We start from the raw sequence: 69270 nt of genomic DNA on the forward strand, positions 1-69270 counted from the left end.
TTAAGAGGTTTTGTTGCCTGCATGGCGCCATGTGGAAGGTGCCCATGGCAGGGGGCTGGAACCAGATGGTCTTTACGGTCCCTTCCAACCCAAACCATACCATGATCCCATCCTCCTAAATCTCCCACAGCCATTCACCGGGAATGTGGCAATGGTGCTCACGGAGACATTGCTGGGCTGGCTGGCAGAGCATCCCCCAGGCTGCCAGGGCGGGCACAGCTCTGCCAGGATGTGAATTCCCATCACCTGGCACGGGCAGGGCTCATCCCCAGCGCTGGATCTCCAACCACAGCCCCTTCCGCGCGCTGGATTTTCAGGAAGCGCGCTTGCTTGGCGGGATGTGTGTATCACTGGGTGGAGGAGCTACAGGAAGCGGATAATATTTTTTTTTCCTCCATTTGTGCCGGTTCAGACCCTTTCATTTAAAGACAGTTCCCCATTTCCCACATTCACACAGATGATGAGGATGGAGGAAGGCAGCCCATCTCCCAGCCTCAACGGGGGCACGGGCTACTTCGCCAAGGTAGGGTTCTGCCGAACGGGAAGGATTTTTCCTATGAATTTAGGGCCAGTGTTAAAAAAAAAAAAAAAAAAACCAAAGGGCGCAGAGTGGGCTCGGCTGCCATGGAACCCACGCGTGTTTGGGACACAGAGGTTCCGCCAGCCCTAATGGATGCTCTGCGGGATGGCTCCCGAATTTCGCCCTCTGGGTGCCCTGGGACCATAAGCCGAGCTGGGCAGGGCTGAGCAAAGCCGGGCTTAGCGGGGCTGGGGGGAGATAAACTGGGATGAGCTGAGCTGGGTACAGCAGGGCTGGGATGGGCTGAGCAAAGCCGGGCTTAGCGGGGCTGGGATGAGATAAACTGGGATGAGCTGAGCCGGGATGAGCCCGGCCGAGATAGGCAGAGCCAAACCGGGATAAGCCGAGCTGTGCTGGGGCTGGGCTGGGCAAAGCCAAGCCGGGAAAAGCCGAGCTGTGCTGAGCCGGGCCGAGGCGGGATGGGCAGAGCCCAGGCGGGATGAGCCGAACCGGGATGAGCCGGGATAAGCCGGACCGAGCAGGGCCGGGTTGAGTCGGGCCGTGTCGGGATGGGCAGAACCCAGCCGGGATAAGCCGAGCTGGGCTGAGCCGGGTAGAGCTGGGCTGGGAAGAGCTGAGCTGTGTTGATCCGGGCTGGGCCGGGCCGATCCCGAGCCGGGCCGGACCGATCCCGGCCGGGCCGCCCCCCGGCGATTCCCGGATGTTGGAGCTGCCCCCACTTGCTCCGTCCTTCGCTTCCATAAAAGGCCAGGGGCCCGGCAGCCACAGGCGCGTTTTTCCTTTAATTATTATCCCCCTCCTCCTCCTCCTCCTCCTCCTCCCTCCCTTCCCTCTCTCCCCTCCCTCCGCCTCCCGCTCTGCCCGCCCGCGCTGCTCCTCCCGCCGCGGCCCCTCAGGAGCGGCGGCCGCGATCCCGCCCCACGCGCCGCCAGCGCTGCCCCGGGGCGCGGAGCGGGCACCGCCGGCCCAGCCCGCCCTGATCCCGCTCCCGCTCCGTGCCCGCGGCGCAGGAGGCCGGGGCCATGGCGCTGGACGGGATCCGCATGCCGGACGGCTGCTACGCCGACGGGACGTGGGAGCTGAGCGTCCATGTCACCGACCTGGGCCGCGACGTCACCCTGCGGGTCACCGGCGAGATCCACATCGGCGGCGTCATGCTGCGCCTCGTCGAGAAGCTCGGTGAGTGCCCCGGGACTCCGCCAGCAGCCCGGCATCCGCACAGTGCTCAGCACCCTGAGCCAGTGTTGATTTAACTCCCAGCACCGTGCTCCAGTACTAGTTTAACTCCCAGCAGTCTGCCCAGTGCTCAGCTCCCAGCTCCAGTGCTGCTTTAACTCCAGGCATTCTGCTCCAGTGCTGCTTTAACTCCCAGCGCTCAGCTCCAGTTCAGTGCCCAGTGCTCAGCGTCCTCTCCAGTGCTGCTTTAGCTCCCAGCACCCTGCCCAGTGCAGTGCCTGAGCACTCCAGTTTAGCCCCCAGCACTCTGCTCCAGTATTGTGCTTTAGCACCCACCACCCTGACCCAGTACCCTGTTTTAGCTCCCCTGCTCCAGGACTGTACTTTTGTCTCCCAGTACTGTGCTTTATCTCCCAGCATCCTGCCCCAGTACAGTGCCCGAGCACCCAGTGCTGTGCTCCAGCACCCAGTATTGCGGTTTAGCTCCCAGCACCCCATCCCAGTGCTGTGATACAGCATTGTCTCCCTGTACGTTGCCTCCCAGGTCCCAGCACCCTACTCCAGTATTGTGTTTTAGCTCCAGTACTCTGCCTTAGCTCCCAGCACCAGGAGCACCCCAGGTCCCCACACCCTGCCCTATCCCCCCATCCCAGCTCCCTTCCAGGCTCCCCCTCTCATCTCCTCACCAGCCAGGCTTTCCCACCCCGGGGCCTCAGCCCCATCCTCTGCTGCTGCACATGCAGGATTTTACACAGAATTAGGATTTCACACGGAATTAGGAACAGCTCCGCTTTCGGGCTGGAGCTGCGGCTTTGTGGGCGCTCCGCAGTTTACAGCAAAACTTCATCCTGGAGTTCCGTGCGAGCAAAGCGCTGCCGAGAGCCCGTGGGGTGAAGTGGGCGAGGGGACCTTGGGGACACGGTGGCTTTGGCCGCACACCTGGACAAAGAGCCCGCGTGTCCGGGACGCGTGGGAGCTCCAGGGCTCGATCCCCGCCGAACCTCCACCCCCTCCTTGTCGCTTTATCGGCTCCTTACGGCTCGGCTGTGTTTACTCAGCGGTGCAGCCGGGGCTGATGGCTGTAATTGCTCAAATAAAATATTAATTGCGAGGCCCCGCGCGTGCCTGCGGCTGTGGGAGTAGCGGAGCTGTCAGCTGCCGGTCCCGCTCCGCTGCGGAGCCCGCCTGTGGCTTTTGGAAAACCCATCTTTCCCCCCGCCTCCCCGTGCTTAGGTTTTGATTTATTAATTATCTGGAGTCGCAGGAAGGAAGAGATGGGTATAAATACGCTGAGTTTCGAAAGGAAGCGAGCGCTCGCATCAAAGGGTCTCATGCTGGAGGTCGCCTGAACTCCCCAAAAACTTGATTTTATTCTGGGTTGGTTGGGTTGGGTTTTTTTTTCTGGAGGTGCAGAAAGTTTTGCTGAAGTGAAGCACTCCATAGCTGGGAAAAAGCAAACAGGCTTTCTAGAGGTGCTAAAAAAATCCCCCCATGAGTGGAGGAGCGATGCTCCCCGCGGAGCCGGGAGATGCCGGAGCTGATCCAGGGCCCGAGCGTGTGTGCAAAGGAAAGCCAGGCATGGAGGAGCTAAATTAGCTCCTGACGTAATCCATCCCCCAAGAAATGTTTGCCCGGATCCTCTCCACTTGTTAAATTAGGGATTGTATGAGAGGGAAGGAATGCGGCTGATGGAGCTCCCCGGGGGGCTCATCCCTTCCCGGGATGGTCAGATCAGATGAGATCCATGGATATCTCCTCTTTGCCTTCCCTTTCCCCTTGGCTTTGGTCACCCAGCCAAGCTATACGTATTTAGTTCCTTTTAATCTTCCTGCGTGTCAGCTCTTCCAGCCCTCTCATTATTTTTATGGCTCCTCTTTGAGCTGCTGCCAGTGGAGCGGGGTCGGGTTTAGCGGAGCGGGGTGGGACAAGGCTCGTTCCTCATCCTCCCCTTCTCCTCAATGCCTCCCTTCATCCAGCCTCTGCACTGCCTCGTCTCCACATCCATTCATTTTGCAATTTTTCCACATTGAAACCCTTTCCCTGCATTTTTAACCTTTTCCTCCCTGTCATTCTTCTCAACAACTCTCAGCGTTAAAAAAAAAATAAAAAAAAATCATTCTTCTCCTGCCAAGGAGATTTTCTGCTGTGAGTTTTAAGGAAATTTGCTAAAATAAGGTTTCTTTGCAGTTCTGTGTTTCCCTGTGGGATCCCCCATGGGTATACTGGGGGAGGATGGAACACAGGTCAGTGCCTTGGGCTGGGGTTTGCCTGCTCCATCCTTTGGGACACTGCAGGCTTTGGAAAGGAGATTTCTGTGGTTTGCCTGGAGTTTCAGGGAGGTTTGGGACATCAGTGGGAATCTGCAGCAGATCAGCCACATTGTGGTTGTAGGGTGATGGTAGAAGCTTTTCACCATCAGTGAACAAAGGGAAAAAACACCTTTCCTTCTCTCAGCAGCAAGGAGAGCTCGGAAAAGAGAAAAATCTTGCATCTTACTGATGCTTGTAGGAGAAAGAGTGTAGTAAATATCCTTTTGGGATGAAGCAGGAGTCCAGCAAAGTCTCTCCTCCTTAACTTAAGGTTTGCAGGTATCCATAAATCCCATGGGCTCAGTCGCTGACTGTGCAGAGTGGCTGCACTCAGACTCCTTGGGAACAAGCAATTAAAATCTGTGGCTGCTGCAGGCAGGGCTTGGAGGAAGCCCAAGCAGCAGATAGAGATTCTGGTAACTCAAGTGAATTGCAATGACCTGTTGGCTCCCCTGTTATTCATCACCCGCTGGATTAAGCCACTCTGTTAATTGAGCTGTGCCAAGTTCTTGGCAAAGTCATCCCTGAAAAATAAGCAAAAAAACTGCTGAGGTTTTAAGAGCAGCAGCATTTAGTTGTTCAGTGAGGGCTGGGGTCTGTAGTGGAAACTCCTGGTGTTCTCTCAGGGTTTTTTAGGAATTTTGCCACTATTGACTTGCAAACAAAAAAAAAATAAAGCGAAGCTTAAAATCACTGGGTGCAGAGGAAGGAAGGAAGTGAACGCAGGTTATTGTTGTTGTCAACTTGTTTTAAACACATGGAATTAAAAAAAATCCTGCTATTTGTGAAACGTGCTTGGGAGGAGCTCTGTGGGGTTTATGGAATTCTGTGGGATGTATGTGGGATGTTCTGTCTGGTCGTGGGAATAAAGGAATAGCTGACAGAAACAGGGCAGGGGGGACAAATGGTGTCTGGCAGAGGCACAGCCTTAGACAGATGACCTAAATGTGCACTGAGCAGATTCAGAAAGTCAGTGGATAGAAGTTTTGTGATGGAAATGTGGATTTCTCTCTGGGATTCTTTTACAGGCAGGGTATGGGTGGCAAGCAACTCCAGCTCCCAAGGTTTGCTGGGAGCACTGAGCAACTTTTTGGGCTTGTTCCTGAGGAAAATAGATAAGTGAAAAAAATGAATTATCAATGTCCTTCGGGAGTAAAAGAGGTTAAGGATGGGTAGTGTGGTGGCATCCCTGTTTTAGTGACCTGGGATGGGCAGGAGAGCTGACACAGATAAATGTCAGAGCAAACCCTCTGCCCTCAGACAGGCTGGCAGGGGCAGGCAGTGCTGACATCTGAAGCCTTGGGGTTTTTTGTGAGTTGAAGCTGGGTTAAGGGTTTGTTCCTCTGGTTTAACCTCCACTGTTCCCTTTGGCAGCTCCTCCACTATCTGCTTTGTGTCACCTGGGAGAGGGTGGGATGTCACCTGAGGACTGCCACAGGAGTTGTCCATGCAGTTTTGGTTGTAGCACTTTAAGCTCTTTTTAAAAGTGGTTTCAGCCTGCAAATGTGTCTGGGTTTCACCCCAGGGGTTCTTTTCACCATCAAATAGACTTTGCTGCCTTATCTTCCAAGGATTTCAGCTCCATTCCTTGCAAGATCAATTCTAAATATTAGTGTTGTTCTGCCTGTGAACTCTCCTCTCCTTAATGGACCCCTGAAAGGTTTATGAATAAAACACCAGCAAAGTGCAGCATCATTGATTTACCCAGGTTTGTGTTTGAGGTTTTGCAGTGCTTGTAAACACTCCAGGCCTTCGTGAGACTGGCTGGGGAAATTCTTTGCCTTTGCAACTGGAATGAACTCTTGGAAACAGCTTAAGGCTATGGGGGAGAGATGCAGAGTCCTTGTCCCAGCCCATTCCTGTTGTAAACACGAGGCAGGAGGAGGCTGCAGGGTTTGTTCCTTCTGCTTTGGAGTTTGCTGGATGAGGCATCCAGATCTGGGGACTCCAGCACAGGAAGGACATGGAGCTGCTGGAGCAAATCCAGAGGAGGCCAGGGAGATGCTCCAAGGGCTGGAGCCAGGCTGGGAGAGCTGGGAATGTTTATCTGGAGAGGAAAAGGATCCAGGGAGAGCTCAGAGCCCCTTGAAGAGCCTAAAGGGGCTCCAGGAGAGGTGGAGAGGGACTGGGGACAAGGGATGGAGGGACAGGACACAGGGAATGGGACACTGCCAGAGGGCAGGGATAGGTGGGATATTGGGAAGGAATTCTTCTCTATATGGGGCTGGCACAAGTTGCCCAGAGAAGTGGCTGGAAGTGTCCCAGTCCAGGTTGGAGCAGCCTGGGACAGTGGAAGGTGTCCCTGCCATGGCAGGAGATGGGCTTTAAGTTCCCTTCCAACCCAAACCATTCTGGGATTCTCTGATTGTAGCCACACTTCCCAGAATTTGGTGTCTGAGCATCACTACTTGGTGCCAGGCATGAGCTCAGGGTGTTTCTCCAATCTGTGCCCACAGTGTCACCTGGGCACCTTCACCTGGGACATCCACAGGTGCTCATCTGTCCATCATCTGAGATGAGAAGGATTTTTTTCCTCCAAAATCAGCACTGGTCACTCCTCAGGGTTGCTTTCCAAGTGCATGATGGCCATGAGAGGACTTCAATGCTTGGGGAGCTGTTTGTGCTCCCTCTGGGGCTGAGTGCTGAGAGCTTGGCCCAAATCATGTCCCAGATGGGGATGGTGTTTGTGCTTTGGGCAGGCACTGACCCTGCTCCAGATTTCCCTGGAAAATTTCTTCCCAAGCTTCTAAACAGCAAAACCTGCCCAGCTGGCAGGCAGTGGGGTGGTGAGCACAGAGAGGGATCTGAGCACCAAATCCTGCTCCAGACCCAGGCAGGATTTTGGGCTGCTCTGAGCTGGAATTGGTACCTGGATTTTCCAGTTGGATGCTCCCACTTCAGCAGCATCCTCAAGCAGACCAGCAGAGCTGCTCCCATTCCCTGCATTTCCATATTGCCACTTGACTCATCCCTTCCCTGTGCTCATCCTCACCCTCCAGACAGCACATTTTTGGTGACATTTAAGTGCCAACATGCCAGTGCTGTGAGCACACTCCCCAGCCATGCACATTGATCTGTGAGGGGCCAGATCATTCCTTTCCATCCAGCTTTGGACTCCAGGAAGCTCCTACGTGAGCTCAAGATTGATCCTGGCTCAAATAAAGTCTTCTTTGTGAGCCTGAGTGGAATATTCAGCTGAGCTGCCAATGACCAGAGGAATTCAGGGTGGGGGGAGGTAAAAGCCACATAGAGGCAGCTCCAAGCTGCAGTCACAGCAATTAATATTTGTACTCAGAGTGGTGGCTATTCTTTAGGGGCTAAAACAATTAAAATGTTGTTTTTCTTTATTTCTATTTTAAAATCCTGTCACTCTGAGCCATCTGATTTGGCTGAGCTCTCAGGTCCCAGTGGGAGGGGAAGGAGTGCAGGGTGGGAGGGGGTGTTGGTGTTCCTGCAGGTCCCAGAGCCTGGGTTTGTCACACCACAGACAGGAAATTGTTGGGTTTGCTGCTCCCACCCAGCCCAAATCAGTAGTTTCCTCTTCCAGCTCCTTCAGGTTTTGATTTGACATAAGGCACGTGGGGAAGCTGGTGTGGGAAGCTGAAAAATCATAGAAATCATCACACTCACAACTTCCCCTTTTTCTAATCCTTTTTTTTTTTCTTCCTTTTTTTTTTTTCCCGTTTTCTTCCTCATCAGGGCTTATGTTTCACTGAGTCTAAACCATACAAAAACTCAAAGAAATTGTACTCAGAATAGAATCCCTGGAAATGTTCAAGGCCATGTTGGACTTGGAGCACCCTGGTCCACTGGAAGGTGTCTCTTGGGGTGGAATTAAATGTTTTTTTAGGTCTCTTCTAACCCAAACCACTCTGTGATTCCATGATTCAGCAAACCAGTCACCTGGATTTTAACCCTTGGTCTTTGATGTGATGATTAAAAAAAAAAAAAAAAAAAAAAAAAAAGGATGTCTGCCTGAAATAGTGGATGTGGGGAATGTTTACTGAGTTGGGAAAGATGAGGGATTATTTGCACTGCAAACTTCAGTTGTTTCAACATCACCAGGGACACCAGCACTGCCTGCTCCTGCTTTGGGTGTTTGAGGGAGTTTTTTTAGTGGTGGTTTTTCTGACAGATGAGGGGAAGGAAGGAGATTTACAGCCCTTGTGGAATTTACTGATTCCAGCCCTGGGAAAAGTCTCGTGGTGTGAAAACATCTTGGAGAAGCTGCATTTCTTCATTGCCATTCTGAAATGTGAATTAACTGATTGGGGTAGAGAAACAAAACTGAGCAAAACTCAGCTGGCTGAGAATGTTTCAGTTCTGAATGTTCCAGTGGCTTTCAGGGGTTTATGGTGTGTAACTTGGAAAAATGCTGAGGCCCCCAAATTCCTGTTGGATGGGATTTTAGCAGAGTTGCTGTAATTTAGTTTTCTTGCCCAGGTTTGCTTTTGACACATTGATCTCATCCAGGCTGAAGCTTCTACCAGGTAGAACTGTTGGGATAGACCATGAGAAGTGCCCAGAAAACCAGAGGAAAGCTTTATTTATTTATTTTGTGTTTCTGGAGAACTGATCTTAGTTTTTCTTTCATTCACCCATTTTCCAGTGAGGATGCAGCTCCCACTCTGTGGCCATTCAGGTGAACCTCAGCTGGGAGCTGTGTGCATGGCATGGCCCTGTCCCAGCACTGATCCCACTCTTCCAGACCAGGTGGGATCTTGGGAAACCTCCACTTTTTGGTAAAATGTGGCTGAATTTGGCCAACAGCTTAAGAGCTGCTCTGGGAGGGGATGCACATAAAAAGCCACCCCACACCAGCAGCTGCAGAAACTTTCCTCTTTATAAATCAGCTGATTTTTTAGCTTGCAGAACATCCTGACAGCACCCAAAAAAATCTATTTTACCAGTGGATTTTAAATCTCTTCCCAGCCCATTACACCTGCTTGGCTGGTGGTTGTTTTCTTTCTTTTCCCTTGTTCCCTGCAGGCACTTGTACTTTGGGAAGGGTTAATTGCTGAAATTCCAATTCAGTTAGAAAGTTGGGAATGTGGAAGAAGCTTTGTCCCTGTCTTGCTCAGCTTCCCTTCCTGGCTGGTGCTCCACAGAACTGCTGCAGGAATTGTCCCCTTCCCTCAGTCCTGCCCCAAGGCTTCAGTGCCAGGATGTTAAAGTCCTTTAAAAGTGTTTTGTGTTCATGAATGAGCTTGGGGCAACAGGCAGAACCAAAATGAAATTATAGAATGGTTTGGGTTGGAAGGAATCATTTCATTCCACTCCTGTCCTAGCAGAGACACTTTGCATTATCTCAGGTTGCTCCAAACTTTGTCCAGCCTGGCCTTGGACATTTCCAGGGATCCAGGGGCAGCTACAGCTGTTCTTCCAACTTCTTCTTTTTCTTCTTTGGCCCTGTTCTTCCAACCATGATCCCACAGGGATCTGTAAGAGAAGGACCAACACTGATAATTATGGGGTGGGGTGAGGCTGCCTGAGGTATCCTCAGGACTCCAAATGTCACTTGGGGGGATCCAAGCTTTAACCAGGGATTAACCATCATTAAAGCACTTGGAGAATTTGGGAATTCAGGTTGCCCATCATCCTGCTTTCCCTTCATCATCCCTCCCAGGACATGTCCTCTGGCTCCCTTACTGCCTGTGATGTCTTTTTGGCAGGACCAGCTCCTCTGGCTTGCACATTCCTTGGGGATGAGTCAGGACTGCAGGCTGCTGTCACCCTGGGACACTTGTCCTTTTTGGAGAGGGAAGGGAGTGTGATCTGGGGTCAGGGTGAGGGAGGCTGGGCTGCTCAGGACAGCTCCCTGGAGAAGGGCCCTTCCTTCCTTCCTTCCTTCCTTCCTTCCTTCCTTCCTTCCTTCCTTCCTTCCTTCCTTCCTTCCTTCCTTCCTTCCTTCCTTCCTTCCTTCCTTCCTTCCTTCCTTCCTTCCTTCCTTCCTTCCTTCCTTCCTTCCTTCCTTCCTCCTTCCTTCCTTCCTTCCTTCCTTCCTTCCTTCCTTCCTTCCTTCCTTCCTTCCTTCCTTCCTTCCTTCCTTCCTTCCTTCCTTCCTTCCTTCCTTCCTTCCTTCCTTCCTTCCTTCCTTCCTTCCTTCCTTCCTTCCTTCCTTCCTTCCTTCCTTCCTTCCTTCCTTCCTTCCTTCCTTCCTTCCTTCCTTCCTTCCTTCCTTCCTTCCTTCCTTCCTTCCTTCCTTCCTTCCTTCCTTCCTTCCTTCCTTCCTTCCTTCCTTCCTTCCTTCCTTCCTTCCTTCCTTCCTTCCTTCCTTCCTTCCTTCCTTCCTTCCTTCCTTCCTTCCTTCCTTCCTTCCTTCCTTCCTTCCTTCCTTCCTCCTTCCTTCCTTCCTTCCTCTCCTTCCTTCCTTCCTTCCTTCCTTCCTTCCTTCCTTCCTTCCTTCCTTCCTTCCTCCTTCCTTCCTTCCTTCCTTCCTTCCTTCCTTCCTTCCCTCCTTCCCTCCTTCCCTCCTTCCCTCCTTCCCTCCTTCCCTCCTTCCCTCCTTCCCTCCTTCCCTCCTTCCCTCCTTCCCTCCTTCCTCCCTCTTCAGTTTTCTGCCATTTCTCCATGGAATTCTCCATGGATTCCATGGAAGCAGGAGCACCCAGTGAAAGCCTCCTCTGCAGGGTTGCTTGATGAATGGGGGGAAACAGTTGGCAAAATCAGGTTGTGAAGATCCTCTTTCAAAAAAAATTCCAATTAAAAAAAATTACTAATCCACCCTTGCTTTCCTTTGTTCCCTGCCATAGAAAAATTACTAATTCACATTTCTCTGGGTTGCTGGTGCAGGGATTTAAAGGAATTCTGCACAGAACTAGCAAAGACCTTCCTGAGCCCATCAGTGCTTGGGGTGTTGGGGACCTGAGGTGACCTCAGCTTTTGACTCCTCTGGAGAATTTCCCAACATTCCAGCTGGGTTCAGCATCACTGGAAAACTCCTCTCCCTACTCAGGATTGCTTATGGCTGTGCAAGCATTTAAATGAAACATAAAGCTACCAAATATCCAAAAAGCTAAAAGTTACAGGGAAGATTTTGCAGGAAAACACGTGGAAGTGTTCAAGGCCAGGCTGGATGGGGCTTGGAGCACCCAGGGATGGTGGGAGATGTCCCTGCCCATGGCAGGGGGTGGAACAAGATACAGTCCAAGTTAATAAACTTTCAATTGCTAATTGAGCAATCCTATTAACACTGGAAAGAGCTTCCTTCCTGGAGTTTACTTTAGAAAAACAGTGGCTTTTCAGGCTTGTTAGGATTTGCTCTTCTCCCTGTATCCCATGGGCTGAGCATCTTGAGCCCTGCACTGCAAGGAGCAGCACTTTGGGATAGCTGGTGTTGATGTATCAGCTCTTCAGGACTCAAGTTACCAGCCCTGCCTCATCAAGACACAGATTTTCCATTGCAAAGCTGACTTAGAATCCCAATAAAAGGCAATAAAAGAATCCCATTGTTTTTCCAGCAGTGCCTTTGCTCGTTCCCTCATTAGCAGCAGACACTGTGTAATTTCCCTGAGCAAGGACAGACACATGGGACATCCACATGCAGCATTGCATCCCAATGTGCTCAGTCTCCTCCACTGGCCTTTTCTTTTCCCTTCTCTTCTCCTTTTTTCCCTTGTTCTTGAATCATTCTGTGCCACTGCATGGGGGCTTTGAGGTCAGGTTTTTGCCCTGGCAGGGGGAGGGCTCCTGAACTGGGTCGTGCTCATGGAATCACAGAGTTGGGAACAAAGCTCCTTTTGTCCTTGTTTGTTTGGTGCTTGGTTTTTACTTTATTAAGTCAAACTATTTTTCATGCAAGAAATATCCTTCTCAGACTGAAATTCCAGCACAGGTCCACCCTTTTTTGGGCACCTCCGTGGATGGGTGTGGATTTTCTCCTGGACATTTGTTTTCCTGAAAATGAAGCAGGATGAAATTTTTGCAGGGGTTGATAGTGATAGGACAAGGAGGGATGGTTTTGAAGAGAGGAGATTTTTAATCCCAGCTCATTCCTGTTGTGAACAAGGCAGGAGGAGGCTGCAGGGGTCTTGCTCTTTGTGCTCTGGACTTTCTGCCTCCAGAACTGGGATCTTCATAGGGAGGACATGGAGCTGCTGGAGCAAATCCAGAGGAGGACACAGAGATGCTCCAAGGGCTGGAGCCAGAATGGGAGAGCTGGGAATGTTCACCTGGAGAAGAGAAGGATCCAGGGAGAGCTCAGAGCTCCTTGAAGAGCCTAAAGGGGCTCCAGGAGAGCTGGAGATGAGCTGGGGACAAGGGATGGAGGGACAGGACACAGGGAATGGGACACTGCCAGTGGGATGGGATGGGTGGGATATTGGGAATTGGGAATTCCTGGCTGTGAGGGTGGTGATGCCCTGGCACAGGGTGCCCAGAGAAGCTGTGGCTGCCCCAAATCCCCAGAAGTATCCAAGGCCAGGCTGGACAGGGCTTGGACACCCTGGGACAGTGGGAGGTGTCCCTGCCATGGCACAGAGTGGAACTGGATGAGCTTTAAGATCCCTTCCAACCCAAACCATTCCAGGATTCCATGGAAACAATGGGGAGAGTTGCTCATGGTGGCAGATCCAGGAGAATTTCAGATCCCGTTCTGTGTCATCCCTGGATAAAATCCCTGGTGGCTGCAGAGTGGCTGCTGTTGGAAGTTGTTTATGGAAAACTCAGGGAAAAAAAGGGGAATTCTATTCCCAGCCTCACACAGAGAAGAATTCCTTCCCAATATTCCAAATATCCCTCTCCTCTGGCAGTGTCCCATTCCCTGTGTCCTGTCCCTCCATCCCTTGTCCCCAGTCCCTCTCCAGCTCTCCTGGAGCCTCTTTAGTCTCTGAGCTCTCCCTGGATCCTTCCTTTCTTCAGGCTGGACATCCCCACCTTTCCCAGCTTTTTTTTTTTCCTCTCCTTTATTAATACTTTCCAACCACCCAACACATTTTTCCCCCCTAGAAAAAACTCAGGTTTCCTGGACAATTACCTGAATCTTGCCATTTGCCCTTTTTATTGGCATAAAAATCAGCTTTTATTCAGATTTTCTCATTTCTTTTTAATTTCCAAGAGTCTGGTTTGAAGAGTTTTTCCTACAGTTGTTCCATTCCCATAAAACCTTGAATTTTTTGAGGTCCCAACCTGGCCCAGTCTGTGATTTATTTGCTGTAAATTATCCAGGTGTCACATACATGTGGGAGATGTGATTAAAAACCCTCTCAAGTCCCATTAGCTGCAGGAGCATCAGCTTGTCCTGGCTGCAGCTTTATTTCATCAATCTGATGATAATTTTATGGGCTGTTTATCTCTTCATTTCAAAGTATAATTTCTCAAGTGTTGTGACCAGAGGCTGGAGGGATTTTTGTTCCATTTTGAACTTTGCTCTGCAGTTAAATCCCTGCTGGGGGATGGAGGGGACTCTACTCCAGTGCACTCTAGAACACTCATATTTTCCTAAAATTACAGATTTTGCCTCAAGAAAGCAGCTGTGTCACTCAGCAAACACACCAGCATTTTTGCTGGACTCGTGATAAATGAAAATAGCTCTGTTTTTAAATGTTTTGTTGGGATTTTTTTTGGTTTTTTTTTTGCTCCATAATTATCCTGGAAGGAGTGGCTTTGGCATGTTTAAAGGAATCCAGATTTCCAGGGGTCAGAGGGAGCAGTGAGGAGGTTGGAGGGAGGGAGCAGTGGGTTCAGATACACACATGCAAGAGTGTTACACTTCAGATATATATATATGAATAAATATAATTAAAAATCAATCTGTATATTTTAAGTAAAATCTTCAGCACCTTCAAAACTCTCTTGGCTGTTGGGGTGTCCAGGGCAAGGATTTGGGTTTGATGATCCTTGTTTATCCCTGCCTTTAACTCAGGATATTCTCCTTTCTTCCTTTCCTTTCCTTCCTTCCTTTCCTTTCCTTTCCTTTCCTTTCCTTTCCCCTTCCTCCTTTCCTTTCCTTTCCTTTCCTTTCCTTTCCTTCCTTTCCTTTTCCTTCCTTTCCTTTCCTTTCCTTTCCTTTCCTTTTTCCTTTCCTTTCCTTTCCTTTCCGTTCCTTTCCTTTCCTTTCCTTTCCTTTCCTTCCTTTCCTTTCCTTTCCTTTCCTTTCTTTCCTCCTTTCCTTTCCTTTTTTTTTCTATTTCCTTTTTTCCTTCCCATCTTTTTTTTTTTTTTTTTTTTAGTATTTCTGGATATTCTAGGGATATTTGCCCTCTTTTCTGATTTTTTAGTGCTCTGAGGCTTTGCCTTCCCCACTCCTGAACACCCAGAAAAAGAAAAACCCACCAGAGCAACCACACAAAGTTCTGTGCAGTGAATTTTGATGGTTGGTTGTGGTGGGGATTTTTTTTTTTTTTATTTTTCAATTTCAGCCTTAAATTTCTCTCCTCCCCAAGTTTTTTTTAATACTTTTAACCTTGTTTTCCATTCATCCCCAATGAACAGGGGAGGGTATCCCCCATCCCTGAGCTCACCCAGGGCATTCCCAGCTATTTATTGCTGGAAGTCTCTTTTCCTTTGAAGGATTTTTTCCCCTCCTCCAGTTTCCCCAGAGGGGAGTGGAGGCAGCCAACACCCAGCTCAGGGCTTGGATTAAAGTGTTATCAGCAGGAATTTGTGTTTTAAAGGTGCTTTAAACAGCTGCCTGCACTCAGTGCTTTTTTGTCTTTCAACTCAGTGTGAAGTGCACATTAATTTTAAAATCCAAAAATCAACCAAAAGAAAAAAAAGAGAACACTTTTATTTTAATTTTCTTATAAAAACCCTCGAGGAGTTTCAGCCCATCTGCACCAAACTCAGTGAAAAGGTAGAAAACTTGGGGTTGGATTTTCAAATACAAAAACATGTAGATTATCAAATCCAAAAACACTTTGTGTAGATTATTAAATAGAAAAAATGAAGTTTTGCAAGGGAAGTGTTTTGCTTGTGAGTTGGTTTCAGTCCCAGCACTGTATCTTGGAGATATATAATATACTATAATATATTATATATATATATATGTGTGTGTGTGTGTGTGGCATTTATATATTTATATATGTGTGTGTGTATGTGGATATATTTTTATATGCATTTATTTTGTGTGTTTATCTATAATTATATATGCATATAATTGTTTTGTGTATTTTATATATGCATATATAAACATGGGGTTAATGCTTATGTGTATGTTTATATGCATAGTATATTTTATATTTGTATATATATATTAGCTATATATATATAATTTATATATATATATTTGTATTTTATTTTAATTATATATAAAAATTTGAAATAATGGAAAGGCATTTTGCCACCTCAGCTTCCCAAGTGTGCCTAGAGCAGAACAGGGATAATCCTGATTAAATCCACCCCTGGGAAAAAGCTGTGGAGCAAATTCTGCTGCTGTGGAAAACCCCCCAGTGGGATGGATGAGCTTTGGCTCTGGTGCTCCAGAGGGGGATGGTCCTGTTGGATTGTTCCTGTGGGAATGCTGAAGATTTGAATCCATTGCTCTAAAAGCCATCATTTGTAATTAAAGAATGAGCTGCAGCCTCTGCTCCAGCTGCATCCCCTGCTTCTCCAAAGGTGGGGAGAATTCCAGGAAAAACAGCATCAGCTGCAAATCCTCTGCTTCCAAAAATCCACCAAAAATCCACCAAAAATCCATGATCCAACCCAGACAGGCTTGCAGAATTCCCACTGTATCTCCTCAAGCTTATGCAGCTTTTAAATTCTTTATTATTAACCCCCTGTGTTAAGGTGTTGGAGGCATTTGCAGGGTCCTGGCTGCCCTGTGGATTAATTCTGGATGTGAAAGGGAATTTGGTGCCCTGTGAATTAATTCTGGATGTGAAAGGGAATTTGGTGCCCTGTGGATTAATTCTGGATGTGAAAGGGAATTCGGTGCCCTGTGAATTAATTCTGGATGTGAAAGGGAATTTGGTGCCCTGTGGATTAATTCTGGATGTGAAAGAGAATTTGGTGCCACCCCTGCCTTCCAAACACCCTCCAGTGGGATTTAACCATGCACTGGGAAGGGGGAAAAAAAAAGAGATTTATTCAATCATATCAGAGCTCTGTTGTCCTGAGCAGTGCAGGGAAGGAGAGCCCATCTGCAACAGGGGATATCCCAAAATAACAAGGAAAATCAGTGTTTATACAGTGCTGGAGGCTGGTATCCTACTGCCTGTGAGTCCTAAGCTGGCCAGAGGAGCTGCCAAGTGATGGCAGAGCTTCTGCAGGAAGGAGCTTCAATAGCTGCTGCAGCAGGAAAGGGACTTTAAAAAACCATGGATTGGCAGAGGGAGAGTGTTTGGGAGCAGCCAAGTCCTGGGATAAATGGGATAAATGGGATATCAGGCAGGGCTACCTCCATTTTCTTTGCCCTTCACCCAGATTCAGCCTTGCTGCTTGAATGCTGATTGTGTTCAATTAAAACACAGCCCCTGTGCATCTCAATTCACACTTATTGCTGCTTGGATTCTAGGTGGGAATTTAGTGGTGGCTGTGGGAATTAAAATCTGCAATTGTGATTCATGCTGGGCAAGCAACTGCAGCCAGGCACTGGCGTGGATGGAAAGCTGAGGATGTTTCAGGTTTAAAACACTTGATGGAGCAGCTCTTCATTCCTTCTCTCACAGAGGTGCCTGCAGCCATTTGTGTGATTTAAGATGCCTCTCACATTCCCAGGACTGTCTGAGTGGCTTTCCAAGGGTTTTGCTGTATAAAACATCCTGATGTCACTGCCTCTTGGCACAGTTCTAGGAGGCAAATGCAGCAGCAGGATCTTCCTGGAAAAATTAAATAAAAAAAAAAATCACAGCTGGGTTTTCCAGCTTTCCCAGGCTCCAGAGGTTTGTGTTGAGGCTGCAGGGAGAGGGGGGAAGCAGGGAGCAGGGTTTATTTTGAGGCTGGGAAGGAAGTGCTGTGTTTCCCTTTCCCGAGGGTGTTGCTGCTGGGGTTGGGCTCTCTGAGCTCCCTAAGCCCAGCCCAGGCTCCAGCTGATGCTGACAGCTCCAGTTTCCACATCCCTGCTGCCTGCACCTGGGGATTCCTTCTCTGGAAGGGTGGCAGTGATTTCTGGTGACCCTTACATGTGTGCAGCTCATTTAATAGAATTCTGGAAGGGTTTGGGTTGGGAGAGAGCTCAAATACCTTCCACTGTCCCAGGCTGATCCAGCCTGGCTTTGGACACTCTCAGGGATCCAGGGGCAGCCACAGCCTCTCTGGGCACCCTGTACCACCTTCCTAGCCAAGAATTCCATCCCAAAATCCCATCCATCCCTCCCCTCTGGCAGTGGAAACCATTCCCTGTCTCCTGTCCCTCCATCCCCTGTAAATAGTCTCTCTCCATCCTTCCTGCAGCTTCCTCAGACACTGGAAGGCCTGAGTTAAATCAGCTCAAAGCTGCTTTACTCCAGGGTGAACAATCCCAATTCTTCCATCTTTTCCTCACAGCAGAGGTGTCCCATCCCTGGGATCATCCTGGTGATCCTGCCCTGGCCTCACTCCAGCAGCTCCATGTCCATCCCATCCAGCTCAGAGGGGCTGGGTCTGCAAACACCACTGGGATTTGCTGTAGTCAACTTCTAAATCCCAGGTCTGGGATCTCTAAGGTGAATTTGCAGTACTTGGAAACTTACCTGAGCTCTGACAAATGAATGGCCAGCTGATAAATTGATAATAGTTGATAAATATTAATACATTGATGAATGTGATGGGTTGATAAATACAAAGTGGCCAGTGACTGATGGTAGTAGATGGAAAGAGCCTGAGCTGAAATATTCAACCTTGTTGTGAAGCTGTAACTCCAACAAATCAGTAACTCATGAATTGGGACTCTGGTGAAGGTTTCTAAACCTTTGGTCAGGTTTCACCAGGCTGCTGGCATTCCCTGGCCTGCAGGGATTGCTCCAAGCAATCCTGGATCCCTTGCAAAATGTGTAAAACTCAGCCCCACAAAGCAGCTGCTAAACATTTGCCAGCCTCTTTTATATATAACTACCCCATGGGACAGGCACAGACCTTCCCCTTCCTGCTAAAACCAACATCTCACTGTTAATTGAAAGTGTTAATTACTCTCAGGCTCAGGGACTTGTTTTTGTGCCTGAATGGTTAATCTGCAGTGTAAACCCAAATCCCTGTTAGGCATGAGTGTTACTGATTTCAAATGCCTTTGGTTTCTTCCTCCCCCTGATTTTTGGTGCCAGCTGGTTCAGCTTTCAGTAGGGCAGAAGTTGGACTTCATTACCAGAGTCCATTGTAATGATTTCTTGGATTTTTTTCTTGGTAGACAAGGCTTGTGCAAGTTTGCATGCTTTTCTATATTTGGTTTTGTTTAATTTGATTGTACAAAGCTGTTGAAAAGTCCAGCTGAACGTTTCCACTTTCTGCAGTCCTGATTGTGCCATTAAACCAGGAGTTCAGAGGAAAAATCCAGCTCCTGCTGGGTTTTCTCAGTAACCCCAAGCTCAAGATCTGGGTTTGAGATAGGGACAGACAAAAGTTCATTTGTCATTTTGTTCTCATCTCAGTTGAATTCAGATGTGGCTCATGGGGATAATCTTCAATGTCACAGGATCCTGGAATATCCTGAGCTGGAACCATGAGGATCATCCAGTCCAGCTCCTGTACAGGAGATCAAGAATCCCAGCAGGATGTTGGTGCTGGAGTGTTTTCCTTGGTATCTTCAGTCCCTTTGGCATTGTGTCTGCTGGGATTTCACTTAATCCTGGAAATTCTCCAGTTCTCTGGAATTGCTCCTGCATTTCTGGCTGTGCTGAAGGATGGAGACAGGAGATGCTAGAATAAATGTCAGCTGGTGGTTTTAACTGGGATTAAACTGGTGTTTCATGATAGAAATCCAGGATCACGGGGGGAGCTGAAAACTGAATTTTTCTATTGCTAAATATATTATTATATTCCATATAATTCCATTCTCTTTTCCCTGTGTGGTGCAAGGGCATGGCACTGTTAGTGGTTGTCAGAGTGGAAAATGCTCTGCAGGAATGGCAGGGCCAGATGTGGGTGAAAAATATTCCAGGTGTGAGGGCCAATATTGCAAAGGATTTATCTTTTGGAGTTATCACCATGCTTTGGTTCCCCAAATATTTCCCAGCCTGGTGGTGACCTCCAGGAACCCCATGGTTCCATCCCTGCTGGAAGGAGATGAGGCTGTTGAGTTTTGTTGTTCCTTTGGGAAACAACTTTTCATTTCAGTTGGGAATTTTTAGGTTTTTTTGTAGAAACTCAAAGTCCTGTTGAATTTTGGAAACCTCCTCTGGGTTCTGTTTTCCATGTGTTCCAAGGTGGCTGGGCTCACCTTTGGATAGCACAGGTGTCCTGGATGGTGGTGAAAAACCCAATAATTGATAGTTAACCCCAAAAACTGAGCAAAATCCCTGCTGGGGGAAATTTTGGGTCACTCATGATCCCTTTGTGTTCCAGGTGGGATCACTGGTGATCCACAGACCCCTTGTGTCTCATCCTCATTCCCCTTGGGTTCTTCCCTGCTTTTACATCCCATCAGAACCCTACTGAATACAAGCAGTCACTTGCATCCAAAAAAAAAACTATTGGGAGTTTTTTTGGGTCAATAACTCCTCCTCATTTTAAAACTTCTTTTCTCCTTTGAAAGCTCATTCTGGATTTCCTTTTAACTGGGGAAAAAATGACTTCTTTGTTGTAGATGTCAAGAAGGACTGGTCAGATCACGCTCTGTGGTGGGAAAAGAAGAAAACTTGGCTCCTTAAAACCCACTGGACATTGGATAAATATGGGATCCAGGCAGATGCCAAGCTCCAGTTCACCCCTCAGCACAAGCTGCTGCGCCTGCAGCTGCCCAACATGAAGTATGTCAAGGTGAAGGTCAACTTCTCTGACAGGGTCTTCAAAGCTGTTTCTGACATCTGCAAAACCTTCAGTAAGTGCTGAAAAAAAACCCCCACCCTGTTGGTTTGGCTCCTGCCTGTCCTCTGGTGCACCTGTAAATTTGAGAAATCCTCAGTGTTTTCTGGGTTTGAACACACTGGAGTCACTTGGACATCAAACTGCTCAGATGTCCTTTCTTCTTCCCTTCCACATCTCCTTTTTTCTGTGTGAATACTTAATTAACAGGATCAATTGAGCCAAAAAGTGGTAAAAAAATGCTTTTTTTTTGTGTTGAATTCTCTTCCATAGCAGGGCTTTGTCACACATGAGGCTCTACCAGCCCTGCTTGATGTTCAGGCTGCTGGTGTTGGGTTGTGATTTTTTTTTATTTTTTTTTTTCCCCTGCAAATTTATGTGCTGGATGAAAAGCAAGCCCTGAAATGGGAAATCTGCCAGCCCTGTGGGTTGTCTTCTAGTGGAAAATCATATTAGAGATTAAGTGGTGATGCTTCACTGTAAAACTGTCTGGTGGAGGGAAGGAACTGAGTCTTGCTGTCTCCTCTTCACCCTCATTTCCTGGTGGAGGAGAAGCCCAGGAGAAAAGGAGAAATCATTCCCTACCAGGCATAATTTTTTTACCCATCTTCACAAATTCCATATGGGAATTCTCCCATTCTCCCCTCCCAAAAGAGCCAAAGAGCCTGTAACCCATCCTCAGCTGTAGCAAATCTATTCCTACTCTCACAAGGCAGCTGAGGTTACTCTTGGCTGACCCAGTTGTATTTTTAGCTGCTTACAGATCTTTGCTGTTTCTTTCCTGTTTTGTTGGGGTTTTTTTTGTTTTGTTTTGTTTTTTTTTAAACCCAAATATTGGGCAATTTCTCCTTAAAATAGAAAAGGCTTAGCCAGCATTCTGTGTGAGTGGATTTTGTTTCCCCCACCCCCATGTCCCACTGGCACTCAGGATGTTGTGCTAGACAGGGAGGTCCCAAGCTTGGAGACTGATGAATCTGTCCAGCAGTGACTCACATCAGGAAATTCTGATCTGCTTCATCACAGGACAGGAGATCTGTCACTGATGCTGTCACAACCTTACATGGGCCTGAAGCTTCCAGCTGCAGAGCTTTTGGTGGATTTATGAGCAAAGCAGCAGAATAATCCTGATGTTTAAAGGTTTGGGAAGGTGGAAAAGCCTCTGGGATGGCAGAGCTTGGAGCTCTGAGCAGGCAGCAGGGACACATCCATCAAGGGTGGTGCTGACTTGCCTTCTGCATCATATTGCAGTGAAGTTCCTGATTTTGGGGAAAGCAGGGCTTTTACTGGAAATTTCACTTTCCTTTGAGTGACTCTCAGCAGCCTGAGCTGCTTGAGCACAGACACAAACTGCAGTGATTAAGTTGATTAGCCCTGCCTGTTGTGTTTGCTGGGAGCCAGATGTTGAGCAGAGCTACTGGGAAGATGATACATGAGCTTGGCATCAGCTTGAGGGGAGAGGGATTGGGATGTGGGGATGCAGAAATGCTGGAGTTGGAGGGGTTGGGATGCTCTTCCCAGGACCACAGAGGTATAAATACAAATTATGTACAAACATGTTTTATATAAGTGGTAAAATGCCATTATAGATGTCAAAACAGCACTATTTTTATTTAATGTATTTTAACATTTATACACTTAATGTACATAAAATAAAAAACATGTAAAACTCCATATATTATAAATATATATATTACATATTAGGAATAAAATCTTGGCTGTGGTGGCCCAGAGAAGCTGTGGCTGCCCCTGGATCCCTGGAAGTGTCCAAGGCCAGGTTGGACAGGGCTTGGAGCAACCTGGGATAGTGGAAAGTTCCCATGGCAGGGCTTGGAATGGGATGATCTCTGAGATCCATTCCAACCCAGACTATTCTGTGATTTTGTGAGTTTATGATTCTCCTTTTTCCCTCCCCAGTTGTGTTTATCCTGCCCAATTTTTCTCCATTATTTTTCCCTGCCTCCCTCAGCATCCCTGCACAGCTTGGCTGCAGAGAGCTCTCATATCCCATATTAATCAAACTAATTGTCTCTCCAAGGAAAAGTCAGCAGATATTTCAAGGTGGAAGGGAAAGTGCTCCCAGCACAGTCTTTGTTTCTGAAATCCCTGGATTTCTGGGCTCCAGGGAAGTTAGGACAGACCTGTGCCTGGCAGTTGCTCAGATTTTGGCTGTACCTGTTTGCTGTTGCTGCTCCTGGATCATTTCATGACACACCTCAGCAACTCCAGCACAAAGCATCATCCACTGAAATAATTCCTGATGTTCTCAGGACTCTGGCTGGTTGTATTTATAAAATCCTCTCTACACAAGCACCAACACCCTTGGATGAATTATTTAGGGCTGTCCTTTGCTTGTCTTCCCTTTAAATTGTTACCCAGAGGTGTCACCCCTGCAGAGTGTGGCTGATTTTTAAAGAGAAGTCTCTGTTCTTGTGCAGGGGGAAGTTATTCCAAAGGGCAGCTCCCAGGGCTCCCAGAGGTGCCTGTGGGAAGATGCTGCAGCCACTTGCACACCCCTCACTCTCCTGGAGGTCGTGTGAAGCTGGATAAAAACCCAATCCCATTGCCAGGGGCTGGATTGCAGCCCCTGGATTCCCACAGAGCTGTTCAGGGGGTTGAGGCAGGGACTGACCCCAGCACACACGAGGAGAGGAGAGGGCACTGATGGGATGGGCAGCCAAAGGGTGGCCTGGAATCCTGCCCAGGAGCAGCTGCTGGCAGGCAGCTCCAGCCTGAAGGGCCAGCTTTGATCTGCAATAAAAGACCAGAGAAAGAGAAAGTAAAACTTCACTTTTTTTTTTTTTTTTCTGTTTTTTTCTTTGTGCTTCCAGCCTGGCCGGCAGCAGGACACGAGGGTTGGGATGGGATGTTCCCCTGTGCCTCCCTGCTCTCATCATCCCACTGGGAGATAATTCCACCCAGAAAACTGCCCAGCAGATACCCAACTACAATTTGAAAGCACTTTATTGGTGGGAGTGGGAATATCCTCATTGGGAAGTGGGATTTGGGGAGGAAGCAGGTGCTCATCCAACATAACCACAAATGGAATGTGGAGGTTTGTAAAGATCCCCTGAAATCTTTCTTTGCCCAGACCTGGGCAGTCTCTTTTGGATCAATCAGTGTTTGATTTTTAATAACAATCCTCCTGTATGAATAGGTAGGAATTCTTGGGGGCAGTGAAACACAGAGTGCCCAGAGAAGCTGTGACTGCCTTTGGATCCCAGCAAGTGTCCAAGAGCAGGTTAGACAAGGCTTGGAGCAGCCTGAGACAGTGAAAGGTGTCCTTGCCCATGGCAGGGAACTGGATGATCCTTAAGGTCTCTTCCAACCCAAACCATTCTGGGATTCTGGGATGGCTTCACTTGATTCCAGCCTTGCAGCTGTTCATGCCTTTAAGCTGCTTCCTTCCAGCATTCTGCCTGTATTTTTTTCCATGGATCCCAGGAGCTCCAAGGGACTCCAGGCAGGCTCTGCTGCTGCTCTGTGAGCACGTGGGACAGGAAAAGCAAACAGCAAGATGCAAGTGGGAGAGTTTTTTTCCCAGGCCTCAGCATTTCCTGCCCCAGCAATGCTCCTTCTCCTGGGGACACAACTTATGTTGGAGCTGCAGGGTGAGGGGAGATGCTGTGACAGCAGAAAAGCTCCCACCCTTCTCCTGTTCTCCTGGCTGTCAAGATTTGGGACCTCTGCTGCCCTCCAGCCTGAGAAAAGTTGCAGGGAGAATTCTGGTTGATGTTCATGGGATCACAGAGGGAACAACTCAGTGCCAGAGCTGGGAGGAGGCAGCTCTGGGAGGAAACACTCCAAAATTCATGACCAATATCTCCTTACACACCCTGAGGCTGTGTAAGACAGAGAAATTCCCTTCAGGCTCTTTTATTTCCCCAGAGCCTGGTGGAGCCTCACACCAGCTCCTGCCTCATGATCTGTGTGAATTAGTCACCTGCTTTGGAAAATCGAGTCTGGGACATCCTGTGCCCAGCTGTGGCACTTCCCATGCCCACATTCCATCCTGCTCCCCTTCTTGCACAGGCTGAGGGTGCTCTGGTCCTGAGGAGCTTGTGGGGCTGAGGATGCAGAGAATCCCATGATGGTGATGAGCTGCTTCTCATCATCCCAAAAATAAGGATGTTGCTGAGACTCAGGGAGTGCTGGGAGGTGACAGCCCAGCCTTGCCTCAGCCTCCAGCCACCAAATGCAACCTGAGCCCAGCTGGCAGTGGCATTTGGTGACAGTGGCATTTGGGAGTGGCAGGATGCCAGCCCAGCCCAGGCAAGGAGACACTGTGCCAGTGCTGAATGTGACCCTACCTTTTTTTTTTTTTCCCTTTCCAAACACTCCCCGCTCCAGGACAGAACGTCCTCTGACTCCTGAAGTATTTGCAATATTTCCACGCCCTCTGTTGCCAAAAAGACTTCTATAAAAAGCCACTGTTTGTTGTTTTTTGGGGTTTTTTTTTTTGTTTTTGTTTTTGTTTTGGTTTTTTTTTTTTGCAAAACTGAAACCCTTTGGTGGATGATGTGCAGTGTTCCCAGGGCTCTGTGACAGGCACATGGAGCTGCATCCCTCCCAGTTGATTTCCAAACTGCCTGGAGTTTGTGCAATCACAGATTGGATATTCTGGAAGGATCCCACAAGGATCATCAAGTCCAACTCCTGGCCCTGCACAGGACAAGAATCCCACCATCCCTGGCCACTGAAAACCTCCTAAACTTTCTTTTCTTCCTTCACACCCTGCTGGTAAATAAAGGAGTGTTTTCCCTAAAATTATAGAGTCCTGGTAGATGCACATGAGCATCTCAGAGGGAATTTGAGGAGCAACAGCAGCATTCAGGAGGATTTTCTTCCTGGAAAGGGTGGTCAGGCATTGGAAGAGGGAGGTTTGGATTCCCCATCCCTGGAAGTGTCCAGGGAAGGACTGGATGTGCCACTCAGTGCTCTGGGCTGGGCACAAGGTGGGGCTGAGTCACAGGTTGAACTTGATGATCCTGGATGTCTTTTCCAGGCTGAGTGACTCTGGGATCTGGGGATGCAGGCTGTGGATGCTCAGGAGCATCAGGAGGATGCTCAGGGATGACAGAGGCAGCAGAGCACCGAGGATGGATTTGCTGCCTTTCCCTGCCACGAGCAGAGAGCTTTGGCAGTGGCACAGCTATTTCTAAATATGTCCAGGGAATGGGTGTGGAAGGAAATCTTCCCATTTCAAGAGCTGGCCAAATTGCAACGTCCTCATCTTTTTCAGTGCAGGGCCCAAGTGTTCCCTGCCAGCAGCGGCGTTTTCCCTTTTCATTGCCTGCCCGTGCTCAGCTGTCCTGCAGGATCCACACCAGGAGCTGGGCTCAGGGAAAGAACCTGATTTAATTACAAAGTGTCTGAGATGGGAAAAAATAAAATCCTCCCCATTCTCCCCCCCTGTCCTCACCCCAGTGGTGTTCTGCATGTGGAGGAGCAGCAGGTTTTATGTCACCGTGTGAGTCAGTGAATTTTTTCATCCTTACTCTGCTGTTGACTGAGACCCTTTAAATAGAATTATATCCTGAAGATATTAGGACATGCTGGCCAAGCCAGTGCTGCTGCCTTCCTTGGAATTTGTTGGATTGCTCTTTGATGCAGAGGGAAGGGTGGAAGTGGGTTGTTTTTTCTCTTGTTTGTGGGATTAAATTAATGGAGTTTAATTGGACTCGAGCTGCAGTTCAGCCACTTCAGGGGCAAGGCTCACAGTGCTGCCTGTGCTCCAAGAGGGAGCCTGGGGATTTTGTCCCACTTATGGAAAAAAACATCCAAACATTCAAGTGTTTGTTGACTCTGCCTCTCCAATGGCTCTTTTTATTGGCCTTGCAGTAATGCTTGGCTCCATCACCACTGCCTGCATCCTCCTCCTCCTCCTCCTTTTCCTTCTCCTCATGAGTCTCTCTGGACTGGTGGTGCCCAGTTTCAGCCCTGGGAGCCACTGGCAAAACCATTCACACCACTCCAAACCCTACTGACCCCATTTTTGGGTGGTTTTTGCACATCATTGCTCCCTTGGCAAATCCATAAGTCAACAGGCACTTGGATTTTCCACCCACAATTTGGGAAGGCTCCAGCAAAACCTCTGCCAGGATCAGCCCCAGCTGATTCCACACCCATAGCACTCCTTGGGCATCTCCAGAGGCTTTGTGGGATGTCCTGAGAGAGCTGCAGGGCCCCAGGCAGTGAGTGGAGAGCTTGGCTTTTGCCCAGATAAATATTTAAGTTCCTGGGCATCTGAAGAACCCATAATAAAATGTACTGAATGTACAAACCCAGTAAACTGTGCTGGGAGGTGAGGACCTGCTCAGTCAGATTCTGCCCAGTGTCCAGCACAACCACAGCCTTATCTCCTGGCACTCCTCAAGTTATGTAAGTCCTTTTTTAGTTCCTTTCTGAGATTTTTTTTGTTTTTTTCTCTCTGGTCTGTTTTGCAGAACTTTATCTCGAGAGAATTTATGTTGCAGATAAGTCAGATGCTTCATTCTGTTACACTGTGAAAAACCATCCACAGAATTCACTCATTCCAAGAAAAAAACAACAAAAAAACACCCTTATTTTTGGTTTTGTGTCTGAAATGGATGAAAAATGAGGTTTGAGGTCTCATTTTTCTAAGACTCATCAGAGTGATGCACAAAGGCTGTAATTTCTGTGAGTCACTGGTTGGAGGGAGCAGTGATGGAGTGCAGAGAAATCCCACTTCCCAGAGATATCCCACTTCAAAACACATTTCCTGAAGGAGGGTGGCTGGATCAGCATTAAAAAGAGGATTTCCCCTCAATGCTGTCTGTGCTACAAATCAATTTATGGAGTTTTTATGTTCAGGAATTAAGGAGGTGAACCAGCCCTGTGGCCTTTAGGGGAGCCAGAAATGGGGAAAGAAATTGGGTGCCAGAAGCTTCTTAGGAATATTAATTTTCTTTCTACATCAAAATTTCCTTTGTATCTCATATTATTATATGTATTTATGAGAACTGAATACTGAAAGTAGTGTGATTTCCCATAATTTCAGTTTTGGGGGAAGTTGGTTTCCAGTCAATGATGTCATGTTCTATATGTGGGTGATGTAAGAAAATCATAAATCTGGTTTCTTGTGGGAATGGGAGTCCCTGGGAGTGTCCAAGGTCAGGTTTGGATGGAGTTAGAGCTGGGACAGTGGAAGATGTCTCTGCCCATGGCAGGGGGTGGGATGAGATGAATTTAAGGTCCCTTCCAACCCAAACCATTCTGGGATCCCCATCACAACACACCTTGGGGGATACAGATGCAGCAGTTGCAAGATTGACTTGGTGGATTTAGTGCAAAAGAGCAAAAATTGGGAATTTTACACCCTCTAAGGAAGATTTATTATTTTTTTTTAAAGTCAGTTTGCAGGGTGCAGATGGTGCTTTGTGAAGGAAGAGGGTTTAATCCCAGCTCTGGAGTTTGTCTCAGGGTGGGAGATAAATGAGCACAGCTGGGCTGGGTGAGCTGTGCAGGGGCTGGATGAGAAATGAGGAATTACACAGGAAAAAATAAGGCCAAGGACCTCCCTTCAGCCAGAGACTCAGGCACAGGCAGGATCTTGCAGGCAAATGGAAGAGAAGATGCTGCAGGCAGCAAAATGGCTTCACCCAAGAGCTGTAAAATTTTCCTTTGGATATTCAAAGCTGCCTTTCTGATCATATTTTGAGCTCTAAAATTCTTCCTTCCAGGCTCAGGCCATTCTGTCTCCATGGAATCCCAGAAGGGTTTGGGTTGGAAGGAATCTCATCCTATCCTATCCCATCCCTTCCACTGTCCCAGGCTGCTCCAGCCTGGCCTTGGACACTCCCAGGGATCCAGGGGCAGCCACAGCTGCTCTGAGCACCCTGTTCCAGCTCCTCCCCACCCTCACAGCCAGGAATTCCTTCCCAAAATCCCATCTAAACCTTCAGTTTGAAGCCATTCCCTCAGCTGTTTGTAAAGTCCTGGATCCTGCAGCACATCCATGGGAGGAATTTGCCTCTGATCCATCAGATCCCTGCTGGGCTGCTCCAGCATCCCCAGGGTGTGCTGCCTGCTCCATGCCCTGCAGCCACACGTGCTGCTTGCAAGCAGCTGCCCAAAAACTTGCCCTGGATCCTTTATATCCCTCTGGGAGCATCAGGAACAACTGAGGGGCTATAAAAAGTCTCTTCGATATCAGATGGTCAAACCCTGGGATGATTCCAGGATTGCATCCAGAATCCCAGCCTGGCTTGGAGCCTTCTCCTGGCCTCCCTGAGTGCTTCCAGCTGAGAGGCTTTAATGCACCATAAATAAACCTCAGAGCCTCAACCTTGCTCCAAAATACCAGGGGAACTCCTCAATTTAGGCTGTGCTGCCTCTTGTCCCCTGCACGTGACCCCAGTTGTCCCAGCAGATTCCTGCTCCATGAGGTAAGCTGGCTGGGATAAATGGGAATGTGTGGAGCTGGCTGCACTCAGCCTCTGGGTATTTATTGCTAGAAATGGTCAAAAAGTTGGGCAGGGTAAGTGGTGGGGGCAGGGATGGGGTTTAGTGGCATGGTGTGTGTGGAGCGATGATAAATCAGGGTTAAATTGAAGTTGAGATTAGATAAAGGTTATAAATAAAAAGGAATCAAATAGTTAATATAGGAATAAATATCTTTAAGTACAGAAATAAAACTAAATTATAAGCTCAAAAAGATTATATATAAAATTATATATATGTGTGTATATATATATGTATATATATATGTGTATATATATATGTATGTATGTATATATATATGTGTATGTATTTTATATCTTTTTATAGATTTAAAATCCATATAAATATCAAAATCTATATATTTTTAGCCTGGAAGTGTTCAAGGCCAAATTGGACAAAGCTTGGAGCAACCTGGAGTAGTGGAAGGTGTTCCTGCCCGTGGCAGGGGGTGGAACTTTAAGCTGGACTTTAAAAGTTCCATCCAACCCAAACCATTCTGGGATTCAATAATATGATTGAAATAAATTAATAAAAATATATAAATAAGCTTAAAAGAAATCATGCTTTCTAAAAATAAATATATATCAATATATATACAATATCTATGTATGTAAATGCAGAGGTGGCACCAGGGGCTGCTCTCCACAGGGCATTCCAAAGGGAAAGCTTTGCTGCTGAGCATTTTGGGGTGATAGGTGCAAAAAAACAGAGCAAGGAACAACACAGGAGCTTCAGAGGAGACACCAGAGCTCCTTCCAGGCTCAGGCATGTCCAGGAACTCCATGAAATAATCAGAGAATCACAGGGTTGGGAAGGACCTTAAATCCCATCTCATTCCATCCCCTGCCAGGGCAGGGACACCTCCCACTGTCCCAGGTGCTCCAGCCCCATCCAGCCTGGCCTGGGACAGGGATCCAGGGGCAGCCACAGCTGCTCTGGCAATTCCAGCTCAGCCAGAAATTCCCAGTTCCCACTATCCCAGCCATCCCTGCCCTCTGGCAGTGTCCCATTCCCTGTGTCCTGTCCCTCCATCCCTTGTCCCTGTCCCTCTCCAGCTCTCCTGGATCCCTTCAGGCTCTGAGTTCTCCCTGCAGCTTTTCCTCTCCAGGTGAGCACCCCCAGCTCTCCCATCCCATATTTTCCCAATCCAAGCTGTACTCCAGAGCTCTCCAGGCTTTTCCCAGCCTTTCACCACTGTGGGATGGCTCCATGGCCAGGGGAATCCTTTTCCAGCTCAGCTCCCACACACTGAGCAAGCCCAGGGACTCCTGTCCTGCTCCAGTCCCTGGTGGTTTCAGTGGTGCAATGGACAGCAGGCTCTGCTTTCCCAGGAAACTCCTTCCCACTTGGAACTGAGTGCAGCACACCCAAAGAACTGCCTTGGTGGGGAGTGAAAATTCCCTTTTTCCTTGCTCCCCATATTCCCATAACTTAAAACACAAACACAATCGGATGCTCCTCATTTTAAATGGGTTTTACATTGTTCAGATTGGTCCCAGGCAGGAAAATGCTGTGAAAAGAAAACACTTCAGCCAAAATCCCTTTGAAAAGTGGGTAAATTATAGGCTTTAAACTTTCCAGTCTGATGTGTAAATAAATGGCTTAACTCTTGGATTGCTCCTATGGAAGTGAGAGGATCCAGCCTGTTACCTACATGGCCAAGTAGGGATTTGTGTGCTTATTTCTATTCTTTCTATTTCTTTCTATTATTTATATATCATAGTGTATTATTATATATTATTTATAATTTTATATTATTAACATGGGAGTTTTATTATTTTTGTTATTTATATTAAATATATTAAGGTGTTACTAGGTTCTGTCACAGGATTTGCCAGTGCTCAAATTTACATTTGAGTGGCTGTGCCTGGGAAATTCCACATTTTATCCAAATGTTGTTACCTTTCCAGCCAAGGACAATGCTTGTTTCAAACAGGCTTGCAGGGAAAATGTCCTCAACTTGATTTTTAACCATTACAGAGCAGGAAATTAATTGAAGGGAGATATTGGACATTGCTGGATGTTGTTCCTAATGGAAGGATATTCTTCTTTTTTCCCCGTTTTTCTCCTTTTTTCCCATTCTGCCATTCTAAAAGTGGTCCATTTTCCCCTCCAGACATCAGGCATCCAGAAGAACTCTCCCTTTTGAGGAAACCCAGAGACCCATCAAAGAAAAAAAAGAAGAAGTTGGATGATCAATGTGAAGATGACACCTTCGAGCTGGAGGGGCCACTGATCACGCCAGGGTCGGGTGAGCTGGGGAAAAAATGGGAATGGGGGAAAAACTGCCACAGCAACCTGGGGCTGATGGAATTTCTGAGGGTCTGTGCAAGAAACAGACCCCAGATCCATGGCACAAGCCCTGGCAGGCTGCAGCACTGGGTTGCACAAATGCATGTCTGGAGCTGGAGCTGTCACGCATTCCCTGGAGCAGAGCAACCCCAGGCCTCACAGAAGCAGCCAGAGCCCAAGTGTGGCCACTTGAACACTCAGATCTTGTTGCTGAGAGCTTTTCTTGCCCTGTTAAGAAAGGAGGTAAATGGAAAATCATTCCTAGTGTCACATTCCTGGTGTGGTTTAGGCTGTGCCACTGTTTGACTCCCTGTTTACAGCCCAGCCAGGGCAGTGTTTCATTAAGTTCATTAATTGCTTTAGTGTTGCCTTACCTGGATGGTGTAGCTGTGGCTGTGATGCTAAATAAATCCTTTTATTGCTGGGGGGTGCTTGGCCAGTCTGGATCCCAGAGCAGGACTGGGAAGGGAATTTGTGGTGGAGTAACATCCCTGATGGAGTCACCACAGGCAGCAAATTGATGCAGGTGTTTGCAGGCAAAGAGGTTTTTCAGCTTCTTTCCATGGCTGCTGGAAGTCTGGTGTCTGAAGGCAAATGGCAGGAGTTTAAACCATAATTTTGGCCAAGTGGGAGCACTTTATCCCAAATGGATTTGTGGAGAAAGCAGCAGTGGTGAGCAGGAGAGACGTGTCTGGCTGCCAGAGCTCTTGGGTTGAAATCCAGCAATCCAAGGGCAGCAGGGCAACTTTAATTTAAAAAACCACCTTGGAATTGTAAAGTTGTATTAATTGATGTTAAATCAGCTGCAGGGAAGGTCATGGAGTGTGGTTAATGCCAGTGGTGGCACAGGGCTTGCAGAAAGGAAGGTTTTGGCTGCACAGGGTGACGTGCACACAGGTCTGGAACAAGGGAAAATAATCCTCCTTTTGCTCTGTTCCCACTCTTTCTCCTCTCAGCTACTTAAAAATACTTCTGAACTTGTCCTCTTCCACTCCTGGCTCAGAGAATTTGGGCAAGGCTCCAGTCAATTTTCATTTCCATTTGGCATTTTCATCTTGAAAGTCCATTCTGAGCCTTTCCAACAGCCAGTGTTCACAGAGAGCATCTCTGTTAGATTAATAGCAAAGACTTGGCCACCTTTGAGGGAAATGTATGCAAAAGCTGGGGTTTATTTTAATTATTTATGGCTCTTCCAGTGAGTCACTTGGCTGCTTTTGCTCTCCTTGTGAATGAAATCACTCACAGCAGGTTGAATTCCTGCCTGTTCAGGTGCCATTTGATAAAAGTCGTGGGTTTCATCTGAATAAATCATTTCTAGTGTTGTTCCAACATCAGTTTGTGTGCTGAAAGCTTCTGGAAAACTAATTAATAATTCAGGAGGTGCTGATTTCAATGTCTTGGGAGTGTTTTGTCACTGAGCACCCCAAACCTGGAAATGAAACCATTTAAATCCCAGTGGGCAGGGTTGTCAATACACCCACAGGATGTGTTGCCCAACACTTTCCATTAGAAGACCTGTAGTCACTTGTTTATATAAATTAGCCAAATTTGTAGCTATTTCTGCTGGAACTTTCCATGACACTGCCTGCCTGGGGCAATTTTTTTAAGGGAAGCTTCTTTTGAGATGTTTCAGGTGTTTGGAGAAAGAGATGGGGAGAGCAGTGCAAGGGAAGCTTTGCTGTGATGGAGCAGACACTCAGTCAAGGAATGTGGAGGGATATTCATGGAAAAACTTGCCCAAAATTTGGGGTAAAAAATGGGATTTTCTTTTGCTGGCCCAGTTGATGCTCAGCCCTGTGTGCTTGAGCCATGTGAAGGCTGAAGCTGCAGTGAAAGTGGATGGGGGAAGCTCTTTTGGGAAGTGGTTTATGGATGGTGATGGGGCTTTAGGGCTGGTTTTTGTTGGAGTTCTCTGCTCCAGTGCTGTAACAATCCATGGGGAGAGCACTTTTCTCCTGCTTTTATAATCACAGGAATAGCTCAAGCTGGAAGGGACCCTAGGGATGATGGAGTCTCAGCTCCCAAAGTGCAAGTCTGAAAACCTGGAAATCATCCCTGACCTTTTCCTTGCAGATGAAGGTGGATTTTTCCATCCCTTGACCATTCCTGCTGCTTTTTTGCTCATGCCTGGTTTGTTGGAGCTCTCTTGGTGACAGGCACCCATGGTGCTCACAGGTCCCCAAATAACTCATCCAGCCTGGGATTCCAGCAAAACAAACAGGAGCATTAAAAGCATCATTGTTTGGTGGTTTTCACTTGCATTTTCCACCTTGCCAGGCAGTTTAGAATCAGGTTTGCAATTATTTGGAGTTTCCTAGCCGTGATGTTGGCTGTCACTGACATTGATGCTGCTGATTCACATTGTTCTTCTTGCTCCTTGAGATGAAAAATGAGGATTCAGAAAGGTTTTTCCATTGGTTTGGTCTTGGATTTTTCCAGTCTAGCTCAGTTTTCTCTCATGAGGGTGTGAGGATGGTGTGGAGCAAGGAGCTGGAGCATTGCCCGGGTGGCACAAAAAAATCTCATTTGTGACATCTCACCTCTGTCACCATCTTCAACACCCTCAGCAGAGCTCTGGGAGGGAGAGCACTGAACTGCAGGCTGGTATTTAGAAGGACACAGCCCTTTCCCAAAAACCCAGGGTGGTGTTGGACCTTGTGGTTCTGGTGGCAGATCTGTGCCCAGCAGTGATGCTGCTCCTTGCAGTGCAATTCCTGGCTGCTTGATCCTCCCTTACTCTGAAAATCTGGGTTTATATAAAAATTCAGTGTCCCTGTGAGGTGAAGAAGGGCTGTTTCATTAGATGGTTTGGGATGGAAGAGACTTAAAAGGGGCTTAAAGCATTTCTCACTCCACCCCCTGCCATGGGCAGGGAAACCCTCCAGGTTATCCAAACCCCATCCAAGCTCTCCTTGAACACTTCCAGGGGTGGGGCAGCCACAACCTCTCTGTTAAGCTCTCAGCTATTTTGATCCATGAGATACCAAGCTGGATTTGGTTATTTTTCCTCTTCAAATGAATAATTTTTAACTGTTTGGGTGTTTTTATGTCTGCTTTGAGTCGGTACGAGCTGCGAAGCTTCCAAAGGCTGGGGAGTAACACGTGCTTTGGGATCAGTTTGGCACCACATCTCACCACTCAGCACATTCATCCTCAGTTTGTGTGGCCACCTCAGCACCACTCAGCACATTAATCCTCAATTTGTGTGGCCACCTCAGCCAGCTTTTCCATTTGGGAATGGCACATTTCCATGCCTGGCTGTCCTCATCACCTGAATAAAATAACAGGAAGTCGCTTCAGCTGCTTTGCTGCCACCAGCACTCCATGAGGGTGGTTCAACCTCACCTGTGCTGTTCTGCCCTCTTCTAAAATGCTCATTTTTGGCTTCTGTCCTTCTCCTGCTCTCCAGGTGACTTTTCTCTCTCCTTCTCACTTCCCTCCTTTCTTTCCCTCTCTATAGGCACCGATATTCTTTACATCGGCCCCGTCAAAGGTGAGCTCCACCTCAATAGGACTTTTGCCCTCTGCCTCTGGTCTCTTTGGCTGCACCCTTAGTTTATTTTCCTGCTCCTCTAAAACTTTTGACTTCCAAAAAATCTTTAAGCAACAGGTAAAACCGGTAAGTTGGGGGCCACTCACATCCCAGGTGCCACAAAAACACAAGGGGCAGGAGCTTCCTGGGAGTGGGAGCCCTGAGTCTGGGCTGGAATTTTTTACTCTCGGAGGAGAAGAGAGAAAAAACAGGTTTTCATGGGAGAGAGCGTTGAGGAAAAAAAAACAAAAAGGAGGGAAATTTTTCCATCTGCTGGCTCTTGGAGCAGGCAGCTCAGCTAATTCCAGGCTTTTATTCCCCTCGCTGGTAGGAAATATCTATTCAAGCCCAGGACTGTATAGCAAAACGATGACGCCGACCTACGACGCCCACGACGGCAGCCCCCTGTCCCCCACGTCCGCCTGGTTCGGTGACAGCGCCCTGTCCGAGGGCAACCCGGGCATCCTGGCTGTCAGCCAGCCCCTCACCTCCCCTGAGTCCCTAGCCAAAATGTACAAGCCCCAGACGCTGCTGGATAAGGCCAAAATCAACCAAGGGTGAGTGCAGGAGTTGAGGGTTTGGGGGGGTTTTTGCGCTGGTTTGTTGTCGCAGGGCGCGGAGAGTCGCGTGTGATAAGCGCAGGGATTGCTTGAGTGTGAGAAGCTAAAGAAGCACTCTGTTAAAAAATTGAATCATGTTTATAGAGTGGTTGACAAGTCTCAAACAGGACAGCAGAAAACATCTCCTGTCATGTACAACACAAAACTTGTTTCTCAGTCAACACCAGGTGTTAATCTCTGTTTATTAATTCCTTTCTGTTTAGCAGAAAGTTATCATCCTCAGCCAGAGATGAGAAACTGCCTTAGCCTGGGAAAAAGCTTCCCAACTGAGAAAAAAGAACTCAGAACTTGAAAAAGGCCTGGCAAACTCTGCCTGGGCCTCCAGTTTTGGGCTGCACTGGGGTGTTCTGGGTGTGTTATCCCATGTTGGCAATCCACAGGTGGCTGGACTCGTCCCGATCCCTGATGGAGCAGGAGGTGAAGGAAAATGAAGCTTTGCTACTCCGGTTCAAGTACTACAGCTTTTTTGACCTGAATCCAAAGGTACAGAGCTCCTTGTCCTGCTTGCATTTTGAAATTTCCATCCTTTGCAGCCAAGGATGCCTGGATCTCTAACGTGCTGTTGTGTTGGTAAATCTCCCAAAGAATTTGGATGTTTGAAAATTGGTTGTGAAGGCATCAAACCCAAGATTTGTGCTCCTATATACACCAGGGGTTTTAGGTGTTGCTGGAGGTGCTTAAAGAGTTTTTTAAGCCACTTCTTGTCAATGGTAGAGGATTTTCAGTCTCAGATCAAAGTGTTGCGTTGAGACGAGAGATCACAGAATCCCAGAATAGTTTGGGTTGGAATGGGCATTAATGGCCACCTCATTGCAGCCCCTGCAGTGGGCAGGGGCAGTGGTGGGTGGTGTGTGCTGAGCTGGGCTCCTGGGTGTCCCAGCATCCCACGTTTCTGTGTGCAGTACGACGCCATCAGGATCAACCAGCTCTACGAGCAGTCCAAGTGGGCAATCCTGCTGGAGGAGATCGAGTGCACAGAGGAGGAGATGATGATGTTTGCAGCTCTGCAGGTGAGGAACCAGCCCCAGACACACCTGGGTTGGGTTAGACTTGGTTTTGTTTGCAGACTTTCTCTGCTCGTTAATCTGATGAGTGAAATTATGGAATCCCAGAATGGTTTGGGTTGGAAGAGATCACAACTCCCTTCCACTGTCCCAGGGTGTTCCAGCCTGGTCTTGGACACTTCCAGGGATTCAGGGGCAGCCTGTGCCTCCCCACCTTCACTGCCAAGAATTCCTTCCCAAGATCCCACCTAAACCATCCCTTCTTCAGTTTAAAATTGTTTTTTAAGCCTCACCTTGTCTCTGGTGGGAGCTTGGCTTTCTCATGCTGGTAGAAGTTGGATCATTTCCCATCTCCAGATCCTCACTTGAGTTTATGAGATAATTTAAATATTTGCTACTGACTATCCCTCATGAAAAAGAACTTGACCTGCTTCTACCAAACATGTTTATATCTATCTTAACTTTTAGTTTTGTCCTTCTTAACCCATCCCATACAAACACAAGGTTACTGAACTGTGCCTTTCTGGCTCTCTGCCCCCAAACCAGCTGGGGATAATCTGTGGCTTTTTAAACTATTTATTTATCTGGTTTATGAAATACTCAGTGTGATTTGGCATAAATGCTCCACCTGCTATTGACTTGCATGAGAGGCATGGCAGGCATTTGTTCCATGTGGTCTGGCACACCTTGGAGCTGTAGGATGCAGAAATATCCCCCTCAGGAGCAGGGCTGCCTGCTCCAAGGGCTCCTCCCAGGAAAAAAAGACAGGAAAGTAGAAATATAATGACTCAGTTTACATCCAAGTGCTGCAGAGTGGGTTGGGCACAGTCCTTCCTGTGAGATTTTATGGATGTTTTGGTTTTCTGAGATGAAAACAGATAGAAAGACACAGAATCCTACAATGGTTTGGGTTGGAATGGGCTTTAAAGGTCATCTTGTTCCACCCCCTGCCATGGGCAGGGACAATTCCACTATCCCAAGTTGTTCCAGCCCCATCCAGCCTGGCCTTGGGCACTTCCAGGGATGGGGAATCTTACAAATATCCATAAACACCTGGTGGGAGGCAGGAAAGGGGGTGGACAGTGGCAGGAGCAGAGTTCATGGAACACAGGAGGGTCCCTGTGCACATCAGGAAGCACCTTCATGCCAGGAGGGTGAGTGAGCACTGGCACAGTGTGCCCAGGGAGGCTGGGGAATGTCCATCCCTGGAGTTACTCCTAAGCCAGGTAGGTGGATGTGGTCCTGGACAGTGGGACCAGGTGACCTCCAGAGCTCCCTTCCTGTTGGAATCAGTCACTCACTCACTCTTAAAACCATAAAGATTCCCTGAACAGACTGACTAATCATCTGTCAAATGCATGGAGAAAACAAGGCACCATGATTAGCACCAAAAAACCTTTTCATCCATGATGCTGAATTCTCATTCCCTAAACCATCCAAACTGTACCATTCTGAGACTCATACCACTGACTCCAACAACACCTTCCAACCTCAGCCTGATGGAAAAAGCAGCTTTTTGTCCAGAGATCTGCAGGGATCAATACCTGGACACTGCTTGGACTGGAACCATCCATTCCTAACCCAGCAAACCCTCCCAGTATTTACTGGCTGTCCTAAGAGTGGCTCCTGCTGTCCTAAGAGTGACAGCTTGGGGGATCTTGGTCTCCCAGGTGTGACCCTGGCCTTGCCTTGCAGTACCACATCAACAAGCTGTCCATCATGTCCTCTGAAAACCACCTGAACCACAGTGACAAGGACGTGGACGAGGTGGACGCCGCGCTCTCGGACCTGGAGATCACCTTGGAGGGTGGCAAGACATCAACAATCCTGGTGAGGCCTGCAGGGGAATTTGTTTGTGTTTTTTTTTCCAGGCATCCAACATCATTTATTTCTAATTCTGATGAGAAAGTTGCCCACACCCCAGAAATATTTTGTTTAAAATGCAGGGGGTTTTAGATACCAAGGGGTAGTTGTGGAAAAGGGGGAACCCTGGGCAGCATCTGGAAAAGTCTTGGAGGAGTCAGGATTTTACTGATCCCCCCTGCACCAAGCCACCCTCCTGATGAAATAATGCAAATTAAATGGAAATTAAGTTGGTTTTTTAATCCTCACTACTGACTTGCCCAAATAACTTGAGTTTTCCACATTGAGGTTCCTCTTCCACTGTTTCTAATTCACGTTTTACAGCACCTCAAGCAGCTGCTGGATTTTCAGAACTAATTTAGGCTTATGAAACCCTATTTTTATTAGACTGGATTTTAGCCTAGGTCTGTATTTCAAAGCATTTGGGGTTTTTTTTCTTGATATGCTGTTTTAACACTGGTTTTCCACCTTTAAAAATATAAAGCCTGAAAATTAAAGTGCATTAAAAGGACTCAGTCCTGTCAGCCTTGGCCCAGCACAGCTTTTCCAGGCATTTTGCACGTTTAAACCATCTCTTTCCAACCCTAAAATCTCTGAAATTTTCCACTTTTACACTTCATATAATTTTTTAAGTGTTTATGATGGGTCTTTTTTGTAGCTACATCCATCCTTAGATGCTTTATTGCCATTAACAACAGCAGAGCTTTGCAGTATAAACCAGAAACAACAACAAATTTTTATCACCAGGACATATTTTCTAATTCCTTTTGCAAAACCAGATTTGAAACACATCAGTGAGGAGCAGTCCCTGCCAGACAGGAGTGAAGAGGACAATGATTCATCCAAAAAAAAAAAAAACCCATCTCTTTCCTGGGGCTTTGTAGCAGGAGCCATTTCCAGCTGCATTCGAGTAATTGAATAGGGATAATGGGCAATTACTGGATTGTTTGTTTAGATTCTGCATTTTTTTTCCCTGTGGTATCTGTAAACAGTTTCTCATTGCAGACTGAAAGTAAACTGTCCTGCTACTGGAAGCTCCTGGAGCAATCTTCCCTCAATTTTTTTTTTTTTTTTTTTTTTTACTTCCAGCTTCTGGGAATTGTAAATACCACCCTGGTGCAAAAAAAAAGAGAATTTAAACTCAATGTTTTAAAAATTTTGGTGGGGGGAGGGAATCTTTCTAGGCTTAGAAATCCCTTCCCCAGTCAGTTCTCTCTGAGGTGCCTCTTCCCCTTTTGTTGGGAGCATCAGGAATAAGTGGGACATGAATAAATAAGTGGGACATGAATGAATGGGACAATCTTTGATTTCCAGGGTGACATCACCTCCATCCCCGAGCTGGCTGACTACATTAAAGTCTTCAAGTAAGTGCTGATGGGAAGAGCTGCTTGTGGAACTGGTAATGGCTGTGAATAATTAATGGTCCTGCCTCTTCATTTCTTTTTTTTTTTACCTCTCAGCCTTACAATATTCAAAATATTCAATACTTAACTTGATTGGTTCTTAAATACAAAATTCAAGGTGCATCCCATAGCCAGCAGTGTGTGCTGGGATGTTTCTTTTAACACATTTAATGCCCAGGAGAGAACAAACCATCCTAAAATGAGGAGTGAAAGCTAAAAATCCTCCCTCAAAGTCTTCTCCTGGTCTGCAGGAGGCTGGAGGAATTCTGTCCAGCTGGGATTTTGGTCTCTCCATGCCAAAAGGAGCAGGTTAAGTTGACTCTGCCCCTCTCCCAGCCTGCTCAGGATTTAGGGTGGTTTTTTTTTTTAGCTTGCTTTGACTCAGTTGGTGGTTCATGGAAAGAAGGAATGGCAGCATCTGGACTTGGAGGAACATTTTTGGCAGCCACGACCTTCTTTTGCAATTTATTGCCTGCTGCAGTGAAAGTTCTGGAAGCTGGAAACACTGATGGGATTTCACAGCAGAGCTGTAGGATAGTGGGGAAAAAAAAAAAAAAAAAGCTGCAGACAGTGAAGTAGCTCTGGAACAAGCCTTTATTTTCTGAATTGTTTGGTTCTGGAGGCAGAACCTGGCACTCTCTGCTCTGAAAACTCCTTCTGCCTCTCCAGAGGTGAATTAACAAGATCTCTGCCTCTGTCTGGGCTTGTGGTCTGGCTTAATTGGGGCAAAGTTTCAGTGCTGTGCCCAGCCCCTCAGTGGGTGTTTCTTCCCTGCCTTGAACAAACAAACAAACAAGAAACTTGTTCTTCCCCTTGATCTGCTGATTTGCCAATCAAATTAGGCACCACTCTGGGAGCTAATTGCCTGCAAATTGGAGCAGCCAGAAGCTGCTGGTTCCTCTCTCAGTGCAAGCCCTAAACCCTGAGGTTGGGGTTTGAGGCTGTCAGATTAAATACAGAATTCTGTTTGCTCCTAAAAGTGGGGCTCAGGTGGTATTTTAGTGCCAGAAATGCAGTGGTGCAATGTTTGGAGCTGTCCCAGCTTTGGTTGTGCCTCTTGTCACACTTCAGCTGGGGAGGAGAATTGGGGGAGCAGTGCATGTCCCTTGTATTCCATAAATTTATAAATGTATCTCAGTATGTGCCTGGTGTGGCTGGAGAGATTTGGAATGGTTCTCTCTCCCCTGCCAGCCAGGTTACTGCCCTTGCCAGCTAAAATCATAGAATTCCAGAGTGTTGTGGGTTGAGATTGACTTTAAAGATCATCCTGTTCCACCCCCTGCCATGGGCAGGGACACCTCCCACTGTCCCAGGCTGCTCCCAGCCCTGTCCAGCCTGACCTTGGACACTCCACAGCCTCCTCATCCTCACAGAGAGAATTTCTTTCTAATACCCCATCTGAACAACTCTCAGCAGCTGTTTCTGAGATGAAAATACATGAAATGCATGAGAGGATGCACATCCAGCCTTAGAATATGGTTCAGAAATCAGAGAAGGTTAAAATATTCTGATTCTTGGAGCTCTGTGGAGTCTCTGGGCTTGTGTTGGGATGAGTTCAGGGTGCTGCACTTTGCAGGGCCATCAGTTCTCCTGCAGAATTGAGCAAAATCTGTGCTTTCTGCAGAAAAGAGCAGAACCTTTTGTGCTGTGGAGTGTTTAAAAAGAAAACAAGGAGTGCACTCAGGCATGTGCATGACCTGAAAGTGTTGCTTCCCCTCAGAGCCTGAGCAGAGAGCTTCCAGTTTCATGTGGTGGCAGATTTTGCAGTGGTTCATGGACTCCTCTTTTTGTAGCACAGTCCTCCAGCTCCCCCCCAACCTTGCCCCAAATTATCTCTCTGGGATTGAAGAGTCCAAACTTGGAATTGGAACTCAGCTCTGGCTGAGCCCCAGGGAGGGGTGGGAATAACCTGACAGCAGCTTGGCAGGGCTGAAATTTGGAGGAAATGCTGAGGTTTCCTGGGGAGCAGCTTGTTTTAGGAGCTCAGAGCAAGTGAGGTGTCCCTCCTCATGTCCTGCAGGCCCAAGAAGCTGACACTGAAAGGCTACAAGCCCTACTGGTGCACCTTCAAAGATACCTCCATCTCCTGCTACAAAAGCAAAGAGGAATCCAACGGGACTCCTGCTCACCAGATGAACCTGAGAGGTAAGAGAAGCACAGGGTTGGGATAAAAAAAAAAAGTTGGTTTTTATTCCAGGAATAGGCTGCTCCTGCTGCATCTTGTTTTCCCACTGCTTTATCCAGTCAGAATTCCATCCCAGGGTTGGGTAAAGGTGTGTAAAGGAATGAGGGGCTGGGTTGGATGTGGTGGCACAGGCTTGGATTTCTGAGTGTGATTATGTGTGACCCCATGGGGAAGCACCTCAATAACTTGGGAAGAGAGCTGGAAAAACCACAGAATTGTTTGGGTTGGAGGGAACCTTCCAAACCTTGTTCCAGCCTTCCACCTGCCCTTCTCCTTTTTGTCACTTATCCAAAGGATTGCACTGACTCCCACAGCAAAAACTGGAAAGAACAGAACCATTTTCTTCCTCTGCTTTATTTCTCCTTTATTTCCTTTATTTCTCCTGCTCTCCCTGCTGCTGGTTGGGGCAGCCTCACTCAAGAGCTGAAATTCCTGCAGTGTCCTTATGTCAAGTGAAACATTCCTGCTCCAGCAGCCAGGGAGCTGCAGGGAGCTTGTCTGTTCTCCCCATGGAGGCAGGAGCAGGGGGGGATGCCAGGTGACCTCAGGCTGCTGTAGGAGCAAGGAGTGTCCCCCGGACCTTTCTGGAAGCTTTTGACAAATTTGCTGTGACAGCACTTCCCAGAAATCTGGGAGGCAGCGTTGAGCGGCGCCATGGCTGAGTGGGTTCATCCCCCCCCTGTGTTTGCACAACCACTTGGAATTCTCTCCAGGCACCAGGAGCAGGATCCTCACACCTCACTGCTGGCTGCAGCAGCCACAGCATGGAATCCCTGCATGGTTTGGGTTGGAAGGGGTTTCAAAGCCCATCCAGTCCCACCTCGCTCCCACGGGCAGGGACACCTTCCGTGGTCCAAGCCCCACCCAGCCTGGCCTGAAACACCTCATGGCATCCCATCATTCATAAATAACATAGAGGGGTTTCAGGGTGAGAATCAACACCCATCCAGTCACCTTTTCCAGTCCTTTCATGAAGATTTTGGGGTGTTTGCCAAGCACTGGATCCATTTCTGAATCCAGGAGTTCTGTGGGTGCACGTTCGCTGTGGCTTCATTACTTTCAAATCAGGTCTTGCTTTTCCCCCCTGTTTTCCTGGCACTTGGAAAAAGGGACATCTTACACAGGGTTTTTTCTGTGCTGTGTGGAGTGTTCATCCCATCAAAGGTGTGGGACAAACCTTTGGCAGCTCTGAGGTGCCACCAGACACCCTTGAGTCAGGGAGCTTTGTCTTTCTTTTCCTGTTCTCACTTTCTTTGCCACTTTTTAAACCATAATTCCTCACATCCCTGCTAAACACCATCTCCCTCATTGCAGGATGTGAAGTTACCCCTGATGTGAACATCTCTGGTCAGAAGTTCAACATCAAACTCCTGATTCCTGTGGCAGAGGGGATGAACGAGATTTGGCTGCGCTGCGACAATGTAAGTTCCTCTCTTGGACTGGCCACCTCTTTGCCCTTTGCCCACCATGCTGCTCAGGTGCTGTTCTTAAAAAAAACAAATAGAAAATCCTCTCACCTGTCTCATCTCAGCATTCCAAATGTGCTCCAAGTCACCTGTGAGTTTGGAGCAGAAAATCAGCCTTGGTTTTGTCCTGTGGTTTTTGGCCACACGTTGGTTTCTGCCTTTGTGCATGTTGGAGTCTCCTGAGGCTGGGAGGGGAATGAGGGTTCTGTGGGGTGTTTTTTGAGGGGTCTGCTGGTCCCCCCATGGCTGTGACAGAGCTGTGTCCCTGTTTTGGGGGGCAGGAGACACAGTATGCCAGCTGGATGGCCGCCTGCCGCCTGGCCTCCAAGGGCAAGACCATGGCCGACAGCTCCTACGGCATGGAAGTGCAGAACATCCTGTCCTTCCTGAAAATGCAGCATTTGAACCCAGACCCACAGCTGATCCCAGAGCAGATCAACACTGACATCAACCCCGAGTGCCTGGTCTCCCCTCGCTACCTGAAGAAGTACAAGAACAAGCAGGTGGGTTGGGCTGGTGTTTGACCCAGCCTGGTTTGGATGGTTTGATCTCCTCACTCACTGGGATGCACGTGGGTACTAAAAATGAGGTGGGACTGAAGGGTGTGGTTTGGATCCAGCACCTGGGGATGGCACCCAGCACCGTGCTCTGTGTGAAGTGCATGGACACCTGCAATGGAAAGACATTGAAATTGGTTGGTGTTTTATTTTAAACACATGCTGGGAATGGTTTGGCTCCTGCTGATAATGGTTTGGTCCCAGCTGCCCCATCTCTGCCCGGTGCTGGGGTTAAAACCCCTTCCCCTGCACAGAATCCACAGAGAAACCCCTGGGATCAGCAGAGTTCCAGTTGCTTGCAGTGCTTTATCCACACTTGGCTGTAACATGGTTTGCATATTTCTCTCTCTGCTTTTCCACTGCTTCCAAATGCCAGTCCTTGGAACATTGCTTTGGTTTTGAGTTGCTGTGACTCGTGCTTGAACTCCATCCACGCTCCATCCGATCTCTGCCTGACAGGGCTGAACTTTTCAGCACTGGGAATAAATGCAGTATTCTCTCAAAGAGAATTATATGTCAGAACAGCAGTGAAAATAAGGAAAGCATTGCTCTGTGGCCTTTTGGTGACTTAAATCCTTCAGGCTGCTGGCTGAGGCTGGATATGATTTCTCCAAGCCCAGAAGAAGGCTGCAAGTCAGAGAAGCCGGAAAAATATAACTTTTTATTGGCACAGCACGATGATTTCCTGGCAGTGGAGTTATATTTTATATAGCCCTTATTATTCTCCTGAATAAGCCTTTATATCCACTTGGATGGAGGAGAGGCTGCATAAATATACTATTTTAACCTTCATATATAGATACATATATTTATATATATAAAATACTTTCTAGGTTTCCAGTAAAACAGAGGCACCTGGAAAAATATTAGCTTGGAAAACTTGTTTACTGTGCAGGTATCCTGGTTATAGAAATAAAATCTATGAAAATGGTGGGGATGGGGATGATCCCAGTCAGGACATGGCCATGGTGTGGACACCAGGACCCTCAGAGGCATTAGCTAAGCAGTGGATTTAGGATTTAGGATTTTGCTTGGTGGCCAGAAGCAAAGCTTGGAGCAGCAGAGGATGTTTGTGAGAGGAATGAGGGATGGAGGCTGCAGGAATGTCAGGAATTTGACCACAAGGGTCCTTCCATGGCCCCAGCACAGGGCAGGAGGAGGAGGAGGAGGGGGAGGAGCTGTGCAGCCCACAGGAGCTGCTGGAATGGGAATTGATTTATGGAGCCTCTGGGTCCTCACCAGCCCCAAACCCCCTGGGGTGATTTTTGTCTCCACATGCAGCAGTGTAGGGTTGGCAGGTTGGGATTGGAAGCACCAAATCCTAAATGAAAATAAACAAAGACTGACCCAAAAAAAGGATTTTCAGAGTTCCAAGGTGTCAGAGCCAGAATTTGGTGTGAGAGCCAGAAAGGGCAGACACATCCCTGGGAAGTGCAGCTGATGTTCCCTTCATCTGCTTGTTATCACAAACAGCATCCCAGTCATTTATCCACATATCCCAAACAGAAGGATCTGCTGAGCTCAGAGTGAGCTCATGAGTATTCCCAGCCAGAGTGGCCTTCAGTTTGTGCAGAGACATGGAGAGGAAAGTGAGGACATGAACCCACCTCTGAAGTGGCAGCTTCACCCTCCCCTTCACCCCCAGCAGGACCACAGGATGTCCTGAGTGGGATCCACAGGGATCACAGTCCAGCTCCTGTCCCTGCACAGACACCCCAACAATCCCACCCTGGGCATCCCTGGTGTCCAAACACTCCTGGAGCTCTGACAGCCTCAGGAATGTCACCATTCCCTGGGGAGCCTGGGCAGTGCCAGCACCTCTGGGGAAGGAACCTTTCCCTGAAATCCATCCTAAACCATGTCAGGACCAAAACCATCTCTCCACAAGGCCAGGGCTCAGCTGGGATCACTCCAGTGCTCCAGCAGGGCTGGCATGAGCAGCAAATCTCTGCTGGCTTGTCCCTGCTCACATTCCCTTTGGCTGCTTTTCCACCTAAGGAATTGTGCATGTGGTTTGTTTTGGTTTGTTTTTTTCTTTTTGCTTGGACTTTGGTTTGCAGTTAATTTACACTTTTTCTTTGCTTTATTGCCATATTTCTGATTGCTTTTTTTTCTTTCTGCCTCCTTTTCTTTTGTTTTTTTTTTTCATTTCGCCTTGCCATCTTCAGCCAGGCTATGTAAGAGGACTTGGTAAGTGACAGCAACAATAAAATTAAGATAAATTTAAATAAACTTAATCTAGAACCCCTTGGTTTAGAGAGCAGCAAATGAAAGCACTAACAAAACCTGCACCCTCCCATGACACTTGGGCCCTGGTTGGTTTTTATAACACTCCCCAGTGATTTATGGGGTAAAACTGGAAACCCCACACCAGAAATTTGCCTTGTTGTTCGCTCACATCCTTAAAGTTCCCAAGAGCACGAGTGGCTCTTTGCCTCCAGACTGCTCTGATCTATATTTGCTTTCCTGTATCTGGAGATGGGATTCTCCCTTGGGCTCTGGGCAGTGGGAGCTGAAATGAAGCCTCAGGGGAGGAATTGCTGACCCCGCTGTGTCGCGCCCGCAGATCACGGCGCGAATCCTGGAGGCTCATCAGAACGTGGCCCAGATGAGCCTCATCGAGGCCAAGATGCGCTTTATCCAAGCCTGGCAGTCACTGCCTGAGTTTGGCATCACACACTTCAATGCCAGGTGGGTGGGGCTGGGCTGGGCTGGGGGAGTTTCCTTAATGGATACAGGGAGTGGTTCAATATCCTGGAATCATTGTGGATTGGTTGGGTTGGGTTGGATTCAGTTGGGTTGGGCTGGGTTTGATTGAGTTGGGTTCAGTTGGATTGGTTTAGCTTGGCTTGGATTATTTGGGATGAATTGGGTTGGGATGGGTTGGATTGGATTCAGTTGGGTTGGGCTGGGTTTGATTGAGTTGGGTTCAGTTGGATTTAGTTGGATCAGTTTAGCTTGGTTTGGATTATTTGGGATGAATTGGGTTGGGATGGTTGGATTTGGTTTAGTTGGGTTGGGCTGGGTTTGATTGAGTTGGGTTCAGTTGGATTGGCTTAGTTTGGCTTGGATTATTTGGGATGAATTGGGTTGGGATGGTTGGATTGGGTTTAGTCGTGTTGAATTGGGTTGGGTGAGTTGGGTTGAATTTGGTTTGGTTGCATTGGATTGTGTGGGTTTGGATTATTTGGGTTGGATTGGGTTGGGTTGAGATGGGTTGGATTTGGTTTAGTCCTGTTGAATTGGGTTGGGTGAGTTCGGTTGAATTTGGTTTGGTTGTGTTGGATTGCGTGGGCTTGGATTATTTAGGTTGGATTTAGTTGGGTTGGATTGGGTTGGGATGGGTTAGATTTGTTTTAGTTGTGTTGAATTGGGTTGGGTGAGTTGTGTTGAATTTGGTTTGGTTATGTTGGATTGTGTTGGTTTGGATTATTTGGCTTGGATTTAGTTGGGTTGGGATGGGTTAGATTGGGTTTAGTCTTGTTGAATTGGGTTGGGTGAGTTGGGTTGAATTTGGTTTGGTTGTGTTGGATTGTGTTGGCTTGGATTATTTAGGTTGGATTTAGTTGGGTTGGGATGGGCTAGATTTGTTTTAGTTGTGTTGAATTGGGTTGGGTGAGTTGTGTTGAATTTGGTTTGGTTTTGTTGGATTGTGTTGGTTTGGATTATTTGGCTTGGATTTAGTTGGGTTGGGATGGGTTAGATTGGGTTTAGTCTTGTTGAATTGGGTTGGGTGAGTTGTGTTGAATTTGGTTTCGTTTTGTTGGATTGTGTTGGTTTGGATTATTTGGCTTGGATTTAGTTGGGTTGGATTGGGATGGGTTTAGTTATGTTGGATTGGGTTAGATTAGGTTGGATTGGGTTGAATTTGGTTTGGTTGCATTGGATTGTGTTGGATTATTTCGGTTGGATTTAGTTGGGTTGGGATGGCTAGAGTTGTGTTGGATTGTGTTTGGTTGAGTTGGATTGTGTTGGTTTGGATTATTTGGCTTGGATTTGGTTGGATTGGGTTGGGATAGGTTGAGTTGTGTTGGATTGGGTTGGATTAGGTTAGATTGAGTTTGGTTGAGTTGGATTGGGTTGGGTTTAGTTGGGTTGGATTGGGCCGGGTTGGGTTGAGTTGGATTGTGTTGGGTTGAGTTGGGTTTGATTGGGTTTGGTAGGGTTGGGTTTGATTGGATTTGTTTAGGTTGGGTTGGGTTGGTTTGGATTGAGTTGGAAGATGCTCTCACTCCACCCCCTGCCATGGGGAAGGACATCCCTGTGCACATCCTTGACTGGGGAAGTTGCTCTGCAGCTGAAATTAAAACCACCATCTGCACTGATCTATCAAAATGCCTTCCAGGTGAACTCAGCTGCTGGGTTCACGTGTCACAGGCTGTTTTGTCACTGCCTCTGGCAGGTTCCAGGGTGGGAAGAAGGACGAGCTGATCGGCATCGCCTACAACCGGCTGATCCGCATGGACGCCGGCACGGGCGACGCCGTCAAGACCTGGCGCTTCAGCAACATGAAACAGTGGAACGTCAACTGGGAGATCAAAATGGTGAGATGGTGTCTGACCCCGTCCTGTGCCCCTGCTGCTGTCACTGGGACCTGGAATCCCAAAGGGTTTGGCTTGGTCTTGGTCCAGCCTGCCCTTGGGCACTGCCAGGGATCCAGGGGCAGCCACAGCTGCTCTGGGCACCCTCCCCACCCTCACAGCCAGGAATTCCCAATTCCCAAAACCTCATCCATCCCTGTCCTCTGGCAGTGTCCCATTCCCTGTGTCCTGTCCCTCCATCCCTTGTTCCCAGTCTCTCTCCAGCTCTCCTGGAGCCCCTTTAGGCTCTGGTGGAGTGGTGTATGACCCTTAAGTAAAATCCCTGAATCTTTCTCTCCTGTAGCCAGGAATTATTTTCTCCATTCTCTGAACCCCACACAATTAAATGAAGTGAAACCTCAGCACTGATGCTTGGGCTCCATCCTAACCCATAACACAAATACACAGAACCTTATCCATACTAAAATTCCTTTCATTTGCTGCACAACTCAGACTTTCATGTAAATAGCAAAAAAAAAAAAACAAACCCTGAGTAGTTACCTCCCCAGGCTCTGAGATGGGCTTTTCCCCTGCTGTTACATTTGGATGCACAAATTTTGGGCTCCTTTTTGGCAGAACATACAATTAAAATTGCCAGGGATACATGAGGGCTGTTCTCCTGCAGTTTGCAGCTCATTAAAAGTTGCTGGAAAAATTATTCAGCTTCCCCCTCTGTCTCAGAGTCATTGTTTTGACTCAGTTGCAAGCCCTGATATCCCAATTATCCAGCTTGGGAATCCCCATCCCTCCTGCAGTGCTCTGAGTGATGGGGGGATAAAAAGAGAATAAGCATCAATAAATGAATGATTTGTTCAGCCACTCAAAAATGAGCTCCCCCAGCCCCCATAAAGTATTTCTGTGGCCAAAATTCAACTTAGAAAACCAGGAAAAAGTGGAAAAAATGCCCAGACTTCAACAGGTCTGTGCCCAATCCCCATTTCTCTGGAAAGAGGAAAAGTGTAGCCGTGTGCTCACCATGGAGAGGTGAAAACACACTGGGGGATTGTTTCTGAGTCATGGGGGAATACAAGGGAGAATGGTAATTTAAATAAATAGATAGAAAACAACAAAAAGGCATGAAATGAAAGGTATTTCAGTGTCTAATATTTGAATAAGGATCATAGGATATTTAAAGAGGGAAGGAACTCACAAGACCCTCAAGGCCAGATCACCATTCACAGAATCATGGAATGGTTTGGGTTGGGAAGCACCTTGAAGATCAAGCATGGAGCTTCTTCCCTTAATTCTGCTTTATGAGCTTTCCCTCCTTTCTCTTACCTTGTGGCACAGTTGTAGGGGAGGAGGAGGAGGCAGGAATCCCACAGGGTTGTTTTTGAACTCTGCCTCATCAGCAGCATAGTTTGGATTGACTTGGTCACAGAGGGCTTGGAGGACAATTAGACCCTTGGAGGTTCCAGGTGCTCTCATTTCCAGGCCCTGTGGGTATCTGGGACAATGAGGGTGTGGGAGCAGCTGGGGCCAGGCTCTGCCCTGTGCTCCACACTGTGCCAGGGGCACATCCAGCCTTGCTGGGGCATCACCTTGATATGGCAAGGACACCTCCCAGTGTCCCAGGCTGCTCCAAGCCCTGTCCAACCCATCCTGGGACACTTGCAGGGATCCAGGGGCAGCCACAGCTTCTCCGGGAATTCCGTCCCACTATGGCAGCCATGCTGTGGCAGTGTCCCATTCCCTGTGTGCTGTCCCTCCATCCCTTACCCCAGGGGCTCTCAGCTGTCCTGTGGCTCCTGTGGGCAGGCAGGGCGCAGGGCTGAGCGCTGTGCCCGCAGGTGACGGTGGAGTTTGCGGACGAGCTGCGCGTGTCGTTCGTCTGCACCGAGGTGGATTGCAAGGTGGTGCACGAGTTCATCGGCGGCTACATCTTCCTGTCCACGCGGGCCAAGGACCAGAACGAGAGCCTGGACGAGGAGATGTTCTACAAACTGACCAGTGGCTGGGTGTGAGCCCTGCCAGCCTCAGCCTGCAGGAACCCCCAGGGCCCTTTAACTTTCCAAAGCTGTCCTTTGAGATAATGCTGCTTCATAAAGTAAGCTTGAAATGTATCTTTTTTTTTTTAAATAATAATTGGATTTTTTTTTTTTTTTTTTATTACCAGACCAGTTAATCTGTGTGCACTAACGAGCACTTCTGTTAATTTGCTATAACCAGACTGTGTCTGGGCAGGGTGATGGTGACCCACAGATCCAGGATAAAGTTTTAACTGACTTAAAAAAGCCAATTTTTGAAGAGAACTCTAAGCCATCTTCTTGTAAAGCCATCCAGGGCTAAGCTATATGAAGTCTATTTATCATGTTTAGTGCATGAGTGTTTTATTTCTTTTTTTTTTTTTTTTGTGTTTTTATTCTGTACATTTGACCTGTTTGAAGTCGTCCTGCTCCCAAGCAGAGCTGCCATCTCTCCTCTCACACTACACAGGACTCTGAAGGTGCCTGACATGACTTTGAGGATAATTTTGTGTGGCCTCAAAGATGATCTTCTGTTAGTCTGTTATAGCTTGGTTTTATTTGTTTAACTTGCCTTTTGATAATCATTTATATTGTCTTTTTTTTTTTTTTTAATTTTATTTGTACACCATATTGTATTATGACACTTTTAGTATTCACCAGCATAGTCACTGTTCTGCCTCTGATATGCAAATTTTTTTCATTATGATATGAAGTAAAAGGTTTATGAAGTAAAGGTTTTTGTGTAACTAATGTAAAAAAACACAAATTTTATAAAATTGTACAGTTTTTGTAACTAGTCTCACAAGCCAGCTAGGATATTGCATAGATCAGCAGTAACTGTAGGATGTCTGCAAGGGGTACGGGGACAAACCAAGGAATAAAAAACCCACAAAAATCACAATTTCAGTCAATTTTGATCTAAGTTCAGGGGGATTCCAGAGCTGTGCCACAACACCCCCATAGCTGATCCCTGGGGCCAGCCCTGCCAGGTTCATTAAGCCATTCCCACATTATTGCTAATGAGGAGGGATCCTGTGCCCACCCAATGCCAAGGAATAACCAGTGTTGTGTTCCTGTAGTCCGTGCTATCAAGACTATGTTCAAATACATTTTATTTTAAATAAAAGTCAAATCTTTTATTTAACATTCAGCTGCCACTGCTGGTTTTTGGGGTCTAACTGTGCTGTGGAAAGGCCATAAACAAGTCCTGTAGGATGGAGCCATCCCATGTAAGCCTTGGGCTCCTTATCTCAAGTTCGCTGAAACAATTCCAACAAAAAGTTATAAAATTCTGGGATGGTTTGGGTTGTAAAGGACCTTAAACTCATCTCATTTCACCCCCTGCCATGGGCAGGGACACCTTCCACTCTCCCAGGTTGCTCCAAGCCCTGCCCAGCCTTGCCTGGAACATTTCCAGGGATCCAGGGGCAGCCACAACTGCTCTGGGCTCACCTCACCCAGGGAACAATTCCATCCCAACATCCCACCCACCCCTGCCCTCTGGCAGTGTCCCATTCCCTGTGTCCTGTCCCTCCATCCCTCTCCAGCTCTCCTGGAGCCCCTTTGGTCCCCTGTAGGTCCCACTCCCTGGCCAGGCAGTGGGAGCAGCCCAGGGAATCAGGGAATTGCAGGATCTAAGCCAAACCCACACTGAGCTGTCCCCAGCTGCCACATCCACAAAGCTTTCACATCCCTCAGTGACTCCCCTGCTACCCTGGGCCCCTGTTCAGTGCCTGCCCATCCTTTCCATCAAGGAATTTCCCCAAATATCCCCATGGCACAAATCCATCTCCCCTTTTCTGCACAGGTCCTTTCACACCATGTGCTGCACCCTTGCTCCGTAAAACCCAACATAAGGAGTGGCCTGGTGGGGCTGGGTGAATCCTCCCACTCCAACGGGGAGGAGCAGTGCCCAGGACGTGCCAGGGATGTTCCCAACCCTGCTCCATGCCCTGGGGCTCCTCTGGGGTGCAGCAAGTCTGGGCAGCTCAGAGCAGAGAGCAGCGAGCACGCTGCTGGCAGCCAGCACAGGATCTCTGCAGCAACCCTGGAACAGCCCCAAAAATAGGGGGTGGGATGGGGATGGCTCCCTGAAAAAAAATATTTATTGAAAAATATTGCCCTGCCTGAGGTTAGGCAGGATGGGGAGGTGGAAAGGATCTTTTCTAGATGAGAACTTATTTTTAACCCTGCTTCGCTCCAGCATCTCATTTTTTCATCCAAGGAGAAAGGAAGTTCTCATCTAGGAAAGATCCTGGAAAACCCAGCATGTGGTTTTCCTAAAATGTGGAGAAACAGCAGATAAAATAGGGCAGGGATGGGAATGGCTGAGGATGGATGGGAGTGAGGGGGAAGCATGAGGAGCACACTGGAAATGGGATAAAAGGGGAATGGTGAGAGCTGGAGCACACTGGAAATGGGATAAAACAGGAATGGTGAGAGCTGGAACACACTGGAAATGGGATAAAACAGGAATGTGAGAGCTGGAGCACACTGGAAATGGGATAAAACAGGAATGTGAGAGCTGGAGCACACTGGAAATGGGATAAAAGGGGAATGGTGAGAGCTGGAGCACACTGGAAATGGGATAAAACAGGAATGTGAGAGCTGGAACACACTGGAAATGGGATAAAACAGGAATGTGAGAGCTGGAGCACACTGGAAATGGGATAAAACAGGAATGTGAGAGCTGGAGCACACTGGAAATGGGATAAAACAGGAATGTGAGAGCTGGAACACACTGGAAATGGGATAAAAGGGGAATGGTGAGAGCTGGAGCACACTGGAAATGGGATAAAACAGGAATGGTGAGAGCTGGAGCACACTGGAAATGGGATAAAAGGGGAATGGTGAGAGCTGGAGCACACTGGAAATGGGATAAAAGGGGAATGGTGAGAGCTGGAGCACACTGGAAATGGGATAAAACAGGAATGGTGAGAGCTGGAGCCCCTGGGAAGGGAAGGAAGATGCAGCTCAGGGACAGGCAGCAGCAAGGACAAGGTTTGGGGCTGTTGGCTCCATGATCCTGAGCCAAAGGAAAAGCAGGATGTGGTGAGCACAGAGGGTTTGCAGTGATGTGGGAATCCCAGGCCAGGTGGGTTTGGGGTGTCTGGAGATCAAACCCAGCAGCAGAGGATGAGGAGGGTCTTGGCAAGACAAAGCACAGCCAGTCCCAGTTCCTGCAGCTCCAGCACTGGAAGAAGACACAAAATAAGAGATTTATTTTGCTGACACAGGGAAATCTGGCTGCGGTTGTTTCTTTTTGGGTACTCGAAGGAGTAATCCAAATTAAAAGCCAAAGGATTGCCAGGCTGTGGGTGTCCCCAGCCCTCGGGGTGACTCAGCCTCGGGGAGGAAAAGCTGCGATCGCCTGGCATCAGCACAAACTGTGCTTGGGAAAAAGGAATCCTTTCCAACTCCCAGCGATAAGCACATGATGGGGAGGGAGATTCAAAGCCAACAGGGCTGCTCAACCTCAGTCTAACAAATAAGTGGCAAAGATGCCTGAAAATGAGACAACTCCAGCCCTCCAACAGCAGCGGGGCCAGGGGGATGATGCTCCTCCCTCGCTGACCCCTCTCCAGGACCTCGAGGAGGGGAAAAGGAAAAAATAAATCACTTTTGGCAAGGTACTGATGCAAACCGGCTGGCAGGCTGCAGATGCACCTCTCCGAATGCAGCAGGGGATTTGGATGCCTGTGTGAGCCCGGGGGGTCGGCTGGGATTTAAACCCCGAGTAATTTAACACCGTGCAAAGGGGCGAGACCCGGAGCGGGATCGGCGGAGTTTGGATAGGGAGAGGTTTGCAGACGCACAGAATTTAAAAACACAGCAATAAAAGAAATATCCCCCCAGCAGGGCTGTGGCTGGGTATGGGGACATCCCGCTGCCAGGAATTGATGGGAAAGGACATTTGGGGACGTGCTGGTTTGGCAATCACTCCCATCCTTGGAGATTTTCAATGTGAAGTGGATGGGGCTTGGAGCAACCTGGGATAGTGAAATGTCCCCGCCCGTGGCAGGGGGGTTGGAATAAAATGATGTTTAAGGTCCCTTCCAACCCTAAATATTCCATGACTGGGATTTTCTAGCACAAAGGGATCCTCAAGCTCTCCAAAAGGAGCTGGGTTATTCCTTACACACAGGACACGTGGGGTTTCCAAAACCCTCCCGTTCCCCCTGCCCCTGGGATGGCCGCCCCAGGGGCTTTCCTGTGGTGGGCAGGGGCTGAAAAAAAGCTCCTAAATTAATCCCTACTAAACCCAAGGAGGATGAGTCACTGCAGTGTCTCGGGAAGCTCACTGGAGACTTTCCAGCCTTCAGGCCAGGGAAGGGGCTCCTGGGTGGCCACAGCACTTCCCTGGCTGTGTGCAAAGACACCTCCCAAATCCGGTGCTCAGAGAATTTATCCAACCTTGCCTCTGCCTCCTCTGGCTTCTCAAGCCCCTCGTGGGGTTGAGCATCCCAGGGATCAGCAGCACCTTTCACCCTGCCCTGCCCCACAGAGGGACTTCAGAGGGCACTCGGGACCACCAGGGATGTTCCTGGAATGGATCAGGGATGCAGCACAGCCAGACCTGGTGCCAACAGAGGCAGAGCCCAGCACAGAGCTGGAACCACACACGGATGTGGATGTGCCTGTGGCTCACACAACCCCCATTTCCCAGGGGTACTATCCCTCATCTCTGATGCAGGAAGGGATGGTGAGCATCCCAAACCCTCCAGAGTGACAGCACCAGGAGTGCTGTAATGGGTCTAATTAAATTCAGGCAGATCAGTGACCTCGCTCGTGCAGCTCCAAAACCATTCTGGAGACCAGTGGGGGTTTTATTTGTTTGCTTTCAGTCTCACAAGTGCCCTGGGTGCTTTGATTTGCAGCCCTGAGGCACTAAAGAGATAAAAGATCCATAAATATCTGCTGGATGTTATAGATCTGAAACAAACACTGTGCCCCCCCTTGCAGCTCTTTCCGTAAGCACCAGTGCAATGCAGCCCCTGCTCCCGTTTCCATTGGCATCCCAGCCTTCCCTTTGAAATCCCTGCATCCCTCCAGCTGTTCCACATATTTCAGGCCCTCACCTCTCCCCCCCAGAAACTGCTCCTTAAGGCTCTTCTGTCTGGGTTTTCATAATTGCAGGATGGAAACGGGACTTTTCCCAGGCCGAAGGTCTGCGGTCCCTCGGGATCAAACCTGGACTGAAACCAGCCCTGCTGAGGGGCTGTGGGGGGAGAGGATGGGGAGATCCAGTTCAAGAAGAATTGGAATCCCAGCATGCCAAATTCATCCCAGAAAAGCTGCCAGGGAGCATCACAGTGTGATCAGCATTTGGTCTGATCCAAGGAAGAGGCTGTGGAGCTGCATTTCAGGAGTTTTGCTTTTTTAGCTTGACACAGGAGCAGCAAAATATTTCCCAAATTCCCAAGTGACTGAGAAAGGCCATCCCATATATTCACAGTGGCTCAAATAGGCAGAACCTGTCAGATACTGAAATCATTCAGAAAATTTTCCCTTTGATCCCCAGCTAAGACAAAGAGTTGGTAACCGAGCCTCCCCTGTGCTGTCAGCTCCTGGTGAAGCTGCAGATTCCCAGCTGGTGGGAAGCTTCTGCTTGGAAAACTCCACTCCCCCTCCTCTGAGAATGCACGCAGTTTGAGCAAATAAAGCATTTGCTCTGGGTTTATTTTTGGCTTTTGGTCAACAGCTGGTCTGTCCCTAATGAGTGAGCTGGGCTTTGATTTCCTGCCTGAGAAGGGGGTGAGAAGTGGGAGAGGATTGGGTTAGAAATTTGACTCACACCAGTGATCCCAGCTGGGATTTACTCCCATTAGTCTCTTTGCCTGGAGATACATCTCAAGAGAGGCACTGGGAACAGCTCAGGAACCATGAACTGGGGGCACAGGGGAACTGCAGGTGGTGCCCAGAGAAGGTGAAGCTCCCTGACCCAGGCTGGGCCAAGGAAAGGCAGCACAGTGCCCTCCAAACTGGGCTCAGGGAATGGGATGACAGTGGCTCTGTTGTTCCCCTTGTGCAATTTCTTAGTCATCATCGTGGAAATCACAGAATGTCGTGAGTTAGAAGTGGCCTTAAATCCTCTTATTCCATCCCCTGCCATGGGCAGGACACCTTCCACCATCCCATGCTGCTCCAAGCCCCATCTCAACTGGCACTGAAAACTTCCAGGGATCCAGGGGCAGCCACAGCTTCTCTGGGCACCCTGTGCCAGGCCCTCACCACCCTCCTCAGCCAGGAATTCCTTATCTAAACTTATCCTCTTTTCCATGTTCTTTTGTTTCAGAAGCATTTGACCCCCTGAGCTCAGGTTTGAGCTCTCCCCCAGCAGTGGATGCTGGTCCCAGTGGAATGAGCCCATCTAATTCCTGCTCACCCAGGGGCAGGGATTGCTACAGCCTCACCTGGGACACTTGGGGAAACCAGGTTTTCTGGTATCCCTAATGGCTCTCAGCAGATTTAGGAGGGCAAAGAGCTGCTGGGACTCTGAGGAAAGAGTTGTGTGAGTTTTGCTTTTCCCCCTGACGAGGCAGTGAGGATGAGAACTCTTGGGAATGGCAGGCTGGGGAGAAGCCTGCTCATCCTTCCAGAGGGACAGGGCTACCCTGAGGCCACCTCCATGCTGTGTCCCACCCTGGGTGGCCCTCTGGAGGGACCACATCTGATTCCCATCATCTCCCAGCTGAAAATCCCCTGTCAGACACTTCCAGGGATGCAGCCTTGCAGCTGGGGGCTCCCTGGAACTCAGGAGGAGCCACAGGGTCCAGCTGACAGCCATGGGCAGCTGCTTTATCTCCTGGATGTTTTTCCCCTTCCCATAAACAGGAGGAGAGGGTGGGAATGTGTCTGAGACAGGGAAATGACAATGGGGAGGGAGAGGGATGTAAATCTTGCAAAGCACTGAAGTGACAGATAATGGAAGAGAACTGGGGTGAGAACAGGGAATGTTGCTGGTGGGGGAATGTGGAGATGAAAAGCCAGGATGCCCCAGCAAGGCTGGATGTGCCCCTGGCACAGTGTGGAGCACAGGGCAGAGCCTGGCCCCAGCTGCTCCCACACCCTCATTGTCCCAGATACCCACAGGGCCTGGAAATGAGAGCACCTGGAACCTCCAAGGGTCTAATTGTCCTTCAAGCCCTCTGTGACCAAGTCAATCCAAACTACGCTGCTGATTAGGCAGAGTTCAAAAACAACCCTGTGAGATTCCTGCCTCCTCCTCCTCCCCTACAACTGTGCCACAAGGTAAGAGAAAGGAGGGAAAGCTCATAAAGCAGAATTAAGGGAAGAAGCTCCATGGAGCACCCCTGATTCATGATTTTCCTCCCTTTTTGAGGGGCCCCCATCCTCCCCAGGTCCACACACCCCCAAAGCACAGCTCACCTTCCCCATCCCATGGGTGCAACACGAGTGAACTCTGCAAGGTTCTGAAGTGAACTCTGCACTGGGCTTCATTAACTCAGGTCACTAAATCCAGGGAGGCACCCAGGCAGTGGCAGGGATCTCTCATTGTCTGCACGGCTGCAGGAGCAGCTCCAGACACGGAAGAAGCTGAAATCTGATGTGAAATAACTCCACCTAGAGGGAAAAGGGACGGGAGAGAAGAGCCACGGGTGAGCAGAGCTGAGCAGAGCTGAGCACATTCCTGACCTGGCACAGAGCAGGGATCACTGCCTGGACACAGGGATGGGACAACAGGGCCATGAGCACAGAATTGTGGCATCACAGGATGGTTTGGGTTGGAAGGGACATTAAAAATCATCTTGTTCCATCCCCTGACACAGCAGGGACACCTCCCACTGTCCCAGGCTGCTCCTAGCCCTGTCCAGCCTGGCCTTGGACACTCCCAGGGATTCAGCCACAGCTGCTCTGGGCATCCTGTGCCACTCTCACAAGGAAAAACTTCTTCCTAATTTCTAATCTAAACTTCCCCTCATTCAGTTTAAATGCTCTGTCCCTTGGGTGTATCTGAGCCCATCAGTTCCCAGTGATCCCAATGGCTGGCTCAGATCCCAAAGTCACCTGTCCCTTTCCACCCCCAGGAACAGCTGCCCCTCACTGGTCTCACACAGAAGATTCTTCAAGTCCTTCACTATCCCTTAAATATATCCCACAATAGTCATGGAAGAGGGCAAGGGGTCAGGGCTGCATTTCCTTTGGAGAAGCTTCAATCAGGAATTGAATGGAGCTCATAGAAACACAACCTTTGGGAAACACAGCACTGATGGGACATCTGCAGAGACAGCACTGGGCAAATGTCACCTTGGTGGAAGGGGAAAAGGCAAAAGCTGCTATTTACCCATTTTATTTAATCCAGGAAAACAGCTGATGGAATCCCCAGTATGCTCATTTTGCATGGGAAGATCTGTCACCCCGAGTGCTCTGCCTCTGAGTGATGAGAAAATGTCCTTTTACCCACAAATCTCTGAAGTCACCTTCAGTGAGCACACCCTGTACCTGCAGCACTTTGGATCAGAAGCACCATTGGGGCTCCATCCCCCATTTCTCACCCCGAGGCCAGATCAGTGCTGGATCTGATCCCAGCTCCAGTTTTTGGGATGAGCTGATACTGTTTGCTTCCCATAGAACAGCCAACGGGAGGGGTGAGAGCCATAATTAAGTTTCTTGTTGGAGTTTTCTTGTTGCATTTTTTAAGCTTGATTTGGACTCTGAACCAGGATGTTGGAGCATTAATAAGAGGAGATGTTTGTCAGCTTTAGGTAGGGATTTTCTCCATGAATAAAAAGAGTGGGTTTGGGACATGGGCAGGAAAAATGGGAAAACCTGAAGCACACCAAACACTTCCAAACCTCCATGGATGGCAGGCTGGGGCTGCAACACCCCTGCAGCTCCAAACACTTTCTGGGCAGTTAAATATCATTTGTGTGCTTGGTTAAAGATGGGATAATTAGTTTCCAGCAAGGCCAGACATGGTCCAGATGCACTTCTCCTTCCACCAACTGCACTAACACTATCCAAACCCAAGGAAATGCATTTCCCAGGCCCAGGAAGCCAATCTGGATGGCAGCAGAGCTTTGCCAGGTTTCCTCTGACTTTATTAGCTGGAGCAGGTATTTAGTTTCTCATTATCTGTCTGCAGGAAATAATTGGGGAGACACAACAGCATCTTTCTCTGCAGGAGATAAACAGGCACTGGATCCTCTGCAGAATCCAGGTTGCCCAGAGCTGGTTTGTGCAGCTCTTCAGACATTTCCACCCCTCAGGATTTGTTTGTGGCTGGATACCAAAACAGAATGCAAACACTTTATTGTGGCAAGGATTGCTCCTTCTCCCTGCCTTGTGTCATGCAGCAAGGAAAAGAAGAGCACTTTTTCCTCTCCTCATAAAACAGGGTGTGTTCAAGCTGATTACATCAAACAAGTGCATGGCTCCCTTCCCATTTTTCCTGAGGTCATGGATTTGCACATTTCCCTCTTGGTAAATCTGGAGCAGCCAAAGGAGATCACTTTGCTGGAGTTTTTGGGCTGCAACAGAAAATGCCACAGTGGAACTGGCAGAGAGGAGATGTGGAAATAAGGAAAGAGTGGAAAGGTTTTATTTCAACTTTCCCCTTGGTCTTCAGCAGCCACATCCTGAGATACCAGGGAGCTGTGGATCCTTGCTGGCCTTGGAAAGAATTACAGAATATCCTGAGCTGGAAGGGACCCCCAAAGATCAGAGTCCAACTCCAAGCCCTGCACAGACACCCCAAAATCCCACCCTGGGCATCCCTGGTGGTCAAACACTCCTGGAGCTCTGGCAGTGCCAGCACCCTCTGGATGAAGAACCCTTCCCTAAAATCCAACCAGACTCCCCTGGCACAGCTCCAGCCCTTCCCTGGGTCCTGTCCCTGCTCAGCAGAGAAGAAGCAAAGCCTGTTTCAAGTGTGGACTCAGCTGTGTGGCTGATCCCAGTTTTTTCCCATTCTGGGAACACCAATTAATGTAATTGAGCTGTTGGAGTGAGTCCAGAGGAGGTCACCAAGATGATTAAAGGGATGGAGCAGCTCTTCTATAAGGAAAGGTTGGGAGAAGTGGGATTGTTCAGCCTGGAAAAGACTTCAGGGTGACCCAAGTGCAGCATTCCAGTGCCTGAAGGGAGCCTACAAAAAACATGGAGACAGATTATTTACCAGGCCTGGAATGACAAGGAAGGTTTTTCCATGCAGATCATTCCCCTGCTCTGGGTTAGACTCTTGCTGCTACAAAATCCACATGTAAAAAAGGTTTGTCAGCACCTGTGGCGGGAATCAGAACAGCCCTGGACTGACAAACTCAGCCTTGCTGGGGCAGAGCAAGAGTTTTAACCAAAATAAAGGATTTTCCCCTCATTTTTCAACATCCCACTGCACAGGAAAACTGGAGATCAGAAGCAGAGCCCCACACACTGCTCAGCTGTTAAATCCCACAGGCCAGATGCACATTCTGGGTCAGGAGGTGCCATCCACAGATAGTTGTTGGGAATTGGGAGGATGCACCTGGATAAGGATTGTCCAAAAGTCGCTGCACTCCTGCTGCAGGTCCAGGAGCTCTGCTCTGAGCCTCAGTGGGAGAACTCAGCTGAGCCCGTGTGCTCATGGCCGTGTTATGGGCTTTTAAAAAGCATTCACTTTCCACTTACTCAGGCAAAAAATATAAATCTCAAAGCCATAAATTCCATGGAGGAAAAGGCACTGTTGAGGGAGTTAAGCTAAACCTCTTCCTGTCATTTTTAACACCATGGAAATGTGTCCACACTCAGTTCAACCAGCAAAGCAAAAAATTTAATATTTATTTTTAACATGGATGGGACACTCCTAATCCTCGAATCCTCCAAAATAAATGAGAAGGGTTAGGAGGGGAAACTCCCAGCCAGTTTGTGCCTTTCCCTTGCAAGAAAAGGTTAAATATTTCAGTGGTTCATCTGCTGCAATCCGGGAGCTTGGCCCCCAGATTTTGGGTTGCCTGGATGGAAGGAGCTCTGTGGTGTGTCATCTGGTCACTCTGGGCCTGAAGAAGTCAAAAAATAAGGAATGTTGATGGTTTCCACGGTGACAGAATGATTCATTCTGATGGTAAAGTACAGGGGAGACACGTGGAAAATGAAAATCACGTCTCAGAAGGGTTTTGTGTCATTATTGCGTTCACTGCTGCAGCTACACGCATGTCCTGACCTCAGCTATTCATAAAAGTGTCTCTTGAGATGATCCCAAAGTTGGGGTTTTTTATTGAAATTGAAATCCTCACTCACAAAATCTCTCAGCTTTGGAGGCTGAACAAGGCCCAGTACAGCAAGCAGAGCAAGGGAGCCTCCAAAAACAATCCCACGGAGATAAAAATTATCAAAAAAGTGAGAGCCTGGAGGGACAGGACAAGAGCAGCAGCTTTAAACTGGAGGAAGGTAGGTTTAGATGGGAAATGAGGAATTGTTCCCTGTGAGGGTGGCAATGCACAGGGTGCCCTGAAAAGTCCAAGGGCAGCTTGGACAGGGCTCGGAGCAGCCTGGGGTAGTGGAAGGTGTCTCTGCCCATAGCAGGAGGTGGAACAAGATGATCTTTAAAGGTCCTTTCCCACTCAACCCAGTCGGGAATTCCACGATTCTGTAATTCCAAACCCATCAAACGCCCTGACGAGCCTGAGGTGGAGCGAGGGGGTGTGTGTGGGAGGTGCCCTCACCCTTTCCCTCGCAGAGCCCACTGCGGCTTCTGTGAGGGTGAAATGACCCTTCAGGCGGCGGGAACCGGGACCCGACCCGCCATCATCACACGGAGCCCGCCGCCATCTTGGCGGAGCCCTGAGGGCGGTGCTGGGCAAGGGGCGTGGCCTATGTGAGGGAGGGGGTGTCCACAGCGCTCCCGCCCAACCCGCGCGAGGGCAGCGAGGCGCTGAGGGGGAGTGGCCAGAGGGCTGGGAGCTCGGCGGCGATTGGCTGCGAGTGGCGAAGTTCGGCTGTGATTGGCTGTGCGCGGTGGGCGGGAGGGCGCGCGCGCGGCCCCGCCCACCCTGCCACTGTCCGTGCGGCGCGTGCGGCGGGGCCGGCGCGCGCGGTGAGTGCGGCCGGGGGGGCCCTGAGGGGCTGCGGGGGTGGGAGCGCTGGGAGGGGCTCGGTGTAGGGAGGGGTCCCGCCCTCCGAGGGGCTGCTGCAGCTCAGGGGCGCTCTGGGGGCACCAGCGGGGGCTGGCGCGGCTGTGGGGGGTGATATGACCCGCGCCGAAGGTCTGTGTGTGAGGCAGCAGGGCGCCCCGCTACCGAGGGGTGCCCTCAGTGTGGTCCAGCCCTGAGGGAGATCCCCCGAGAGACCGTGTGTGGGATGAGGGGGTGTGGGACCCCCCGAGGTCCTGTGTGAGCTGTGGGACCACCCAGGGTTCTGTGTGTGATGGAGGGGCTGAGGGGATCCCCTCAGAGGTGGGGGAGCCCCTCGAGAGCTCGCTGGTGCAGGGGGCTCTGTCCTCAGCTGAGGAAAGCTGTGGGGACCCTCCAGGGACAGAGCTGGGCTCTGTCACCCCTCCCCCGAAAGTGGGGGGCTGGCAGAGCTCTGGCCAAGCCACCCAGGGGGTTTGGGGGTGTCCCCTGGATGGCAGCTCAGCTCAGGGGTCTCTGCCCATTCCCTGCTCCCAACACACGTGGGGATCCCGGGATGCTCCAGGGAAACTGCAGCTGTGCACCAGGACAACCCACAGGCCAGAGCTCTTCTCCCTGTACCTTAATCCTTTTTTTTTTTTTTTTTTAATAAATTGACATTATCCTAAATCATATTCCTGCCTCCAGGAAATGAGAGTAGCTTGCAACTCCATCCTGCTCCAGCTGTGCCAGAGGTAGTTGGGAAAATGACTCTTAGTTGGTCACTGATTGCTCATAGAGCATCACAGTTTTTATTTTCTCCATGTGCTTTTCCCTTGGTGTGCTGTAACCCTGAGCTGGAGTTTGAGGTTTGCTTTATTCTGTACAGACACTGTTTGAATGTTGATATGGACACTTGGGAATTTTGGGGGACAGAGGAAAAGGACATTGGAATAGTTGAGCTGCAGGAATAGAGAAATGTGTAGAAATGTTTTCTTTGCAATTTGTCTTTCCCGCTGTTTCATTTTGAAAGGAAACTGAGTGAGAGTTTGTGTTGCTGTTTTAATTGCTATAGCAGCATTTTTTTTTATATGCAAATTAGGATGAGAGCTGGGATTCAAAGGCCAGTGTGTACCAGCAGGTGGCATAAAAAGATTTTGTTTTTAGTTAAGAAACTTCAGTTGGGTTTCTGGAGCCACTTTCACTTTTGAGGCTCATTACTGCAAACATTCTGTTCTTTCTCTAGGCTGTGAGGTGTCTTATTTTTAAAAGTGTCATCTCAAACACTTTTTTGCTGTTTATTTGGCCTGACCATTAGTGTGTGACTGTGTGCAGCTAAGGCAGTCTGAAGATTTAAAGAAATTAAAAGTGCTCATGAGCTCTGCTCTACCAGAACCCTGACCAGGTATTCCACAGGGGATAAGTAAGAATTCTTTTCCTTTATCATAGAATTCCAGGTTGGAAGGCACTTAAAGCCCATCTCATTCCCATGGGCAGGGACACTTTCCACTACCCAGGCTGCTGCAATCCCTGTCCAACCTGGCCTTGAATGCAATAAGGAAAACACATCCTTGTCACCCAGAAGAGCCCAGCTCCCCAGTGCCTTTAATCATTAACAGGAGTCTGACTGTCACCTTGGCACTGCTGCTTTCCCTGTCCATGGGCACAGTGGGGCTGTGCTTGGCAGCAGGGCTCTGTAAACACATGGAGCAAACAGGACAGGCTGGGCTGGGGCTGGGCCATCACCTGCTCTGGGATCACATTCAATATTTGTGAGCTGGGACTTGGGGAAAAAGTGCATTATTCATAACCACTGCAGGCTTTAAATTGACAGGAGTGCAAATGATGGTTAGACAGGTTGATGGGAGGTTTCTTGAGGGGTGATGCTTTCCTTGTAGAGGTTAATGTGGATGTTAAATGTGGATGTTAAATAAACATCCTCCAGGCCTTAGGCTGGTTTTTCCAGGATAAACACACAAAGTCCGTGTGCCGTGTCCGGGTGCACACGCTGTGTAAACCCAGCAGTGAAGGCTGAGCAGATAAAGAGAACAGCAGTGTATTCACTTCCTTGAAATCCCTGAGGAAAATCCCATGGCCTGCTCCAAGGGGAACAACTCATGTAGAGGTGAAACCTGTTGGGTTGTGTTGCAGATCTCTGTGTGCAGCAATGATGCCCGTGGCCACCGTGCTGCCCGATGACACGCCCATGTTTGACCCCAGGATCCTGCAGGAGCTGGACTGGAGTGAGAACACCACCACCTTTTCTCCTGCTATTTCTCCACTGGATCCAGGGGATGGGCTGGTCCTCAGACCACTTTGCACAGCTGATTTAAATCGAGGTAGAATCCTGGCTTGTCATTGCCACAAATGACACTGGGGGGCAGAGTTGGTGACTTCTGTTTCTGCAGGAGTGTTTATTTTCCCTGATTTGGGTTGTTTTTATCAGTAAACAATTTGATGGGATTTTAGAACATCCTAAATTGTAAGGGATCATTGAGTCCAACTCCTGAACCTGCACAGGATACCCCAACAATCCCACCCTGTGCCTTGTCCTAACATCCCTTGGGCTCTGGTAGACTTGGGGCTGTGAGCACATCCCTGAATCTCAGCTTTTGGCATCAAGGATTTGGCGACCCTGAAAATTTGGTTTACTGTTTTAATCCTAAAATTCAAATAAAATCTTCCAAATAATCCACAAGTTCCCATTCACCATGGTTTTGGAGAGGGAGCACAGTTGTTTATACTGTACCCTTTAATGCTGAAGCAACACTAGCATCATGGTGCATGAATTCTCCTTCAATTCTGGAATTTGTATAAAAACATTGGTTTTATCATTATTCCAGGCTCCCTTGAGCTTTAGCCAATCCTTCAGCACTCTTCAATCCCACTGTGATGGGATGGTCCCTCTCCAAAAGCTGTGTGGATTGTTCCTTGCTGTTTGTCTGCCCCTCACTGAGAGTTGTTTCCCCTCCTTTCCTGCCAGGCTTTTTTAAGGTTCTGGGTCAGCTGACAGAAACTGGAGTGGTGAGCCCAGAGCAGTTCATCAGTGAGTATCCCATTATTCCTTGGCATTTCCAGAGGGGCTGCAGGGAATCCAGGGATGCTGCTGCTGGCAGCAAAGCTGCTCAGGTGTGAGTGCCTGATGCCAGAGGGAGGGATTAGTTCAGCTCCCCTGAGGAGCCCTTGGCACTCAGCCTTGGATCCAGTTGCAGTTATCCCCAAGGGCTGCTTGCCTGGGACAGGCCTAAATTGTGAAACTGGTTTTAGACTGAGCTTTAGAAGATAGCTGGTAGGGTGGATTCTTTGGGCTGAATTTGGGTTGCTCCAAGCCCCTCCAGTCTGGACTGGAATACTCTCCAGGATGGGGCAGCCACAGCTTCCCTGGACAACTTGTGCCAGCCCCTCATCTCCCTCTCAGGGAAGATTTCTTTCCCAATATCCCAACTATCCCTGCCCTCTGGCAGAGGGAAGCCATTCCCCTGGTGCTGTCCCTCCAGCCTCTTCACCAAAATCCCTCTCCAGCTCTCTTTGAACCTGCTGTAGGTCCCCTTTAGATCCCACTCCCAGGCCAGTGGGGAGGCAGCTCAGGGATTCAGGGAGTCACAGGATCTGAGCCAAACCCACCATTAATCCATGTCCCCACGTGCTTTTAAATCCCTCCAGGGATGGGGATTCCACCACTGCCCTGGGCTGGACAACCCTTTCCATGAAATCCTTCTCTGTGAGGGTGGTGAGCCCCTGGCACAGGTGCCCAGAGCAGCTGTGGCTGCCCCTGGATCCCTGGCAGTGCCCAAGGGCAGGCTGGACAGGGTTGGAGCAGCCTGGAACAGTGGGAGATGAGCTTTAAGGTCCTTTCCAACCCAGAGCATTCCATATGTGCTGTTGTAGCACTCATGTGCAGAGCTGCTCAGCAAGGAGGGTTCTCTGGCAGATAAAAAAAAAAGAATTTGTGTAATTTCTGCTTTTTCATGAATTAGTCTGACTCTGGGGCTTTCATTTTCTGGAGTTTTGGGTGCATCACCCCTGTGATCCCACAGTGACTTGCAGTCAGAGACTGCTGCAAATACCAGAGTTCCCTGCAGTTTGCTGTGAGCCTGAATTGCTGTTCCTCACTGTGCTGCTCCCACAGAAACCTTTGAGCACATGAAGAGATCTGGAGATTACTATGTGACCGTGGTGGAGGACACAAACCTGGGGCAGATCGTTGCTACAGCAACGCTGGTTATAGAACATAAATTCACTCACTCCTGTGCCAAGGTAAGTCCTGCAGCTGGGAAGGGAGGAAAAGATCCTCACTCTGGGCAGGTGTGTGGTGACAACCTCAAGTTGTATCAGGGGACGTTTAGGTTGGATATTGGGAAAAATTTCCTTGTGGAAAAGGTTTGTCCAGGCCTGTACAGGCTGCTGAGGGCAGTGCTGGAGTCCCCATCCCTGCAAGGATTTAAAAACTCTCTGGATGTGGCACTTGGGGACATGGGTCACTGGTGGCCTTGGCAGTGCTGGGTTTGATGGTGTTGAATGGCTTCCTCTGAAGGAGTCAGGCATGGCTCTGAGCAGAAGCTGAGGATCTCAGTGCTGGGAGTCTCAGAACACAGGGAGCTGGGAGGGCAGTCCCCAGGCTAACACACACTTGCCTGTGTTTGCAGAGAGGCAGGATAGAAGATGTGGTGGTCAGCGGGGAGTGCAGAGGGAAGCAGCTTGGAAAACTGTGAGTATTGCCCTGACACATCACACCCTGCCAGGGAGCAGCTGGGCATGAAATGGTCTGCAGGAAAACACAGAGAGTGCTGGGATAATGGAATTCATGAAATACCACTGACCCAGCATTTAACTGCTGCCTTCTTGTCTTTTCCAGATTAACGTCCACCTCACCTTGCTCAGTAAGAGACTGAACTGTTACAAAATCACACTCGAGTGTCTGCCCAAAAATGTCGATTTCTACAAGAAATTTGGCTACTTGGTATCTGATGAAAACTACATGTTTCAACGGTTCTTTAATTAACAACTTCTAGGTGTTCTGGGTACTTTTTTTCTTTTTTTTTTTTTTCTTGGAAAGACTGTTGGTGGAGGAACTTGTGCTACAAACATTCTCTCCATGGAAAATTTCTATAGTTTATTGCTGCAGATATAACAATCCCTATAAATAATGAACATCAAATGTGTAAATCTTGGAAAAAAAATTACTGATATTTTAGAAAGGGTCCTCTGGGTTAGAAAATAAGTTTGGAACTAATTTTTACTACTGTTGAGTCGAGGTGAAGCTTTTCTGTTCTAGCTGAGTTACAAAGGACTTGTTCAAGGGATGGTTTTTAACCAAAGGTCTATATTTTTATCTCAAATTTTTTCTTGCATTGTATTTTTCTAAAGGTTTGTGCTTCTTTTCTCAGTAGCCAAAGGACAGCCCCTGGGACTGTCCTGCTGGCTGTGCTGATGGAAGGATGAGGTAGCTGGGGAAGGGATGAGGTTTCTCTTATGCAGAATTAGTGACACACAACAGGCCTTAGTTCTGGTTTTTTTCCATGACACCTCATGGAAGTGCTGGTGGTGCATCAGAAGTTTTATAGGCACTGTTTTCCAAGACTGGATTTATTACTGTTGGTGCAGGTTGGGGAGAATCCTTAAAGGCTGTGCTGAATTCCCAGTCTAAAAATGGATGTGTGCTTCTTACTGCAGGCCTCCTGCACTTTAGCTGATAACTTGGTTTTCAGGATAATTACCTTTTTTTCTGATTAAAAACCCCAAATGTGGTTTGCAACAGGGCAGAGGGTAACTGGGAAACTGGAATGTCTGAAGGAATATATCCCATATGGAGTGGGGTTCTGGCTAGTAATCAATGGGGAGGGGATTGGGATGGGCAGATTCAGCTTCACCTGGGGGTGCCCAGCCCAGAAAAACCTTAAAGCCACTTCTGGTACCTCAAAAGGAGGGAGGCAGGACACAGGGAATGGCTCCCCACTGCCAGAGGGCAGGGCTGGATGGGATATTGGGAGGGAATTGTTCCCTGGGAGGGTGGTGATGCCCTGGCACAGGTGCCCAGAGAAGCTGTGGCTGCTCCTGGATCCCTGGCAGTGCCCAAGGCCAGGCTGGAGCAGCCTGGGACAGTGGAAGGTGTCCCTGCTGAAATGAGTTTAAGGTTCATTCCAGCCCAAACCATCCTGGGATTTCCTGAGCAGCCACTGGAACTCCAGAGGGCCAGGTGGGCTCTGGCTGTGCCAGGATGGATTTCCACCTGTGGCACAGCAGGAGAGGAATCCCCCCCTTCTGTTCCTGTGGAGCTTCCCTGGTGCTGCAAGAGTGGATCAATGATTTTAGCACTTTTGCCAGGGGTGAAAGCAAGGAAGGTCCAAAGGCTGTTGGCAACAGTGGTGTTTTGTGTGGGGAGTGACAAATGCCACAGCCATGAATAGGGCATTCTACCCAGCCAGCCCTTCCACACTGTCCTGCTTTGTGCTCTGGAGAGCAGCTCTGCAGTGCTGGGGGCTCTGCTTGATCTTCCTGAGGGTTCTCCACTCCATCCACTGTCTCCTTGGTGATGTCTGCTTTATTTATTGATTATTTTTTTAAAGAATATCTTTGTTTAAGCTGAATAAATGATTGCCACCTGTATCTGGACTGTTTTTCTTGGATGAGAATGTGCTTGTTGAGCATTACCTGTTCCCCTTCCCTAGGCTGAAAAGAACACTTTTTAGGAATCCAATTCCATGTGGAATTCTCTCCCAAGAGAAAGCAGATGTGCTCCTCTGACAGCACCTGCATGGCTCCAGCCCTGACTCTCATTCTGCAAAGCAGCTCCTGCTTTCTGCTGGCCCAAGTGACTGAGGTGGAGTCTCTTCCTTTTCAGTTTTAATTAACTGAGAATGATTTGAATTCCATGGTGTCTACACCACGTGAAGAGCCCCAGGCCCTCATTAAGGGTTCAAGAGCAGATCAGAGTGAGGAGCAGGTGCTGAGCCCTGCTCAGATCAGTGTCACACACTGCAGGGGCTGAAAGCTGCAGCCCCCTGGGGCAGCTCAAGAGCTCTTTGTTCTCCCAGAGGTGGGAAAAACAGCAGCTGCAGGGAGAGCTGCAAGTGCCCAGCCCGGGGTCAGGTGTGCCCTGAGACACCACAGGGACAGGGACAATGCCACAAGTGCCAGCTCTGAACGGCCCCAGGGGCAGCAAAACAGCCTGAAACTTACCCACAGTGCCAGGGGCTGGAGAGGGAACAGCACGGGCCCCTGTGAATTTATTATGTATCTATAGAGACCTAAAATACAGACACAAGTATCATCTTTTATAAAATATAGACTTAGATGTATATATAAATACATATGTGTATATGTAATATATATACGTATTTTATATATATACACATATATAGAGAGACTATATATGTATATATAAAATCAACCATGATC

At 48.5% G+C, this 69270-nt stretch overlaps 2 protein-coding genes across 4 annotated transcripts; both read left to right on the plus strand.

Moving 5' to 3' along the window:
• The first annotated feature begins 382 nt into the window (after window positions 1-382).
• FERMT2 (FERM domain containing kindlin 2) lies at window positions 383-50978 on the plus strand. Of its 3 annotated transcripts, XM_079307840.1 has the most exons (16): window positions 384-523; window positions 1552-1720; window positions 19682-19915; window positions 30476-30610; window positions 34112-34144; window positions 34515-34740; window positions 35184-35286; window positions 35706-35813; window positions 37503-37637; window positions 38985-39034; window positions 41094-41218; window positions 42573-42679; window positions 43006-43227; window positions 45848-45972; window positions 47684-47825; window positions 49652-50978. In XM_079307840.1, exons 1-16 carry the CDS (start codon window positions 458-460, stop codon window positions 49823-49825), a joined length of 2154 nt encoding a protein of 717 aa, XP_079163966.1. In that variant the 5' UTR covers window positions 384-457; the 3' UTR covers window positions 49826-50978. The 3 variants fall into 3 exon arrangements, with proteins under 3 accessions (XP_079163968.1, XP_079163966.1, XP_079163967.1); XM_079307841.1 differs by lacking the exon at window positions 34112-34144 and having other exon boundaries at window positions 387-523; XM_079307842.1 differs by lacking the exons at window positions 45848-45972; window positions 47684-47825; window positions 49652-50978 and adding an exon at window positions 45450-45501 and having other exon boundaries at window positions 383-523.
• A 13021-nt stretch (window positions 50979-63999) lies between these two features.
• GNPNAT1 (glucosamine-phosphate N-acetyltransferase 1) lies at window positions 64000-67522 on the plus strand. Its single transcript, XM_079307884.1, is given in 6 exon segments — window positions 64000-64211; window positions 64856-64918; window positions 66002-66129; window positions 66519-66580; window positions 66728-66738; window positions 66741-67522. Coding segments are annotated over 6 exon segments (570 nt in total). The 5' UTR covers window positions 64000-64039; the 3' UTR covers window positions 66875-67522.
• Window positions 67523-69270: the final 1748 nt, after the last annotated feature.

This window comes from Erithacus rubecula, assembly GCF_903797595.1.
Source record: "Erithacus rubecula genome assembly, chromosome: 6".
NCBI classification, from domain to species: domain Eukaryota; kingdom Metazoa; phylum Chordata; class Aves; order Passeriformes; family Muscicapidae; genus Erithacus; species Erithacus rubecula.

Bases quoted from the DNA above. Each gene is read 5' to 3' on its own strand.
- FERMT2 (XM_079307840.1), top strand. From the start codon at position 458: ATGATGAGGATGGAGGAAGGCAGCCCATCTCCCAGCCTCAACGGGGGC. The intron at 37,638-38,984 runs GTGAGGCCTGCA...TTTGATTTCCAG, and splicing joins GCAAGACATCAACAATCCTG to GGTGACATCACCTCCATCCC. The intron at 43,228-45,847 runs GTGGGTTGGGCT...TCGCGCCCGCAG, and splicing joins AGAAGTACAAGAACAAGCAG to ATCACGGCGCGAATCCTGGA.